The sequence below is a fragment of the Dendropsophus ebraccatus genome, chromosome 9 (genome assembly GCF_027789765.1).
Source record: "Dendropsophus ebraccatus isolate aDenEbr1 chromosome 9, aDenEbr1.pat, whole genome shotgun sequence".
Lineage (NCBI taxonomy): Eukaryota > Metazoa > Chordata > Amphibia > Anura > Hylidae > Dendropsophus > Dendropsophus ebraccatus.
Window position 1 is genome coordinate 79,351,240 of NC_091462.1, and position 60,948 is coordinate 79,412,187.

Below are 60,948 nucleotides of genomic sequence, written 5' to 3' on the forward strand. Positions count from 1 at the left end.
TTACATGGGACGATTTTTTGTCAATTAACAATAAATGATCTCAAACGACTGCTATTTCAAACAATCCGAAATCGTTCACCCTATTACACAGGATGATGATTGTTATTTACAATGTAGTATGACACCGGGCGATGTTCGAATGATTTGTGCACGATCAACGATGAAAATAGGTCAAATTTCTCGTTGCCTGCTACTACACAAAACGATTATCATTTAAATCCGAATGATCTAATGATTTTATGAACGATAATCGCCCTGTGTAATACGGCCCTTACTTTATACTGTCCCCTCACCCTTGGTATACAGAGACAAAGAACAAGTCCACACTCATGTTTCCGCACTCCTCCTCAGGGTCATGCTTTATATGGTCAGCCAGAGCGTCTGACAGTCTCTAGGCCTGGCCAGAAGCCTCCATATAGGTCCCAGAATAAGGAACACTGGCATCACTTTTCTCCTCTGACACAGACGAATACTCAGCAAAAGGCAAGTTATGTCAGATGCTGGAAAAAAAAAAAAAACATTTAGCCTTCTCCTCAGGAACTGGATTAGGGTTCAAATGTTTCAATGACCTATCTGCGCCTAATCCCTGAAGGCTTGCAGCTGATGACTAACACTCTCCTCCATCTCATCTTGTAATCGTACGCTACTTGTTCATTCTCCTCCATCTCAACTAACATCCCACAACACTGGCTTTATACAGGATCGAAGGCAAATTAGCTTAACTCCTCCCTATTCTAGAAACTCAGAAAGCAGTAAGGCCATGTGAATACCACCTTATGAAAAAGAGCAGCCCCTAACTTTAAACCTTAAAAAGCCCATTCGATAACAAAGTCTTCTGATAAGGTTTTGGCTCAGGAGTAGCTGTAGCTATACCAGCACCTTTATTGATATTTAGGCTATGTTCACACTACGTATATGTCCGGCCACAACGTATATGTCCGGCCGGGGATTTACGTAAGTTGCGGCCGGCTACGTACGGTCCACGAACTTACGCCCGTAGTCTACTTACGCTTCCCGAGCGACGTACGTAGCGATCTGACAGCGGTCTTTTACTTGGATATCTTCGGCTAGCCCCGGACACCCCACAGAACCTTTTGGATCGGCAAATCAAAGTGCAAAAATGAAATCACCACTCCGTACGGGACCGCATGTTACGCTATGGGCGTAAGTTACAGCATTTTCGTCCTGAAACAATGGTCTGGTTCATTTTTTATGGCGCCACATACGATCCGGGCGTTAGTCCTTACGTAGTGTGAACTGTGCAGCCCTACATCGTATACTTTCCATTGTACGCAAACTACGTAAATCTCCGGCCGCTTATTCACGGAACGCGCTACGGCCGGAAACTTACGTAGTGTGAACATAGCCTCAAGCTGCAAAGAAGAGACACAGCCTTACAATCCTCCAGTGTTCCTGTTGTATACAGTTTTGCTTTAAACACGAAACATGTTCCGTTAAGTTTAGATAATCCCAACTGAAACTAAGGAAATAACCTGTAATTGATGTTCTATTCAAGTACGCTGATGGTAATTTGCTCTTATTTAGGAAAGATTTGTGAACCCCGGACAAATTATACCCCATTTAACATCTAGAACAAGAAAGCAAAATGGAATCTCAATGTTGAAAAACGTATTTAAAGCATTGCAATCTTTGGCTCGGTTAAAAATAGGACTGAAGTAAAAACCTACAGTTAGCTCATCAAACAAGTGCATTCATTTAACTCAATTTATATGCATGCAGAATGACTATTTGAATTTTCCCTTATCTTTACTCTGAAATCCACATTTTCTATTCAATAGGTGACACATTTGGTCATTCACAACTGATTGCTAAAGCCACAGTGCCATCTGGTGGTAGAAACAGGAACTGCCCAAAAAATAGAATAAAACATATATTTTTTATAAATAAAATGGAACAACTAACATGAAAGGGTTCTCCAAGCTTGGATGCTCCTAAAAACTTAAAATAACAATAAGTACTATGCATACCCTTCAAAATGCCTATGTGGCGTGTCCTTGTTTTAGATTTCTTGTTGTTTTAATTGGTTTTAAGCAATCTTTACACAAGCATCTGGGTAGGAAACTAATTTGACTGTACTTTTAGAGAGGGATGATCCCTGAGGCTCTGTTCACATTAGGCCTTGCCACCATTCCATTGAGATTTCAATGCTTTTTGATGGCAGGAATATCATGGTCTGCAGCACTATTCCTATGGTAAAAAAAAAATGGAAATCCGACAGACCCATTATACTTAAATGTAACCCTTCAGGATTCATCAGGATCTGTATCTAAATGGATATGTCAATGCTGCATGAATGCATAAAGAACAGAGGCTAAGATGACAATGTGAACGGAACTTAATTGCTAATGTAAAAGAAATGACGACTTCACAGTAACTTTATTCCACTGTAGATTATTTTAAACTTGATGTTTCCGAAGCATGAAATATAGATGGTATCATGTTCCCCTATTGTATTGATACATTTATATACAGTAGGTAATGGAATTCTGTGGTGAATTTTAATATTTATAGCTTATAGTAAAGTATTACATATCATGTACTTTTATCAGCTGCTGCAGAACCTCTTTATGAAAAGTAAGGTGGCATTCATCTTCTATACCTAATTGGTTTAAATAAATCATATTCAACCTTTTCATAAAGCATCTGTGTTACGTCTTATGAAGTTCTGCAGTGGCATTGGTTTGTTTTTTGTTTTTTTGTTAAAGGGGTTATCTGGGATTAGAAAAACATGGCCACATTCTTCCAGAAACAGCATGACTCTTGTTTCCAATTGGGTGATTAGTGATGAGCGAATTTACAGCAGTAGTGAATCGCTTTGCTAGGCTCAGTCGTGAGCTTGTCAGCCGGCTGCCTTTGAACCCTGTGCCGCTCCAATCTAGGTGCCTGGAAAAGCTGGATCCAGTCATTTAAAAGTGGGAGCCGCATGAGCAAAAGATGGGTGCAGCCCTAGGACTGCCTGGAAAACATGGATACAGCCATAGGCCTATTTTTCAGGCAGTCCTTAGGTTTCATCTTCTCCAGCCACCGGGAGTCAAATGCCAAGTGTTCAGGAGTCAACAAACCCAAACTTACTGTGTTTCCTCATCTCTGAATATAATGTCTTATCACAATATAAAAAAAAACGGTGCCTTAAAAATGACATATGAACTATCCATCTTGGTGTATGTGGGGAGGTGTAAGTAGTTATAGTAGTTATATTTAGCTTTCAGACTCCATATCTGTATACTGGCATCAGACCCCATAGACTGCTCCACTCAGCCAATCAGGTCTGGTGCCAGTGTACAGACATGGGTAAATATAACTACTTACACCTCTCCACAGGCTCCAGTCCCCTTAACCCTTCACATGCCATGCATGGTGCGTGAAGCATGTGACAGGGGGACAAAGCTCCACCTGTCACCATCGGCACACAGCAATAGAACTTGCTGTGTGCTGATGGTTTCAATAGCAGCTGGGAGCCTAAGGGTCCTATTACACAAAACGTTTTTCTGCCATACTTGGCCGATGTGATTTATTAGAGGAAGAATTAAAAACTGTGTATTGTCTCAATCACATCATTCTCTGACAGTCTTGGCTGCTTTTTGTCTCAGAGCTGTAGCCCTGCAACCTCCGTGATGTCATTATATATATATATATATATATACATATATATATATATATATATATATATATATATATCTTTTGGGAACTTTAGGGAGAGTGAAATACATTCACAGCAATGCTAAATTGTGATGGATTATGCTACAGAGCAGGCAAAGAGCGGACAGAATTAATGCAGCCGATGCTGCAACAATGCTAATTGCGCAACAGTCTGCACTTAAATGAGATGTTCTGTAACAGCTTTGATAACTGGCAGGAGTGCTGTGGGAGGAGAGTAGGCAGGGCGATAGAGCTGTGATAAACAGCTAAGGAAAGCATTGCATTTTCAGAATTGTAGTATTGAGTAGCGGTTCAACCAGGAAGCATAACATGTTAGCAAATCAGTCATGGCAGGCACTGAGGCCTAGGAGTAGTATCAGCACCCTGTAATTAAATTATGGGGTGCTGATATTGTTTGAAAGCTGCAATTGGTATTGATCTCAGCATCTAAACAGTTAACCCCTTGCCGCAAAACGACATTTGGGAAACGTCATGTAAATCAGGTAGTTACGTTTCCCAAACAACGATCGGGCAGCGGGAGGAGGCTGTGTCACACAGCCTCCTCCTGCTGCCCCTGCCCAGAGGGGAGCCGTGCTCCCCCCCTGGCAGTTAACCCCATAGGCACCAGGGTCTGTGGGACCACAGTGTCTATGGGGCAGCCGGAGGGAGATCCGCTCCCTCCGACCGACCACCCCCACCCCTGCACGGCTCAGGGGGGCTGCCATAGCAATCCAGACGCTGCTTAATGCATCTGGGCTGCTATGGTATAAGACAATCAGGCCCCTGCACTGAGGCAGGTTCTGACAGCTCATTCATTCTATAATACATTACAGCACACAATTACATAGATACATAAATAAATAAATAAACAAATAAATAAAATAAATTAATAAATTAAATAAATATAAATAAATAAATAAGTATACACATTCCCCATCCCCCTTTATAAATGATCCCCAATAAATAATATACATATATTTGGTATTGCGGCGTCCGTAATGACCCCGTCTATTAACCTGTTACATTAATTATACCGCCCGATAAACGCCACATAAAAAACTAATCAAAATTACTCCATTGGCGAAAAAATAAAAAATATTAATGTTCTTACAAAATGCAAGACACAGTTTTTATAGCATAAATGCCATAAACTATAACAAAAGCTATATAAAATGGATATCGATGTAATCGTACCGACCTGACGAATAACGATAACGTGTCAAATGTGATGCATAATAAACGGTGTACAAAAAATGGTGAAAAACAGCTGCTAAATTGTGTTTCTTATTCATTCCACCTCATAAAAAATTTTTATAAAAAATTATTAGGGTGCCACATGTCCCCCCGAATGGTACTGGTTAACTTGTATTATACAAATATTTTGGCACCGCAAGGCCTCTGTGACATGGTGTAATGGCTAAAAAAAACCTGAAATAAGAAAAGACCCCAAAATCCGCCAGCTCTCTGTCATGTCTGAGGCCTGTGGTTGAGTCAGGTGACGCATTGCGGCCACATATGGGGGATTTCTTGAAACACTGGAATAAGGGGAATAAATAGTGAGTGGTATTTCTCTGTTAGTATTTACTGTGTTAGAGGAAAACATTTATTAATATAGAATATCTGCCAAAAAAAATGCTTAAATATCTCCAACTTGCTTAAATTTCTACGAAACAACTAAAGGGTTAATAAACTTATGAAATGTTACTGTGAATACTTTGAGGGGTGTAGTTTTTACGGTGGAGGGATTTATGGGGGTAACTAACATACAGGCCCCACAAATTCACTTAAGAACCGAACTGGTCCCTAATAAAATCAGAGCTGAAAATTTTCATGAAAATATGAAAAATCGCTGCAAAATTTTGAGGTCCTCTAACATCCTAAGAAGTAAAAGGACGTTCACCAAATGACGTCACCATAAAGCAGACATGTTGTAGATGTTGCATTAATAATTAGTTCATGTGGCATGACTATCTTTCTTAGGAAAAGAAATTTTAAATATAAAGAAATGTCAATTTTTCTAATTTTTGCGCAAATGTGTTTTGTTTGTTTTTTTTACAAAAAAAACTACTGAGTGTATTAACCAATGTATACCACAAACATAAAGAGGAATATGTCATGTAAAAACAATCTCAAAACCGTGATAGTTAAAGTGACTCTGTACCGACAATCTAACCCCCCAAACCGCTTACACCTTCGGATAGCTGCTTTTAATCCAAGATCTGTCCTGCGGTCTGTTTGGCAGGTGATGCAGTTATTGTCCTAAAAAACACCTTTTAAACTGGCAGCCCTGTGCCCAACGGACGTGGCCTAGATTGTGTATGCATTAGGCTGGCACAACCTCTCTGTCCCTCCTCCCCACCCTCCTCATCATTAGGAATGCTCCAGGCAGATTGCCTCCTATTCATCAGCTGTGTAAATACTGAACCTGGGCTGGATGGTTAAGGCACCTGTGCAATGTTCACACAGGAGTAAATGTTTCAGTGGCATTCCTAATGATGAAGAGGGTGGGGAGGAGGGGCGGAGGGGTGGTGCAAAGTTAGGGCACAGATACCCCCTTTGGGCACGGGGTTGCAAGTTTACAAGTAGTTTTTTAGGACAATAACTGCATCACCTGCTGAACGGACCCCAGGACAGATCTTGGATTAAAAGCAGCTATCTGAAGGTACAAGTGGTTTGAGAGGGTCAGATTGTGGGTACAGAGTCAATTTAAAAGCATCGCAGTTATAACTACATAAAGAGAGATAGGTCAGATTTGAGAAATAGGCCCTGGGCATTAAGGTCAAAACAGGCTGAAGAGGCAAGGGGCTAAATGACCAGCATTAGGGTCATTGCTGCATATGCATAGATCTATGTGCTGGTATATTCTGCCGGAGGCAAGCTGTGTTAACAAATAAGTCTTGTCAGGCACTGAGGCCTAGGAGAAGCTTCAGGCTGCTGTATAAACCCATCAGCTTCCGTCATTAAATGCTGATCACCATCTGGTGCATTTATATAGTGTTTAGATCTCAGCATCTAAACAGTTAAATGGCCAGCATTGGAGTAATTGCTGATGCTGGTCATTACTGCCAGGTTGGTGGCTGCAGATAGAAGCATGCACACACATCACTTTCTACATTTCTTCTCCCTGGCCAATCTGTTAGAGAAGAATATAGACCTATGAAAAAAATACCATAAGAAACACCAGTGATGCAAAACATGCCACAAAAAGGCCACAAACCATATTCACTACAGAGTAGGGCTATGTTCACACAACGTTTTTTCAGCTCTGTTTAAAATTACGTCCGTAAAAACAGAGAAAGAATGGTGACAAAAGAAAAACTGTGTGTGAACTACTAATAAAAAACGTCCACTGTTTGCAAAAGACGTCTAAAAATAATGATCATGTTTATTATTTTGATGTCAGCGGCAAAAGCGTCCATTATTCAATACACTGTGTGCGTTGGACGTCCATCTTCTCATTGACTTTAATGCATTGCCATTGCAGTCAGTTAAATCGCAGCAAAAACGGATGTTTTTTAGTATGAAAATCGTCCACCTTTTCAATATTTTTGACGTTTTGTGAACATAGCCTATTACTGGCTATATAGTAACATGTTACTGTGAAAATAAAGTTCACTGCATGTGAAAACCGCAACAAAAATTACAGGTGTTATTTCAACCAAAGATGAGTGAATATACTAGAGATGAGCGAAAATACAGTAATAACAAAGCAGATCGCCAATCAGCTTAACACCCATCTCATCTCATCTCAGCTCATCTCTAATTTCAACCTTACTGTGCAGTGATTTATCTACAGTGTTTGTAATTTATAGAAGTGACCAGCAGATGTCCTCGTTCCTGCATTTGCTGAAGAACAGCAGCAAAAATTTACTGGAAATGTGTCAAACTTACATAATGTATTTTGTGCAAGTGTTACTATATACAGCACAATGAACAGAATAAATGCTTAGCCTGACATGTTAATGGTCAAAATGATTTATTGGCATAGTAAATGCTTTACATTCGGTCAAGCTTAAAGGGGTTGTCCAGCAAAAATCTTTTTCTTTCAAATCAACTGATATCAGAAAGTTATAAAGATTTGTAATCTTCTTATATAAAAAAAATCTCAAGTATTCCCATCCTTATCAGCTGCTGTATGTCCTGCAGGAAATGTTGGTTTATTTTCAGTCTGGCACAGTGCCCTCTGCTGACACGTCGGGCCGAGACAGGAACCATGTGTAAGTTTTATATGAATCCCCATAGAAACCCTCTCCTGCTCTGGACAGTTCCTGTCTCGGCCAGAGATGTCAGTAGAGAGCACTGTGCTAGATTGAAAATAAAACAACATTTCCTGCAGGACATACAGCAGCTGATAAGTATGGGAAGATTTGAGATTTTTTAATAGAAGTAAATTACAAATCTGTATAACTTTCTGACACCAGTTGGCTTGAAAGAAAAACATTTTCGCTGGACAACCCCTTTAAGGACCGAGATATTTGTTTAACTTTTTGTCTCCTTGCATTTTTAAGTAAATGTATAAGAAAATAATTGTCATCATTTACTGTTCTTTTTAAGGCAATCGCCTTTAAAAGGGTATCCCAATACAAAAAAAAACTTTTGATATATGTTGCTGGACTGTTGTAATAGGAGGAGGGGCGTTCTGGAAGGAGCTGCAGTGTGATCTATGGGGGTCTTTTTTTTCTTTTTTTTTTTTTACAGCAGCTCCAACAGATCAAAACGTTTTATTTTGTGTGTCAGGATACCCCTTTAATATGGCATAACTTTTTTGGATGGTGTGGGGATATAAAATAAATTTAAAGGGAACCTGTCACCCCCCGTGCCGGGGTGACAGGCTCCCGACCCCCGTTAGAGACCCCTATACTTACCTCATCCCGCCGGGTCCCGCTTCTGGATTCGGTCGGGTCCCGGAGATCTCAGCCGCTGCAGCCCGGCGCACGCGCTGACAGATGAGTCCAACGCTCATAGAGAATGACGGAGCGCTGGACTCTCCCGTCATTCTCTATGGGTGTTGGACTCATCTGTCAGCACGCGCGCCGGGCTGCAGCGGCTGAGATCTCCGGGACCCGACCGACTCCAGAAGCGGGACCCGGCGCGATGAGGTGAGTATAGGGGTCTCTAACGGGGGGTCGGGAGCCTGTCACCCCGGTACGGGGGGTGACAGGTTCCCTTTAAAAATTTTGTAAGTTTTTGTGATCTTTAAGGGGGAATGGAAACCAGGAGGAGAAGTAAAAGACCAAGCATCATTTTACCATATGATAGGGGATGTTTGGGAGGAATTATTTTATATACAGTACTTTGGGGACATTTTATATGGGACTCTTTGGGAGGCAATATATATGAATTATCATTTTACACTGAACACACCATATTTGTGGAAGGGGGGGGGGGCGCTTTGAACTATACTATATAATAGTGCCAATTACTATGATGCACTTTGGGTGCCGCTAGCTGTATGGAGCTATTTACAGGTACCACATTATGTGAATGATCCTATATAATATATGACACTATTATATTTGGGAGTGTTAGCTGTACTCCACTGATAGCATTGAACATTTAGTGCCACATTAAAAGGTAACAGCAGGATGTTATATGGAGTTTGGGAAGATGGTGGGGATGTGTTCAGCATGGAGACAAAAATATCGGTACTGGACACTTAGCAGAGGCAAAATGTAGCTGGAAGAATATATCATGGTGGTCCAAGCTAAAGCTCTACTAAGTATACGCGCCATCTGTGAGTAAGGCTGGGTTCACACTGCATTTTTACAGTCCGTTTTTTTCATCCGTTTTCCTTTTTTTTTTTTTGGCAAAAACAGATGTATTGTGTGCATCCATTTTTCCATTGACATCCATTATAACTAAAATGGATCAAAAAGCATCCTTTTTCTTGTGTACACAAAAAAGTGGTTGACCACGCTTTTGTGTACGCTAAAAAAAAAGATGTAATTTATTTTTATGGTGGAAGTCAATGGAGAAATGGATCAAAATGGATGCACACAAATACATCCGTTTTTTTCATGTTTTTGCAAAAAAAAGAATGAAAACAAAACAGACTGCAAAAATTCAGTTTGAACCCAGCCTTTCCAGTAAGTATTATTATAATAATACAATTTATGTTAAACACACACACTGGATTTCTCAGGAAATTTTTTATTTTATTTTTTTGTGTGCAAAAGTTCAACTTTTTGCAACAATTTGACAAACAGTGATTTGTATACACTTAAAAAAAATCTCCTGTTTATGATGGTAACCCCTTTAAGGGTAAGAACACACTGTACAGGTGTCTCATGCAGTCAGTCTTTTTTAAAGAAAAAGAAAACAAATAAAAAACACAGAGTGCAAAAACGCAGTGTGAACGCTGCCTTAAACAGCCTGGCTAAAAAACTATGCTGGGGTATGAGTCACATATGATAAATCATGAGAAAATGGTAGCTAATCTGAAACCACGCCTTTCCTGGCACAAAAACAGAGAGATGGCAAACACAGCATTAACTGGAAAAATCTGGCAAACTTGTCTGGATAAATGTTGCACAGTAAGGCAATGTTCTCACAACGTATAACAACATTGCAACAATGGCCGTGATTATTACGGAAATATACGTTACCTTGCCGTCTATGGGATCCAGGCCAGAGCGTATACACATAGTATACGCTCTGGCCAGGATCCCTAGCGGCGTCGCAAACAACTCACATGTCAGTTTTCTGCGGCCGCTATTCATTGAATAGCGGCTACAGAAAACCCTGTCAGTGCACACTATGGAGCAAGCGGCTCCATTGTGTGCTGTGGGGAGTTCTGATGCAGAAGTGCACGGATGCACCCGCATCAGAACTCTGCAGCGCTAAAGATCATCCGGCCGGTACTGCAGTATCGGCCGGAATGATCTTTTTTGAGACCGGCCGTTCCATGACCCAGCCGGGTAACAGAACGGCTGGTCTCAAACTGTGTATGAATATAGCCTAACTCAGTATTTGCCAAAAAAAAAGCACAAACACGTTGATACACATGATCCATAGTCTTTTTGTGGTCAGTTGTAAGAAATAATACAGTAAATGTGATAATGTGTTTTCTTTTTTTTAAGTACACAGGTGTTGGATACACTTTGAGGCTATGTTCCCAAATAGTATTTTCCTCAGTATTTTGCAATTAAAACCAAGAGTGGATTGAAAACACTGAAAGACTATGTTCACACACTGTTAAAATTTAGTGCAAGACCGCCAAATATCAGCTGTTATTTAAAAACAATGGTGATTGTTTTAAAATATTGGCAATTTTTTGCCATTAAATGACGGCCATCCATTCAATTTCAGCAGTGTGTGAACCTAGCCTTTCTGTTTTTTTAAACCACTCGTGGTTTTGGTTTCAAAATACTGAGCAAACATACTGTGTGGGAGATTTATACTGTATTAGGGCACAGACATGCGTTGCATATACATGGTCCATAGGCAGCCTCTATGCCACGGACTGAACTGCCAGAACACCCTGCAGTACATTATGATGCTGTGAACTCTGAAACCGTTAAAGCTCTGCGCTACTAAACTGACACATCCGAGTATCAGGCTGTGGCATGGCTGTGTCAGTACAGTACTATTATTTAGTAACAATATGAAGGTAGAAATTCACTCATTATGTAGTGGTAAAATCTGGTCAGTTTGACAGTATTGTTGTTAGCACTGGACGGTGGCAAAGGCAGTAAGACAGATACACACAGACAGTGAGCCCTGGCTGTTCCCTGCCCACTGTCCCTGCTACTTGTGAAAAACACAAAACAAGGACAAGCAAACAAACACAATAATCCAGGGTCAACATTTCGGGTCAGCAATGGCGGGCAGCAAAGGTACAAAATAGTCAGGCAAGGGAATGGTCAAAAGTAAAGCAGAAAAGTCAAGGCAGATAGAGAAGTCAAAGAACGAGCAATAAAGTCAGAGAACTACAAATCACAGCAGAATACGCTTAGCCTAGCAGGAACACTAACAGCCAACACTGTCTGCTGGGCTTACACACTGGGTGCGGGAGATGAGGAATCTGTAAAGAGAAGAGTAGTCCTCTTTTACAATCTGCAACAACCATGGGTATTTTATTGATATCTGCCAAGATTCTAGGAAGCAAAAATGACAATCTCCCACAGGGAAATCTCTGGCATCAGAAGTTGGTCTTCTTAGCTATATCTTTGGGCTGCTTGTTGGCTCCTCTTCTGAAATTAAATGCAACTCCTCCACTTGTAGCTACTTTTACCTTTCTGAGGGGATCTTTCTTGGGTCCAAACAGACTTCCAGGCTGGAACTCCAAGTTGCAAAGTTGAAACTTGTAAGGGTTGTCACCAAGCCACAGTCACAACCACAAGGCTCTTTGAACAGCAGTAGATAATGCATAGTTCTGGACGACAATCTCACCGGTGGGGAATAAGCATCACAATGAAAATAAATGGCCAAATTTATGTGCTTAAATGAATCAAGGACCTTGTCCCAGTTCCCCCCAGTCTCTAGGTCAGTGCTTCCCAACCTTTTCCACCTCGGGGCACCCCTTGGAAAAAAAAATTACCTCGGGGCACCCCTACTAAATAATGTTCTACAAAATAAGAAAACCGTCATACACTGACTTACAGGTGACGTCTTCTTGGATCTGAGGCGTCACTTTACCTTTTCCTCTCCATCCGGCCCAGACCTCCATGATGATTTCTTCCAGATACGTTTCATCTCTTCAGAACCTGCAAGACAAGCAATTTAGGCTCCGCACATTTCTAGCAACTTCCTTTCCTTTCTCCCTCCTGTCGGCTCCCAAAGTAACTGCGCTGTTTGGTGTTATGTGCAGTAAAGCGAGTAGCAATGTGGGATGCCCCCTGTATGTAGGATCCCCTGCTGTGCCCCCATGAGCTAATAATGCCCCCAGAGGTGCCCCCATATACTAATAATGCCCCCAGAGGTGCCCCCATGAACTAATAATGCCCCCAGAGGTGCCCCCATGAACTAATAATGCCCCCAAAGGTTCCTCCAGGAACTAATAATGCCCCCAGAGGTGCCCCCCATGAACTAATAATGCCCCCAGAGGTGCCCCCATGAACTAATAATGCCCCCAGAGGTGCCCCCATGAGCTAATAATGCCCCCAGAGGTGCCCCCATGAGCTAATAATGCCCCCAAAGGTTCCCCCAGGAACTAATAATGCCCCCAGAGGTGCCCCCCATAAACTAATATTGCCCCCAGAGGTGCCCCCATATACTAATAATGCCCCCAGAGGTGCCCCCATGAGCTAATAATGCCCCCAGAGGTGCCCCCATGAGCTAATAATGCCCCCAGAGGTGCCCCATGAGCTAATAATGCCCCCAGAGATACCCCATATACTAATAATGCCCCCAGAGGTGCCCCCATATACTAATAATGCCCCCAGAGGTGCCCCCATATACTAATAATGCCCCCAGAGGTACCCCCATATACTAATAATGCCCCCTGCTGTGCCTCCATGAGCTAATAATGCCCCCAGAGGTGCCCCCATATACTAATAATGCCCCCATGAGCTAATAATGCCCCCAGAGGTAGCCCCATATACTAATAATGCCCCCAGAGGTGCCCCCATGAGCTAATAATGCCCCCAGAGGTGCCCCCATATACTAATAATGCCCCCAGAGGTGCCCCCATATACTAATAATGCCCCCAAAGGTGCCCCCATGAACTAATAATGCCCCCAGAGGTGCCCCCATGAGCTAATAATGCCCCCAGAGGTGCCCCCATGAACTAATAATGCCCCTAGAGGTGCCTCCCATGAATTAATAATGCCCCCTGCTGTGCCCCCATGAGCTAATAATGCCCCCAGAAGTGCCCCCATGAGCTAATAATGCCCCCAGAGGTGCCCCCATACAATAATAATGCCCCCAGAGGTGCCCTGATATACTACTAATGCCCCCAGAGGTAGCCCCATATACTAATAATGCCCCCAGAGGTGCCCCCATGAGCTAATAATGCCCCCAGAGGTGCCCCCATATACTAATAATGCCCCCAGAGGTGCCCCATATACTAATAATGCCCCCAGAGGTTGCCCCATGAACTAATAATGCCCCCAGAGGTGCCCTCATGAAGTAATAATGCCCCAGAGGTGCCCCCATGAAGTAATAATGCCCCCAGAGGTGCCCCCATGAGCTAATAATGCCCCCAGAGGTGCCCCCATGAACTAATAATGCCCCCAGAGGTGCCCCCCATGAATTAATAATGCCCCCTGCTGTGCCCCCATGAGCTAATAATGCCCCCAGAAGTGCCCCCATGAGCTAATAATGCCCCCAGAGGTGCCCCCATACAATAATAATGCCCCCAGAGGTGGCCCCCATGAACTAATAATTCCCCCAGAGGTGCCCCTAAAAAAACAAACATCCTACTCACCTAATCCGCGCTGTGCAGGCAGCACCTCTTCTTCCTCTTCTGGCTCCATCTTGCGAGCCGCGGGGAAGGGACGTCCGGCAGGCGTGATGACGTCACATCATGACGCCTGCCGGAGAGGTCACGTCCCGACTTACCATAGGCTGCTGGTATGAAGTGCCGGCAGCCTATGGGAGGGAATGCAGGAGCAGGATGCTGACACTTCCTGCTCCTGCATTCTGCTCACTTTAATGTTCCGCCCGCTCACAGTGCGGGCGGAACATCAAAGCGATCAGTGCATCCCGAGAAGCTGCACGGCCGCAGCTTCTCGGGATGCTTAAAGTGACAGCGCACATTTCCCACCGGGATCCCGCGGCACCCCTGGCGGGTTCTCCCGACACCCCAGTGTGCCGCGGCACCCCGGTTGGGAAACGCTGCTCTAGGTCGATCTGCATTCTAGAGACCTCAAAAGAATGAAAAAGCCACAGGCCCCTGAGTGTAAGCAGATGTATTTGCTCTTTTTAGAGCAACCTTAATCCTTCTATCCATAGGGTCCTCAAGATTAGACCCATCTTCCGCTGGAAGGATATTGCGCTTAGACAGTTTGGAGATGGCAGTATCCACCCTAGGTGGAGAAAGCCAATCATTGGCCTGATCTTCTTTCAGTTTCTTTCAATAGTGTTTTAAACTTCTTTCTCAAGACTGGGGCCTTATTTGACCGCTTCCACAAAGCCTGGATCATTTGTCTCATACCATACCCCACAGAAAAGGTGCTAGGCCCTTAAGAAGAGAAGGCAACATTATCAACCTCTTCCAGGTGAATCTCAGCTTGATAAGTAAGACCCCTCACTTCCCCAAAATTTTATATTCAGACCCAGAGAGGGAAATAGTTGAGTGGCCTTTCTTAGATCTCTTTTTATGCTTCTCATGCCGAGATCTCTTAACAGCAGACCTTTCATCTAAGGACTTCTGAATAAAGTATTTTACCCAAATAACCATGTGATTCTTGACAATGTGGGTATTCGTATCCATCAGGGAGAGTCTTAGTGGATCCCTTGCGTCCTCCAAAGCTTTTGCCAGATTCCATAGATGACATCTCTATGACAATATTAGATGTAGTCGGTGGTTAGCACTGTAGCCTTGTAGTGCTGGGGTCTTGGGTTTAAATCTGCAACATCTTCAAAGAGTTTGTATGTTCTCTCTCTGTTTGAGTGGGTTTTCTCTGGGCACTCCCGTTTGTGAGCCCAAATGGGGACGGGGACGAAAAAACTGACAAACTACGTAAAGTGCTAAAGAATCAGTTGGCAATATACTCCCTACAATAGGGAGACTGACTTTAGACAGCAGTAATTCTGATAAGGAATGAGGGAACAGAACCAGCCAACGGGAGCACTCCAACACTCCACACCCACTTTGAACAGCTAGGCTAAAAACACACATTTTTGCTCTCAAAGATGCGCTATGTCTTATTTTCAGGAGATGTCTTATTTTTCCATGAAGAAGAATTCACACCTATAGTGGAGCAAAAAAAAAACATTTATTATATAGTATATAGTAGTTGTCACCACAAACCAGCATGGAGGGGTCTTACTTTTAGGCAATGCCTTATTTTACGCTTTCCTGTAAATCCTCCACTATCCCTTATTTTTGGAGGATTTCTTATTTTCAGGGAAACAGAGTAGCAGAGAAAGCCTGAGAAAAAAAATAAGGAGAGAAATAATATGTTTAACCAAATGCAGTACACACTCCTAATAAAATTGCGTGCTTTTTGTCCAAGTAGCAGACAGGCTACACCAAAATGGTGGCGCCAATATAACAGAGACAAACATAAAACACCTGTCAGGAAACAGCGGAGCTTAGCCAGAGCATCTCCTTTGAGCACCAGACACTGCAGCAGAACATCTGCCGCCTCACTCAAGCCAAAAAACTGTTTAAAACGGCATCCGGAACACCTAAAGTCCGCTCAGAATCCCAGGAAAGCTGGACACTCCTCACAGCAAAAGACCTGGAAATAAAAGAAAAAACACACAATAGTTATGAAGGAGGAGGGAGCCCCCTCCACAGGCTAAGAGCAATTAAAAAACTCACTGAGGGGGGATAGGGGTTCTTATATATCTCCTGGGGAGGAGCTAGGCTAATTTGTTTAAAATATTTCCTTGTCCCGCAGGCTCATAGAGGTGATAATACTTTGTGTTCTGCTGCCAATGGGACGTCTGAGAACTCTTTATTCTCTCTATTAATTTTTAGTTTGGATAAGGCTTCAATCCCTGGATTGACCTCTTCAGATTGACCTCTTTAATGCACGTCCGATAAACCAAGTTTATAATGTAAGGTTTTTCTCAAAAGACAACTGCGACAAAATTGCAGCAAATTTTTTTCCCCACAGAAATGGTACCTTTACCATGATTTGAAAAATGATACCAAAAACGAATCATATATATACACCCTACAGTGTATTTACACATCATAGTCATAAAGTGGTTTTTGTCTGAAAAAAACAGCATGTGATCACAATGTGTGACTGTAGCTGGAGGCTATGTTCTTACTGCTTATTTTGTCATTAAAAAACTAAAATGCATGGGGCAGGACCCCTGGGCATATTATTGGCTACCTGCTGCATTACATTCGGTAAGGGGGAAAATTAACCCCTATCACTAGGGATGGTCCGAACCGACTCCTGCTGTCTGCCCACTCGGTGGAGAGGGTGGATACAGTGGGAGGACCGCCTGGAAAACTGGGATACAGCCATAGCCATAGGCTGTATCCCAGTTTTCCAGGCGGTCCTCCCGCTGTATCCACCCGCTGCACAGAGCGGGCAGACAGAAGAGCGGTTATAACAGCTATCAACTGCTACGGTAAAGGGCTTCTGTAGCATATCAGCAGGCTCTCTCGGCAGAACCTGCTGATAGTGCCGCTTTAAGGGTGCGTTCACACCTACCGGATCCGCAGCTGATTTTCATGCTGCGAGTTTGCAGAGTTTGCGAAATTAGCTGCGGATCCTGTACTGTGAATCTTAATGGGTCCCATACACGCAGCGGATCAGCAGCCTGCATGGGACCCGGCCCCTTTAATACCTGCGCCGCCGCCGGCCACCCGCAGCTTACAGCCCCGGCCCCCTTAAACCCCAGCACCGCCCGCACGCCCAAACGCCGCCCCTGCCCCGCACGCCCGATCACAGCCCCGGCCCCGAGCATACATCCACTGCTTGGGCCGTGGCTGTATGATGCCGGGAGCATCACACAGCCACGGCCAAAGCAGGTGATGTATGCTCGGGGGCCGGGGCTGTTGGCTGCGATCGACGTGTGGGGGGCCGGGGCTGCGATCGGGCGTGCGGGGGGGCCGGGGCAGCGATCGGGTGTGCGGGGGGGCTGGGGAGGCGATTGGGCGGTGCGGGGGTTTAAGGGGTCGGGGCTGTAAGCTGCAGGCGGCCGGCGGCGACGCAGGGGTTAAAGGGGCCGGGTCCCATGCAGGCAGTGGATCCGCTGCATGTATGGGACCCATTGAGATTCACAGTACAGGATCCGCAGCTGATTTCGCTGCAAACTCGCAGCATGAAAGTCAGCTGCGGATTCGGTAAGTGTGAACGCACCCTAAACAAAGTTGTTAAAGAACATTTTGCATAAAACAAAATTAAAGAAAGTTGATTAAGCAAGTTCACTGTTCTCTGTTGTATTATAGCTGTATAACACGCAAAGCGGAATCCACTCATAGACATTACTAGAAAATGTACCCGGCGCTGCCCAGGTATAAAGTGTCAGTATGTTAATTAGATTTGTTCTAAGGTGCCCAGGAGGCAAAGCTAAAGGTATTGTTTCATCTAAGTTAATCAGTGGAATTAGTGTATACCTGTAGTGCATAGTTGGAGGGGTTCTGTATACCCACAATGTATAGTTTTTAGGGGTCTCGCATATCTGTAGTGCATAGTTGGGGGGGGGGCTGTATACCTATAGTGTATAGTTGGTGAAGGTCCTGTATACCTGTACTGTATAGTTCGGGGGTCCTGTATACCTGTAGTATATAGTTGGTGCTGTATACCTGTAATGTATAGTTGGTGGAGGTCTTGTATACCTGTAGTTTATAGTTTAAGGGTCCTGGATACCTGTAGTGTATAATTGGTGGAGGTCTTGTATACCTGTAGTATATAGTTTGGGGGTCCTGTATACCTGTAGTGCATAGTTTGAGAGTCCTGTATAACTGTAGTATAGAGTTGGTGGAGATCCTGTATACCTGTAGTGTATAGTTTGGGGTCCTATATACCTGTAGTATATAGTTGGTGGAGTTCCTGTATACCTGTAGTATATAGCTTTGGGGTCTTGTATACCTGTAGCAAAGAGTTGGTGAAGGTGCTGTATACCTGTAGTATAGAGTTGGTGTAGGTCCTGTATACCTGTAGTGTATAGTTTGGGGTCCTATATACCTGTAGTATATAGTTGGTGGAGTTCCTGTATACCTGTAGTATATAGCTTTGGGGTCCTGTATACCTGTAGTGTATAGTTTGGGGTCCTGTATACCTGTAGTATATAGTTGGTGGAGTTCCTGTATACCTGTAGTATATAGCTTTGGGGTCTTGTATACCTGTAGCAAAGAGTTGGTGAAGGTGCTGTATACCTGTAGTATAGAGTTGGTGTAGGTCCTGTATACCTGTAGTGTATGGTTTTGAGGTCCTGTATACCTGTAGTGTATAGTTTGGGGTCCTATATACCTGTAGTATATAGTTGGTGGAGGTCCTGTATACCTGTAGTGTATAGTTTTGGGGTCCTGTATACCTGTAGTGTATAGTTTGGGGTCCTGTATACCTGTAGTATATAGTTGGTGGAGGTCCTGTATACCTGAAGTATATAGTTGGTGGAGGTCCTGTATACCTGTAGTGTATAGTTTTGTGGTCCTGTATACCTGTAGTGTAAAGTTTGGGGTCCTGTATACCTGTAGTATATAGTTGGTGGAGGTCCCGTGCACTTGTAGTGTATAGTTTTGGGGTCCTGTATACCTGTAGTGTCCTGTATACCTGCAGGGTCGTATTTACCATTAGGCACCCATGGTCTGGTGCGTAGGGTAGCACCTTGCAGAGGGGCAGTACCCTTCCATTCAGACTTGCCAGAAAATCTTTGGTCAGGTCTTGTATAGCGGTGTTATCCAGTCACAGTATGGCGGTATTGGTCAGGTCTGGTATGGCAGTGTTATTCAGTCACAGTGTGTCGGTATTGGTCATGTCTGGTATGGCGGTGTTATCCAGTCACAGTATGGCGGTATTGGTCAGGTCTGGTATGGCAGTGTTATTCAGTCACAGTGTGTCGGTATTGGTCATGTCTGGTATGGCAGTGTTATCCAGTCACAGTATGGCAGTATTGGTCAGGTGTGGTATGACAGTGTTATCCAGTTACAGTATGGCGGTATTGGTCAGGTCTGGTATAACAGTTTTTTCCCGTCATAGTATGGTGGTATTGGTCAGGTGTGTTATGATAGTGTTATCCCGTCACAGTATGGTGGTATTGGTCAGGTCTGGTATAGCGGTGTTATCCAGTCACAGTATGGTGGTATTGGTCAGGTCTGATATGATGGTGTTATCCAGTCACAGTATGGCGATATTGGTCAGGTCTGGTGTGGCGGTGTTACCCAGTCACAGTTTGGTGGTATTGGTCAGGTCTGGTATGGCAGTGTTATCCAGTCACAGTATAGTGGTATTGGTCAGGTCTGATGTGGCAGTGTTATCCAGTCACAGTATAGCGGTATTGGTCAGGTCTGGTATGGCAGTGTTATCCAGTCACAGTATGGTGGTATTGGTCAGGTCTGGTATGAAAGTGTTATCCAGCACAGTATGGCGGTATTGGTCAGGTCTGGTGTGGCAGTGTTATCCAGTCACAGTATAGCGGTATTGGTCAGGTCTGGTATGGCAGTGTTACCCAGTCACAGTTTTGTATACCTGTAGTGCCCTGTATACATGTACTGTATAGATGGAGTAGGGGGTCCTGTATACATGTACTCTATAGATGGAGTAGGGGGTCCTGTATATACATGTCCTGTATAGATGGAGTAGGGGGTCCTGTATATACATGTACTGTATAGATGGAGTAGGGGGCCCTGTATATACATGTACTGTATAGATGGAGTAGGGGGTCCTGTATATACATGTACTGTATAGATGGAGTAGGGGGTCCTGTATATACATGTACTGTATAGATGGAGTAGGGGGTCCTGTATATACATGTACTTTATAGATCAGCGTTTCCCAACCGGGGTGCCGCGGCACACTGGTGTGCCGTGAGAACCCGCCAGCTGTGCCGCGGGATCCCGGTCGGAAATTAGAAACTGTCCCTTTAATATCCCTAGAAGCTGCGGCCGCGCAGCTTCTAGGGATATGCCGATGGATTGATGTTCCGCCCGCTCACACAGTGAGCGGGCGAAACATTCAATCGCGCACAATGTCAGAGCAGGACCTGTCAGCGTCCTGCTCTGACATTGACTCCCATAGGCCGCGGCACTTCATGCCAGCAGCCTATGGGAGGCCGGGACGTGACCTCTCCGGCAGGCGTGATGATGTGACGTCATCACGCCTGCCGGAGGTTCAGTCGCCGCGGCTCACAGGACGGAGCCTGAAGAGGAGGGAGAACACACAGCGCCGATTAGGTGAGTATGATGGTTTGTTGTTTTGTTTTTTTTAAAACTATTGGTGCATATTCTCATACTGCAGGGGGCATTATATGGGGGCATACTGCAGGGGGCATTATATGGAGGCATACTGCAGGGGGCATTAATATATGGGGGCATACTGCAGGGGGCATTATATGGGGGCATACTGCAGGGGGCATTATATGGGGGCATACTGCAGGGGGCATTAATATATGGGGGCATACTGCAGGGGGCATTATATGGGGGCATACTGCAGGGGGCATTATATGGGGGCATACTGCAGGGGGCATTATATGGGGGCATACTGCAAGGGGCATTATATGGGGGCATACTGCAGGGGGCATTAATATATGGGGGCATACTGCAGGGGGCATTATATGGGGGCATACTGCAGGGGGCATTAATATATGGGGGCATACTGCAGGGGGCATTATATGGGGGCATACTGCAGGGGGCATTATATGGGGGCATACTGCAAGGGGCATTATATGGGGGCATACTGCAGGGGGCATTATATGGGGGCATACTGCAGGGGGCATTATTAATATATGGGGGCATACTGCAGGGGGCATTATATGGGGGCATACTGCAGGGGGCATTATATGGGGGCATACTGCAGGGGGCATTATTAATATATGGGGGCATACTGCAGAGGGCATTATTAATATATGGGGGCATACTGCAGAGGGCATTATTAATATATGGGGGCATACTGCAGGGGGCATTATTAATATATGGGGGCATACTGCAGAGGGCATTATTAATATATGGGGGCATACTGCAGGGGGCATTATTATTATATGGGGGCATACTGCAGGGGGCATTATTATTATATGGGGCATACTGCAGGGGGCATTATTATTATTATATGGGGGCATACTGCAGGGGGCATTATTATTATATGGGGGCATACTGCAGGGGGCATTATTACTGTATGAGGGCAAAGCAGGGGGCACTTGTACTCTGGCCTCATGGCCATAGTACGTCTCATTGTACCCCTTTATACTGCAGTTATATGAGCCACATAATTATCAGCACCATATACTGTGGCTATACAGTGCACATCACCACAGTATATGGTGCTGATAATTATGTGCTCATATACGTGGGACTGTATGTATGAGTTTTCATGGGACTGTTATATATATATATATATATATATATATATATATATATATATATATATATATATGGGAATACATGGCACTGTATGTATGAGGTTACATGGGATTGTATATATGAGGGGGTTATCCTTTTTTATTTCACTTTTTTTAAAATGAATAATTTATTGAAAGGATCTCTGCCCGGCATATGTCACTCTTGAGGGCTTAAAAAGCAGCTCTTGTGGTGATAAGAAGCTGATTTAAAACCCCCAAGAGTGAACTCCGTGAACTATATGTATAATATGTACTGTTTTAGTGTCATTTTGTGCCATTTTGGTTGGTGGTGCGCCCCGGGATTTTTTAAGTATAAAAAGTGTGCCGCGGCTCAAAAAAGGTTGAAAATCACTGGTATAGATGGAGTAGGGGGTCCTGTATATACATGTACTGTATAGATGGAGTAGAGGGTCCTGTATATACATGTACTGTATAGATGGAGTAGGGGGTCCTGTATATACATGTACTGTATAGATGGAGTAGGGGGCCCTGTATATACATGTACTGTATAGATGGAGTAGGGGGTCTACCAGTTATTACTGTGGATGTTGTGAGGCAGCTTCCCTAGCAACCACAGCTCCCTGTGAAAATGAAAGCAGTAATCCTATTGGTTGCTAAGGCTCCAACTGCCGTGTCTGCTGCAGCTAATTATATCACCTGTGTTTGCAGTGAGGAGATTTTCCCATTCATCTCTATGGGGCGCCGCTCTTCCCCCTCCCCCTCCTCTCCTGTACATCTGGCGGGGACGGGACCTTCGCTAAAACCTTCCCGGGCACCCAATGTATCTGTGTGCCAAATTTGGGGTCAAACGGTTCAGGCGTTTGGAAGTCTATTTGGGACAGACAGACAGACTTTGATTTTTATGATATAGATGCTCATAAGTCTCAGCAGTCTAGGCTGGTGATCAGATAAACAAGTTCTCTTATTAGGTGAGCTGTATAGGTTTTACCAGAAATATAGGCAGCATTATAAAATTATTTCAAGTCCGATAAGTTTGATAAACTTTGGCTCTTTATGGATTCATCTGAGTTTATCGGTCTTACCTGTTAGTTCTCGGGTCTAATCCCCTTGGGTCTACTTTAACAGCATTGAATATTTGACATCAGCTCCTGCCACGCCATCTTCCTGGGAGGTGCAAGGGGGTCTTTGTCCTCTTTTCCTTTTTTTGTTCTTATCCTTTGCTTAAATAGTTTACATTTAAAACTAAATTATCTTGGGTTTCATATCCTCATTCTGTATAGGCTTACATAGTTTTTTTCCTATGCCTTGCATACCTTGCATACCTTAAATGATAAGAACTTGCTGTAGTCATCCTTTGTCTATTTGAAAATTGATCGACATTGTACATATAATTCACTTGATGGTGCGTTTTTTTTTGCACTGCGTTATGGTTTTTAGACATATCCTGTATTACTGTTCTTGCCAATGTCAATGAAAAACAGATTAGGCTCCGTTCACACGGAGCAAAACTGGCAGAATCCGGCCAGCCTCCGTCATAATGACAGTCTATGGAAGGCTCGCACGCCTCCTCTCTCTGTGCTAAAGAACGGACATGTCCTCAGCATCATGCTAGAGCAGTTGGCATTGCTAGATAGAGGGCTCCACTCTGGAGGGAAGCAACCACATTGCTGCTGCACGTATCACCCATGACTCGTGCTGCCATCCTGTGGGGATGGTTGGCCTGTGGCCTAGTATGCTGGTTACTCTATGGCAGAAAGCATCCGGCACTATGGGTGGTATGTATAGAAGTGACATGGGCACCAGTGGCAAATTAACTGTACCATGTGCCTTGGGCTATTCACTGAACTTTCCCTGCCCCCTCCTACCTATAGTTCACCTTAGGTACCAGGCTTTTATAACATCCCCTACCCACCCATATACAAGCTCCCAATCCATAGAGCCCAAAATGGTAATTATGTCCTGTTCTGTAACCCATGTGGTACTAGTTCCCTTACTAGCACCCCCTAAAGTAATTGCCCCCAAATGGGAGTTACCCATAATTTCCTCTAAGCAGTAGGTAATCCCATAATTGTGCCCTATGGAATTGAATCCCCCCCCCCCACACACACACACACACAGTCGCGGGGCAACCTTGATATTTAATGAAAAGTGCATGTAGCGTTTGTGGCACTGTCAGAGCAGCGTGCAGCGTTTCTGCCACTGCCTATCCTAAAGTAATTTTCCTGACATGAAAGTTACCCATTATACCCCTCAAGCAGTAGGTAATCCCATAATTGTGCCCAGTTACCCCCCCCCCCAATAGTGCCCCACATAGTAGCTAGGCCTACCATTAGGGCCCCACATAGTAGCCAGCCCTCCCAATAGTGACCCATATAGTAACCAGCACACCTAATAATGCCCAATATAGTAGCCAGCCCCCCAATAGTGTCCCTTATAGTAGCCAGCCCTCCCAAAAGTGTCTTATATAATAGACAGCCTTTCCAATAGTGCCCAGTATAGTATTCAGCCCTCCCAATAATGTCTTATATAGCAGCCAGCCCTCCAAATAGTCTCTTATATAGTAGCCAGCCATCCCAATTGTCTCTTATGTAGAAGCCAGTCCCTAAAATAGTCTCCTATATAGTAGCCAACCCTCCCCAATAGTCTCTTATATAGAAGCCAGTCCCTAAAATAGTCTCTTATATAGTAGCCTGTGGCCTACGAGATTATAATATAAGCGGTCTGAGTGGCCATCTGGACCACCCATATTATAATCTGCTGTGACATCAGGAGGGCCATATTTAACACAGCAATAGAAAAGCGTGGAGGGCCAAAAATAATGGCACCATGGGCCAGAGTTTGACATGACTGTATTAGTGCCTCATAGTAGCCAGCCCTCCCCAATAGTCTCTTAGCCCTACAATAGCTTTTCTTTACTTCATCATTAGCTCAGACCCTTCCTGCGCCTCCGGACGTGTGTGTGTGTGATGACATCACCACATTGCCGGCGTCTGAACACTACTCCTCTTCTAGGCTGCAGGCTAAAAACTGCCTGTGGCCTAAAACATTATAGTATGAGACGTCCGGACCACCATTATATGCTGCCACGTCAGCAGGCCAGATTTTCAAACGACTGGTTAGTCCCATGGGCCAGAGTTTTACATGCCTGATCTAGTGCATTCTTATATTAACACAGTAAAAACCAAAGCACGTCCTTAAATTATTGTTGTATTTTCAATGAAATAATGCACTACACTGAAAGTCGGCAGTGCACACATTGTATAGGATTAAGGCCATTATTGGTTGCAGCCACCGAAAGAAACATACTCAAATACCTGTTTTTGCAAGAAAAATAAGTAAACATTTTTACCTCTGCACAGAGTTTTATTTTCACTCAAAATTACAGCTGTATTTTACTGTTAGTGTACTAGGTAGTCTAAGGCTATGTTCACAAAGTTGTTTTATTGCAAGTGTTGTTCCAAAGATATCCCACTTAGACATGTCAACAGAATTTCTCAGGAATACGTGTATGAGAAACACGCAGCACAAACTTGGTGTGCAGAACTGTGAGATTTTGCAGGTCCTAGAACAATAGGGGACATTTACTAAGGAGTCTAATGTATGACTATTCTGATGTGGGTTGCTGTTTATTTTGTTCCAATATATTGTGTGTGATTTATGGAAAAGTCACACAGTCATGGTATGTCCACACTACAGAATCCCAGCAGACCACCCAGCTCGCCCCCGTGCATAAATAGAACTTTGACCAATAATGGACAAAAAAAATGCAATTATTCATCTAAAAATAGGCACATAGCCCTTGAATTGCCCCAACGTGTTAAGGTGTAAAGCCACTTTTACATGACAGTTACATGGTACACTGTTTGATCAAATAGTTTGCCAAGATCCTAATTTACAATCTACAGAGCAGGTTTTTATCATGTGTACCCCGGGGGGAGTTTATACAGTAAGAGCTTGCACCTGTGGGTTGCTGTTGCATTTGTTTGTATTTATGACAGTATGTGTCAGCCAAAACTAGAGGAGGGGCTGCATTCAAACCATTGTTGGGGCTTCACTGGGTGCCTCCATCACAGGTTCCATTGGAGGGAGGAGGGGGGGGGGGTGACCTGACCTTATAGGGGGGTGACCTGACCTTACAAAGTCATTGGGGGTCTATATCATGGGTCAATCTTGTATGTCATGGGTTAGTTAGTAGGATGTTGTTTTGCCAACACAGCAGTTTCTCTATGTAAATCCCTCTCCTAGTTTTACCAGTGCATGATATTTTGCTGCTGCTTGACCACCATTATCACTTATACATTAAAAATGTTGAAAAAATTAAAAGTTTTAGTGATTGAAATACCCCTTTAAGCCATGTGGATGAGAAGAAAAACCCAGAGAATAATGCATTTTGCAACATGTCACAGAAAAGCTAAAAGCAAATGTCGTGTATGTAGACTTTAACACAAAAAAAACCTGGCCACAGAAATTAAAGGGGTTATCCAGCTCTATAAAAACATGGCCACTTCCCCCCCTACTGTTATCTCCAGTTTGGGTGGGGTTTTGAAGTAAAAGTAAATTGAAGTTGACGTAAATGGAGCTTAATTGCAATCCACACCTGAACTGGAGACAACAGTAGGGGGAAAAGTGGCCATGTTTTTGTAGCGCTGGATAATCCCTTTAAGAAAAAAAAAATGCAGTAAGAACTCATAATACAATGGATTTTGAACATGTCAGTTTATACATGACATGTAGGGTGACCTTTAGGATTTTATAAGGAACATTGGGAGACTATAATCAAGGGCTTTGCGTCTATTTTTGGATAATTGGATTTTTTGCCCATTTTTGGTGCAAGTTCTGTTTATAAACCAGTATTTGACGGGCAAATATTTTTTAGATTACTTTTATTAACCTGCCTATTTTCGCCCCAAAAATTTGCATAATCTGGGATTTGCGACTTTTTAAAAAAGTGGCACAAACTGGTGCAGGCCTATGTGTAGTCAATACCAGGTGAATGTGTTTCCGCATTTTTGTGAAAATTCTCAGAATACTCTAGTCCTATAAGGCTGGGTGAAAAAAACAGACAAAATACTCTTTAAAATGGGTGGTTTTTCTAGACTCAATAGTAAATGTCCCATGGACCATGCACATGGTTGGGATCTGAAAAATAGTCATCAACATAAAAAGGTCAGAAAGTTCAGTGCTGTAGAATGTGTCCTTTACCCACACTACATAACAGTTCTGCAACAGTATTAACCAGCTACTCCACAAAACCCTAGACAGAAATCAAGAGCTACGCTATTGACTAAATTTAAAGTGACACTGCTCACCCGCTTTTTGCATTCTGACTTTTCTACACAGGTGTAAAGGGTAAATTTAGCAGTTTTCATACCTTATTTTACATCATATGTCATGGTGCTTCAAGTAAAAAAGTGATCTTTTATCATCTGCAGATTGTGCTTAGTGGGCGGGCAACATGGTAACATGGCAACAGTGCCACTTAGCCCCACCCACAGCACCACCGTAGACCACAACCCTGAGTGACGTCGACACAGGCTCCGCCCCCTCTACGTCCATTGGTATGGGCCGACCTAGGGGAGGTGGGGCCTACACTTTTAGGCCAGCCTGTTCCAATGGTCAATGAGGGGGTGGGGCCAATGTGCCAATGACATCACTGAGGGGTGGGGCTTATGGTGTGATGGGGCTACGTGGCCCCGCTGTCGTGAGGCCCCACCCACTTAAAATCTGCAGATAAAAAAAATAAATCAATTTTTACTTAAACAAGCACCATGACGTATGATTTAAAATAATGTATAAAAACTACTAAATGTACATCTTTACATCTATGAAAAGTCAGAAAGCAAAAAGGGGGCGACAGTGTCACTTTAAGCAAATGTTTCAGTATTCAGGAAAAAAAAAAAAATGGCTGCTTTCCTCCAAAACACTGCACCACTTCTGTCCTCCGATTGGGTGCAGTATTGCAGCTCAGTTCCACTGAAGTGAATGGAGCAAAGTTGTAATGCCATACACAAACTGAGGACAGGGGGTGGTGGCGTTTGAGAGAATTAGTTTTTCTAATTCTCTGCAGTGTCCCTATGACTTACTTTGGGCAATATTCCCCCAAACAACTCAACCAACAAAGCAACGGGGACATGTAAAAAGGCACCACAAGGTTGTTAATGGTGGAGTTTTATTAGTTAAAATTTGCAGTCAAAACCAGTGTTACTTAAAGTTGCCAAAGGAAAAAGGCCTTTATTTTAATAAACACAGCTCACACAATGTTAAAAGGGCAGCTTTAATATATACTTGGCACAATCCAAGCAACTGGTGTAAAAATGGTGACCTTCCTTCTAATGCTTTTACCAAGATTTCTTTCGGCAGCCCTTTCATTATATTCTGCGTCTAGACATGACTCAACCGACCGAAAGTGGCAAATGTCAATATCAGAACGTTAGACAGCACATGTACATATACCAACTCCGATGATTGTCAGATGTGGACGCTTTCACACTCGTTTTGGCAGCAGCACGTCATACATGTGAACTGTAGCAAGTCCATTGTGGATATCAGAAACATTGCAAAGGTGTTTTAAGGGCCATGGATGCAAAAAAGTTTCACTTAATGCACCCACAGTGTTGAGCATTTTAAATAAATATAAATAAAAAATATATAAATCTATTCAACAAAATAAAAATTGGGAAACCATGTTTGCACGCATGGAGGTTTGTTTGTTTGTTTTTCTTGCACAAATGACCGCAACCAAAACCCTATAAAAATACCATTTTTCATCTCCAATAAACGGAACTTCATAATGGTCCTTGACACCAAGCTATGATTTGTAGCCACTAATGACCAGCACAGATATGTATATCTTACCAATGAATACACATGCACATTAGTTCTTCTAAGGTGACCAGACAGGAACACACATAAGGCACTCCAATGTTTTGGTCTCTCCACCCCCAACCCCTCCCCAACTATTAGACCATTTCACCACTGTTCGCAGGAGTGCCTTTATTGCCATAAAAAAAATGAAGTTCAGTTACACAATGTCACGGATGAAGTCTGGTGACAAAACACATGGATTCAGAAAACAGCAGATTAAGGCCAAATGATTCCGCATAACTGGTTGCAAGGATCTAAATTATAACATTCCCAATAATACAAAAGTTATACAGATCAAAATGTTCAACATTATACAAAGCTGGATATTTCTCAAGTGGCCAGGAATAAGTTCAATGTGTTTACACTGTGCACCAAAGTAATACAACGGAACCTTCTTTTGGTAGCCCTTTTACTGTTTGGGGCATCCATGAACTACTTGCAAAGCTGTACGGTACCATCTTTCAGTACAGAGCGTAATAGTGTTCAGTTCCAACTGTAAGCTTAGACACAGGTAAATAATGGACTGGTGAAGACTTATGCTTCCTAAATATCATTTGTTTACATGGGAAGAGGAGATTTAAAGCACTATAAAAGTCTAAAACTGGGTAGCCATTGTAAGATTTAGTCAGACCATTCAAACGAACCTTTTGCAGTCTAGGGCAAATAACGAAGCTGCAGCAAGCACTCTAATGTGTCAGATGGCATGCCACAGAGACACGAAGAAATACCACTAAAAGGTTACAGTCACCTTATCGCTCACAAAAGGAATATACTTCAACACAACCCCAATATGACTAAACTGTTCAGTACATGTAGTTTGGGGCAAAAAGTCTGTTTGGCTAGAAAGGAAAAAAAAAATCTAATAAAATCAAAGGGGGGGAAAGTATATCTTCAAATAACATAATAAATACACTACTGACCAAAATGTACAATGAGAAAGTTATAGCAAGAGTTTGATTTTTTTTTTTAGGGTTTAGTGTGGCTTATACAGTTACAATTACCTTACACGGTTACAACAAGCATGTAAATAAGTGCATACATATGCTGCAACTGACCATCTTGAAAAGCCTATGGAGAATTTGGAAACAGTTTAACATTGGCATGTCAGAGCACTACAAGATACAAAGCAAATCCACCAGACATAATGGATTCCCTGTGTATAATCATAGCGCCTCCGTACAGAATCACACAGTAACCAAAGATTTAACAAAGTAAAAACTCAATGGAAGCCTACAGAACTGATATATGCCCACTAATGTCTTGGGCAAACTCAATGGCAATACTGTTGAAGCAATACACAGGGGGGAAAAAAAAAAAGTGTGAATCATGATTTCTTTCCCTTTGCAAATACAAGTAAGGTCACTTTGCATTTAATGGACTGATGTTCACCTAGGATGATCTTACCATATACTACACAATTTCAGATGTTCTGTTAAAGTGTAAAGAAAGCCAATACGCATCTACTGTAATATTTAGAACTTCTTTATGGCGATTGTTAAATTCACTTGTTTTTAACAGTGAAAAGGGAAGATGGTTCCTTTCAGACAGTATGTTGAGGATAAAGTGGCTTTCAAGCAGCATGGTGGATTTTATTTATTTTGTAGGATTAGATCATTCTGTTGCGTTTATTGGTTGGAGAGTCTGTAATGACGTTGCTGCACTGGGCTGAGGTACGCTTTCTAGTGCCACCATTGTCCAAGTGGAGTGCCATTTCCTCTGATATGAAAGTATTCAAATCGACATCAAGGAGTCCATTTCTCCTACGGCTGGTATTAGAACTTCCACCAACATGGGTGGGTGAGCCCGGAGTACTTGAGCGAACACTTATACTAGCCATTGCGCCATTCAGACCTGAAATTAAAGAAAACAACTGTAACCAACAAGACAAACTACTTGCCATACCTGCATATTTAGGGTTTGATCACAGATGATCATATACATCAGCCATAACTTACCAACCTCCCATAGATAGAATTTGCCAATTGTGTCTGATACATGTGGGTCCCAACTCTGAGCCACACACCTTGGCCTTTCACCTGCTCATGGCTACAAGAGCTGGTTGGGCAGACAAAAGCCTTTTTGCTTGTGAAACTCACATTAATCCCTACAGAAACCACGTCAACTGCATAGAAAAGCCTGCTCAGGGTTTTTTTTTGCCTCCTGACCACCTCCATCAGTCACAAGCAGGCTGAAAGGTGGCCCTTAATGTGGTTTAGATGCAATTAAAAAGGTCATATAAGGGAACACCCCTTTAACAGCAATGGACACAAATTAAAAGGGTTCTCCAGCCATTTAAAATGTTTGATATAGTGCTGGGGCTGCATAAGAAATAGACATCCTATTCTTACCTATCTGCGCTCCCACAGATCCCCCTACTGACTGCAGCCACTGGTACTTCCAAGACTAAAGGCCCTACTGTACTAGACAGTTATCGCTTTACTTGGCAAAGTACCAACCATTCATGCAGATAATCGTTCAGTGTAATAGTGCATGTTGAAAGTGCAACAATCCGCCAACATGCAGAATGTTGGCTGATCATGGTCTTTTAACATGTAATAAATAAAACAGTGGAAGTCTGCAGCACATCGTCTGGGGTAATCGGGACTTAAATGGCTTTAATAGGCCGCCCAACTCGGACCCACCGATGTTCCCTGCTTGCTGTCTGGGCATTTAATAAAGGGGAAAGAACGTTAAGCTGACAGGTCGCGCTCTCTTCCCTAGAACATTGGGCTGTGTAATACAGCCTTAACTCATCTTGGCAGTCACTGCTGAAACAAGTCTGTTTCAGAAGTAGAAGCAGGTGAAATGAGTGGAGAACACTGATGCTGCAGGAGGACCACAGTGGACAGTAATGAGGTAAAAATAGGATGTTTTTTCTATGAACTCCTTTGACTCTGATGTATGAAAGAACTCTTAGCCCCTTAAAAGCAATATGTTGTGTTTCGATGTGAAGGAGAATACACTTTTGAAGAGGTTGTTAGGTGGGATATATTTTTAAAAAAATACCTAGTTTCTACTATCTGGAATACAACTGTGTGTATACTCCATAAACCAGCAAGTTTTTTTGTATTTATACACGGAAAAGTTTCCGGAGTCACATTGTCAATCAGCAAATTATATGTATTCTTGCCTAAAAACCAGATGTAGTGTTGCCAGTCACCCTAAACTTAAAGTATTATAACTATCATTTAAACAAACTTCATGTCATAGTGAAACGTCAGAAGTGTGTATTGGCAGGAGTCTGGGTGCTGAGACCCCGGCAATAGCTAGAATGCGCTCTGCCATTTCTGATATAAACTGCTCATACGAACAGTCTACGGAAATATAATACAAGTCTATGGAATTCCTGCAATTCTGTATACTGGAAGTTCCATAGTCCCCTGTTAAAACATACACTGTTCATATTAGCAATTTAAAGTTTGTTTAAACAATAGCTGCACTTTAAAGTGTCCTTTTTTAACAAACAGGTTTTAAAAAAACTATTTATATACCTATCAATTTAACTGCTCAGAGAGACTACTAAACTGCACTGCGATAGAACTGCCAATAGTGTTTAGTGTACATTTGGGTATGACCAATACTGAGGACAACGTATAGATGATAAACCTGCTTAATGATCACACATGTAGGTTGCTACCTTAATATGATTTGCCCATAGCAACCAGAGTTTAGCTTCCATTTTACCAGAGCAATCAGAGAAATGGATGCGGAGCTGTGATTGGCCGCTATGGACAAAAATGAGTTTCAGACTACTAAGCCCGGGCCTTTGTCCTATACCAGGAGTCACCGATCTTTTGTCTGACCCAACATGTACAATTGCATAGGCAAAATAATTGTTCAAAAATCATTGTTCATTACAATTAAAATAAAAAAAAATAAAACAAAAAAACGTTAGTAATGTTTATAAGTGATGTCTGGTTGGTGGAGGTCCAACACGTTGAATGGGACTACTCTACAGCTCCAAGCACAGGAGGCAGCTGAGAACAGTAGTAAAGGGGAAAATTTAAAGCCAACACAGGGCTGCAGTCTGTTTTTATACTGGATCACAGAGACCCCACCAATCATAAAGTGATAGCATTACTGTTACAGATGAATATATTCCCATCAGCCCCTGAAATCAGCAGCCAGTGGGTGGAGGGAGTGACAGCAGGGCTCCTTATCAGGTGAATGGTTGAACATGTAAGTGCTCCTTAATATGACAGCACAAACCTACCAACAGATTCCCTTTAACTGTTTACAATATAATTGGACAAGTTATACCCCTATCCTTTCTCTTGGTGAAACCTTGCAGAAAGGAAATACATCATCATTTTAGGTACCAAGTCAAACAATCCATTTCATACAGCTGTCTAATCCTTTCCCCTTCCTAGAAAGCAAAACTAAGGCTGGTATTACACAGCTATATTATGGGTATGTTTGCATGCAGGATATGCACAGATCACACAAGGAAATCCACTGGTAAAATTTGCAGTGTGCAATTAGTAAATATTCCAGCATAAAATTTCCACCCAATGCTGTGGATTTTGTGGTGTTCAATGACTGAAAGTATATTGCTGTGTTTATGCATTAGTGTTTCAAAAAAAAAAAAAATAATAATCTTGTCAACAGGCTAAGCACGAATATATACAATACAGAGGTGTAAACAGAAGTAGACAGTTACCATGGAGAGCTATTGCTTCTCGGAATGGCTGCAAATCAGTCTCTACAGATGAGTCCGTTTCTGAAGGTGACGCTCGGTTGGGAGATACAACAGTTAGTCTTGGTGGTGCACGTGAGTTTCGTGGAGGTGGAATTTTGCCACAAAGAAAGCTTATCAAATCCTCTCTACGAATAGTTCGTCGACGCTTTTTCACCCAGGCCAAAACATCCTTATTGCGCCGTTGATAGCCAACATGAATTCCAAGATCAAAGGTTCGCTGATGAGTATCCACGCTTTCTAAAATGTAAACAGAGGGCAAATTTAAATGGCAAGGAAAGTTATTTCTTACACATTTAAAAGAAATAAGGCAGCATTTTTCAGGTCTTTAGGTGTTGCACCCTTACTAAAGGGATAACTAAGGGTACTATTAGACGGGCCAATAGGGGCCCGATAACTGTAAATGAGCGCAGATCTGCTAGACCGGCGCTCATTTACTGGGCCTATTACACGGCCCGATAATCGTTTAACAAGGGCTGCAAGGACAGTTATCGATGCGGTCTGCTCCTCCCCGGGTCCCGCGCGCTCTAGCTTCAGAGCGGCCTTTGAGCTGACAGGCCACTTAGCCAATCACAGGCCGCTGCGGTCCCGGCCTGTGATTGGCTGTGGCCTGTCAGCTGACAGGCCGCTCTAAAGCTAGACTGCGCGAGACCCGGAGAGAAGCACGGGGGGGTAACCGGTTTCCTTTAAGGGCTTGTTTTTTCAGGAACAACTGTACTTTGTAATGGCGTCTTTCAATCTACCATAAAATGTATAATTGAAGCCCAATATTTATGGGATGGAACAGGAAAAAGGAAACAATTGCTAATTTGGTGGTTCCCGTATCTACATAAAGCGCTTGACGGTAAAACTGACATGATACCTTTACTCTATAGGTCAGCTCGAACACAATGATATGCATGTTTTCATAGCTTTCTAAATGTTAAATTTTTATTGCAATTATGATTAAATTGCCCTAGTGACTCTTAAAGGTTTTATTTTTTCATTTACAGGGCTGTATGGGTTAACAATATTTAAGCCATGATCTCCAGTTTTTAACAGTATCATTTGTGTACATTAAAAAAAAACAAAAAAAAAACAACACAGCAGTCATTTTGTTTCCCCCCCCCCCCCCCTTGATTTGCCCTGCTAACCGCGCAGGAACAATACTGTCATATCTCATAACATGAGTAATGATCCGATCTATTAAAATAAAATTAATTTTTCAATGTTTTATTTGTAAAATTGAAAAGAGGGGCATATAATATATTTTTTTTACACTTAAAGGGGTAGTGCGGCGCTCAGCAATTATTCACAGAATAACACACATTACAAAGTTATACAACTTTGTAATGTATGTTATGTCTGTGATTGGCCCCCTTTCCCGTGTCCCACCACCCCCGCCCGTGTAGCCGGAAGTGTGATGCATTATACATACCTGACGCGTGTCGACCCCCGTCTCCAATCTTCAGACAATGACGTCCTCTTCAGGCGGCCGGCCAAACACCTCCGACTGTCCCTAGTGCCAGCCGCCCTCTGCAGAGTCATCAGATGCTCAGCCGCGATTGGCTGAGCATATTTGTGCACAGTCATGACGCGGCAGAGGGGGGCCGGCACCAGGGACAGCAGGAGCTGTTCGGCCGGCCTCCAGAAGATGACGTCTTGGCACAAGATGGCGGACGGGCGCGACGCGGATCAGGTATGTATAATGCACCACACTTCCGGGTACACGGGCGGGGGTGGTGGTACACAGGGAAGAGGGCCATTCACAGACATAACATACATTACAAAGTTGTATAACTTTGTAATGTGTGTTATTCTGTGAATAATTGCTGAGCGCCGCACTACCCTTTAAGTCCCCCTAGAGGACTATTACATGCAATCATTTGACTGCGTATACTGGTCGATGCCATTGCATAGCATTGATCAGTATTATCGAGACACTTTTTATAGAGAAAATTGCTGCTCAGGCCAGTCAGGGAAAATGATCAGAACCCCCACAATCACATTGCATGGGTCCTGATCAGTAAGTGACAGGAGCTGCTCCTTGCACACTTTTTTTAATTAAAAAAAATTTCTTTATTTTTTTAAAAAGACAAAGAAATTAACCCACTGCGAAACATATCCTTGCTTCACACATGTTCAATGACTAATGTTACTTCATTTCAGTATACTGACTTGATATCCTAAGCATGGTTTTCCCACAATTCCCATCAGTTCCGAGAAGGCAGACCTGGTTTCTCCAGCCTTAATATCACACTTTAATATACTACTGTACTATATACCCACTTTAAGTCTGTCACCATGTTCCTTACTATGTCCTACTATAACTCTTAGCTGATGTCCCCATCACTTACAGACCACTTAGCAGCTGGTCCTCACCAGCTATGAAGCAAGATCAGCTCCTAAGCTCGCTTCACAGCTACAAAGCAGATAACCGCATACAGGTACAACATGGGTTTTATAGGGGTTAAAGAAAACCAATCACTGCCAAAACCCATCAAGAATCTATACATAGTGTAACAAAGCTCCCAAACATGTAACTCACCACTAAGTAAAACGTAACTTTTAATGGCTTTCTATTGAAAAGAAAAATATATATAAAGTAATGTTGTGCGGTTTAGTTTTAAATTCTTTGCTATCATAGCCCAGGTTGATGATAATACAAGGAGTTAGCAGTAGTCTGCAGCTTCTAGGACTATACAATCTATTCTAGAAGGCTATGTAGCTCTGTGATTTTAATGAGCACAACATTACTATATATATATTTTTCTTTTCAATAGAAAGCCATTAAAAGTTACGTTTTACTTAGTGGTGGGTTCTACTGGATGTGATTTGGGCTTTTGGCCCTTTAAAATTAGTTCTGTTGTCTGTACCATCCAGATTACCTACTTTTAGGGCACATTAATTTTGTTTGTAGCAAACATGTAACTAACACCCGCTTTCAACATATCCCCCAAAAATTTACTTTGGAAAGTCCCATTCCATATGTAAATTACCTTTAGCTAGACATGTGGGCAGCCCTGAGCGCCAAGCTCTGGGAGCATTTACGCTCAGGAACAGGCCAGCCCCTCTGTGAGGCGAGGCAAGCTCCTGCACTAAGACTCACACCCAAGGGCATGAGTACAGCCAAATCAAGTACCATCCATGACTAGTTTGGCATTGAGGACCACCCACATGTCTAGTTTAGGGTGCATTTACACATACAGGATCTGCTGCGGATCCACATCAAATCCGCTGCGATCCTTCCTGTGTGAAGCTGCCCTTAAGGTAATTTACATACAGTGTGGCACATTAACAAAAATAATGTTCAGGGGGTATGTGGAAAGCAGATAGGAGTTGGTTACATGTTTGTAAACAGCGCTGGGGGCTTCATTATACTATATGTATAATTTCATGGGCGTTTGGAGCAGAGCTGTGGAGTCCGTAAGCCGCAGCTCCAACCCAGACTCCTGAATTTTATCAGAAACTCACTTCAGCTCCTTCATACATGGCCAGTCAGACACAAGGGGAGTTCTTTATCAAACTGGTGTAAAGTAGGTCTGCCTTAAAGGGGTTGTTCACTACATTTTTTTTTTTCTTTCAAATCAACTGGTGCCATAAAGTGCCAGAGATTTGTAATTCACTTCTATTAAAAAAATCTTAAGTCTTCCAGTACTTATCAGCTGCTGTGTGTCCTGCAGGAAGTGGTGCTTTCTTTCCTGTCTGACACAGTGCTCTCTGTTGCCTCCTCTGTCCATGTCAGGAACTGTCCAGAGCAGCAGCAAATCCCCATAGAAAACCTCTCCTGCTCTCCAGACTGGAAATACAACTTCCTACTGGGCATACAGCAGCTGATAAGTGCTGGAAGGCTTGAGATTTTTTAATAGAAGTAAATTACAAATCTCTGGCACTTTATGTCAGCAGTTGATTTTAAAAAAAATTTGGGGGTGTACAACTCCTTTAAGCCCCTATTAGATGCGATGATAAGAAGGAGCAAGCAATCGCCAACCTGTCAGGTCAGCGCTGGCTTGCTCCTCATTACCCCCTCACTGCCGGTGCTATTACACGTGTAGGCAGCAAGCAGGTAAGAGCTGGAATTGCCGTGGGGAGCTGTAGGGAGCTATGGGGGCCCTGCCCGGGTGATCGCTAGATTGTCCAGGGAGCCCACAGAAAATAGCGGCAGGCTGCTGTCGCCGCTCCTATTACACGGAGCAACGGCAGCATACGGCTGCCATGATCACTGTTGTTTTTTCAACATGTTGAAAGACAGCGATCAGCCGACATCGTGCATGTCGGCTGATCGCTGTCTATTACACTAAGCGATTATCGGCCATAACATTCGGTATCGCCCGAATACAGCAAATAATCTATTTATGTAATAAGGCCTTTAGCAGCATTTCGTGATGTCCTACATTAATCTGGGGCGACTTCTGAGTGATTATGGCAAATATATAAAGCGCGCGTGCGTGCGTGTCCGCACAGTGGATGCAGCCAGTCCCCAGCCTTCATGTCCTGAAGAACTCAACTAGACTAGATGACACTGCCGACAATCTATGTTCCTAACCAAATAATCATCATCCACAAAAAAGAACTACTAACAATGCCAGATACCTGTGACATAGAGGTGACCACAGGGGTCAGCCATAGGCCCATATTTATGAGCGTCTGCTCTCCTGAATCAGTGGCTCCAAAGGAACTACCCACTCAGCCAGTCAGTGACTACAGCTGTGTCCCGCCTCACTCACTGATTGGCTAAGCGGGCATTTGTGAGTGGGGCCATTACATCACAGGATCGGTAACCCGGCAGGGGCACGGCAATGAGTCAATAGGACTTTATTATGATCCCGCCACACTTTATGCCCCCTGGATTTTTCACTGTTGCCCAAAATACCCCGTTAATTTCTGCCTCTCTTCAACACACACAGCCTGCTACAGCCATAGCACACTGAAGAAAAACAATCTTCTCCCAGAGAGAAAACACTGCATTGAGGACAGAGGTTACTGCTGCTCTACTTATGGCTTCTTCTCTATGTTACACAGGATCTCCTTATATTACTCTGCTGCAGATCTCCCACACAATGGACTCTTCCAGCAAAGAAACAAATTGCCAAATAGTAACAATCAACTTTTCCCCGACCACCCTTATCTAATAGGGCGAATGCCTTCTTACCAATATATGGAGGAAACTAAATATATAAGAGAAAGTGCTTTTCTGGTTGTTATAAATAAGCTCCTTGAATTGATGGAAAAAACTACATTAATGAGAAACATTTCTTAAAAATTCACATGAAAATTCAATAAAATTTCAAGAATTTTTTTAAGGCTGGAGTCGCTAATTTTTTTCCAACTTCAGCCAAAATTAGCTCAGACTCCAAGACTCCGACTCCACAGCCCTGGTTTTGATGGTGATTGGTTCCCTTTAATGCTACCGTAAATCCTCCAAGACTTATCCTCAGATGCAGATGCCTTTCAGAGTTTCAAAAAGGGCAGAAGAATTTTAGTTATGCAAATCAAAAACTGATTTGTTAATCTTTTCAACTTGTTGATTCACAGCAAAACTGCAGACTTCACACATTTTAAATCAGAACATTGTTGTGTGCTCTGAAAGCTGAACCAATGCCAAAAGAAACTGGGACACCAAACGTGCCCAGGTCAGGGTAAGGATTCTACTCCCCACCCCAAACATTCTTTGCAATAAAGCTAAGTGCCTGGACCAAAATGCCATGAGAGGTTGGCACAATGAAAACCAGGTATAAACTAACCAAAAAGTAAGGCAAACAACTGTTACTCAGATGCATTTCTACTAGAGATGAGCGAACCTCGAGCATGCTAGAGTCGATCCAAACCCGAACTTTCGCCATTTAATTAGCGGTGGCTGCTGAGCTTGGATAAAGCCCTAAGGGCACTATTCCACCGGACGATTATCGTTCAGACTATCGTTAAATCGTTCGAATCTAAACGATAATTGTTCGGTTGAAATGCAGTTAACGATTAACGACCAAACAAGAAATCGTTGATCGCTTTATAAGACCATGGAAATGAGTGAACGTTTTCAGGTCTTTCGCAACAGCGGTCGTTTGAGATTGTTAATCGTTAAAGATTATGCAAACGATAATCGTCCGGTGGAATAGGGCCCTAAGGCTATGTGGAAATCATGGATATAGTCATTGGCTGTATCCATGTTTTCCAGACAACCTTAGAGCTTTATCCAAGTTCAGCAGCCCCCGCTAATCAAATACCGAACGTTTGGGTTCGGATCGACTCGAACCCGGTTTGCTCATCTTTTAATTCCTACAAAATCCATTCTTCCCTGTCATCATTCTCTGGAGAATGTATCACCTAGATTTTTTTTTTACTTATTAGAACTAGATACTAAAACATGTTTTCTTTTCTAATCAGTTACTGTTTGACAATCCTTTTGCTTCATTTCTTGTATATTGTTATGGGGGCTGCCATCTTGGCAGCGCTGTTTAACAGCATTTAGTAACATGCTTTATAGCAAGCAAAAAAAAACAAAAAACAATGCTTAATCTGTCAGGGTTCACTGCCACACGATCCTCCCCCTGCTGTGTCAGTGAGGAGATTTGGCCATTACATGCATTATGCTCCTGGCTCTTCACGAGCTGGGATAGGACTTCACCAAGCGCAGCTTCTCTCCATCGGTCTGAACACACAGACCCCAACTGTTCAAAAGTTTAAACATGTCTGAATCATTTCCCTATCAATACGTCTTTATGGATTGAATTCTCTGTTCCACTGCTACACTATGTTGTTCCTGTAACATATTACCTGCAGTTACAATGCAGAAGATAGTAGAGTAGAGAAGATCACAGCACTATACAGAATCAATACATTTACTAATGTCCGGCCTTCACTATAGAACATGACTGAACACATTAATGTTAATCTCAAAAAAAAGGGAATGTCAGTAGAATATGGCCTATTGTTTAACCCCTAAATGACAGATGACGTACATTTACGCCAACTTGTCGCTAGGGGAGTTCAGAGCAGGGCAGCGCCATGACCCTGCTCTGAACTGCCACGATCCCAACTGCTATCTGCAGCATGGGACCGCAGCCATTAGTGGGAGCGGCCGATCTTTGCTCCCGCTAATTAACACCATTAAATGCAGCTGTCAAACATGACAGCTGCATTTGAAAGTCTTATATGGCCTTTTCCCTGGTGTCTAGTGGGGGGATCCCTTTATCTTACCGCCCCGGGAGTCTGCGTCAGAATGACGTTGATCCTGGCTCGGTATTCTGTTGATTTGGTCTGCAGCAGGCCAGACCAACAGAGCACCAATCTCATAGATTGGTGCTGTGTAATACATACTACACTGATCTCTATGGTATATCAGTGTAGTTGTATTAGAAGTCCAAGGGGGGACTTCTAATTACTGTGCAAGTTAAAAAAAATAAAAAAACAAACCCTAATAAAGTCTGAATCAACTTCTTTTCCCATTTTATAAATAAAAACAAATAAAAAGAATCACTTTTTTTTCCTGTACGGGAAAAAAGTGCTATGGCCTTGTAAATAGGAGGACGAAAAAACGAAATCGCAAAAACGAAAATTGGCTCCGACATTAAGAGGTTAAATCGTATGGTAACTATATAAACAATTTTTGCTGTTTTAAGGTAAAATGGAAAGGGCTGATACTTTACATTTCGCTGCCCCAAAATACATACTAAATGAAGTAAAAGTAAAATTAGAAAATAACAGACACTTTGGGGGGGGGGGGGGGGGTCATGTCTCGGTATCTGGTTCTAATAAGTAACAGAAATTATAAAGCTGCAAATGATACCTACTTAAAAGCAAATCTGTTACCCCCCAACTCTTTAACCCTTTAAGGACAGAGACAATTTTCACTTTTGCTTTTTCCCTTTTCATGTTTAAAAGGCCATAGCGCTTCCACTTTTTCACCTACAGACCCACATGAGCCCTTATTTTTTTGCACTACTAATTGTACTTTGCAATGGCAGACTAAATTCTTCCATAAAATTTGCTGCTAAACCAGAAACAAACTTGCACTGTAAAATTAAAAAGCAATTTGTTTTTATGTGTGGGGGGACAGTTGTGTTTCTACTGTTTGCCCTATGGTAAAACAGACTTGTTATCCATGTTCCTCAAGTCAGTACGATTAAAATGATACGCATCTTGCATAACATTGTATTTAACAGCTTTAAAAAAAAAATAAAAATCTAGATGTTCCTTAAAATAGCTATTCCCATCCTTATAACGCTTTTATCCTTTGGTCTATGGGGCTGTAGGAGGTGAGGTATTTTTGCACCATGATCTGTACTTTTTATCGGTACCTCGCTTGCATATAATGTGGGCTCTCTGTCAGAGTCCTGCCCAGTTCTTGCACAGATGACAACCTTGCCATCCTAGCGATGCCAAGTCAGAGCACTGCACTGGCATAATATTTGGGCAGGGCTATGTGGCACACAGAGAGCCCTGCCTGGAAGTTAGTATGCGGAGGGGCAGCAAGAAGATATAAGTAGTGCAGGAGTCTGAAGAACATGCCTCTGATACTATTCAGCCATGAAAAGCAGTTTCTGCTAAATTAAAATCTTTATAAGAGCAGTATTTTGGCCACAAAAGTATTTTCCAATAATTCCCTTACCCAAAGTTTTGCAATTCTATTAAAGTTGATTGTAACCATTTCCCAGCCACTCTATACTAACTCTATACCCCCACCGCCCCAAGTTCTGTAGTTCCTTTTTTGTGCCTCACTTCCACTCCCTTTTCTGTAACAATACATCAACCTCATATACTGGACACTGGCAACTCTGCCATGTGACTGCCCTGCAGCTCGGTCACATGTGCATTCCAGGTAGCAGAGGGAGCAAGTAGTTCACCTGCACACCCCACCCCACATACCAGGCTGTCAGACTCAGCTGCTCAGTGCTGACATAGTGACTGCATGAGAAACAATGTTTACACTCATCTGAGCTAGCATGCTCACAATAAGATGGAAGGGGGAGGATACTGTCTACGGGCAAACTGAATCATGGGATTTAGGGAGTAGGGAAGTGTCCAATTCTCCACTCCCTGGTATCACACACCCTCTAATTCATGTGCAGTCTGACAAAAGAAAATAAAAACACAATCTACAAAGTCACTAGGGTAACTTTACTTCAAAGGTCACATAATGCAGATTAAGGACATGCACCATTTTAGGTAAAAGCATGTGTGAAACCGTTCCTATCTAGTGCTAGTGTGGCTTCCCATTAAAGCAGCTCTGGGACCATTTCCTACTACTGGTAACCTGTGTTTTTGTAAGGAGGGACTGAATCCCCATCACATGAACTTTACTCTGTAAAAGCAAACAGCAGAATACAGGCACTATTTGTAGTTTCTTGTGGCATTTTACATAAAAATTTTCACAGCAACGTAAGCACAAATGAACATTTTCTGTTATCACAGCAATCCTGCTTCTACAGGGAACATTGCCCAAAAGACACAAGGGAATAGTGCTGTCTAGCCACTACTGCTTACCTACACTCACCCCAAAGGATTCCTAACAGTTCAAAGCCCCCAACTCTAGCTAGTGATTGATGTGATCATGCTGCAAAGGCCTTTCTATGGTTAAGTAACTAGAGTGATGCCTTTATTAATGCTTCACTTAGTTCAGAGGCAGGATTTAAGATAACCTGTGGCCATATTGTGGTATGAACGACAAGCAATGGTGACACCATATTTAAGTGTGCGAGCTCTGGAATGGAATAAGCCACCTTCACCATCATTCTGTTTTTACCCAGCACCTTCCCTACACACTAATGTACCCAAGAGGTGAAGCCAGAAATCACAGACTCACAAGTCAATATCTCAGGACCATGTGCTAGCCTACTGCACAACCAACATAGAACTGAACACTACCAGGCTCCTGATCATCAAGTTGTCTTGCTGGATTTCCAATGTACACTGGGAACAATGCGTAAACCACTCCAATCTGGCATATGCATGTTATTTTAAGCCAATTCTCCTTCCACAAGTTACAACAACTGCATCTCGACAAGACCTTCACCTTCTGAAAGTAAGCCAACATTTGCTGCAGGTTTCTGCACCATCTAGGACAGTGCTTCTCAAACTTTTTCTACTGGAGCCTCACCCGACAGACCAAAGCAATGCCTGGGTTTCACCATCTGTGGATGTCCATTTAAAAGCCAAAAACAATGCTAGGCTACCTTCCACCTGTTTTACTAAGCTTTATATACCAATAATGCAATAATAAAATAACTTAATCTTGCTTAAATGCAGATTGTTGCAGCCAGGTAAAGGACTGTGCAGCTTTATAGCAAATAGAGGGCGCCTTACTGCTGGAGAAGCACTGATGTAGCTGATCAGTTCTGCCACTAACTGCTGCCCTTATTCACTTTAATCAGAAGTCACATTTCTTATCTGCGGTGAAGAGTCATCAGTATTTATCCTCGGCTTTACTTCAGAGATCAGCTGGGTTAAAATGGTTGTACAAAGACATGAAATAATCAGGAAAGTAGCAAACACCGCTGTTTCAACCACACTGACTGGTAAAATATCATGACATATTTAGAACAAAGTATCATTTAGCATGCGGTAAGATACTGATGTGGGAACACTTTTTTTGTCCAGACTATCTTGAAGCTACCAAACCTGGGGATTAAAAAATTAGATCTCAAACAGGCCAGCATCAGGCGAATGGGGGGGGGGGGCATCATTTACCAGTTACTTAAAGGTTATTCTGACAAAAGGAAGCTATGTCAAATGGGTGACCTTCCTAACCCGGAGACAACCATTCTGCAACAGGTGCCAATTCTCTTACAATCTACAGGGGTTTAACAAATACACGCTGCTAAGTAGTATTAATATTTCGAGGAGAAACAGTCTATGAAGAAATCTTGTCTAGCCAGAAACACTCAGGAACAAGTCCAAAGCTGTCCTTAATAATTAACTAAAGAACAAAAACAGAACTTTAGTCAGCAGCAGAGTACAACCACTCCATGTACTGTCCAATACTCTCCTGGGAGACCACATCTGTACCAATAGATACATCAACCCCACATGCAGCCTAACCCTATAGCAACTATGATCAGAGCATTACAACAGGTCACTGACAGCAGTAAACATCAAGAATGGATACACAAGCATACTACAGTTACAGCACCCCCCTTTACAGTAGATATCTGGTGTATCCCGGCCATGTCATGTTTTCATACATCCGACTGCTTTGTGTAATGTGCATGGCCAGATTTCCTATAGCAGTGAGGCCATATAGGTGGACACAATTGCCACATTCTGTTCCTATAGCCTGTAACATTCATAGACACATACACAGCCAAAATGTTACAATCTGGTCTTCGTAACCATGTTAACAGTATGAGGAGGGGTACAGACTGGGAACCGTGAACATGGTGGCAGTCTGTAGTCTATGGCGCAGTAGTAACCAGCAGTATATGGCCTGACAAGTACCAGAACTGCAGGACAGCTTTTTCAGCTACATAAACCTCTATAGTAACTAAAGGTAAATATACACTAAACTGTTGGGAAGAAAAAATCCACAGAAAATCAATATGAAAAACCACAGATTTACTATGTATTTCTTGTAGATTTTTCTTTCCTATTGATTTTGGCTGAGATCACACTGCATTACAGCTGTATGGCATGGCTATGTCTGCATCTCACCATATACCACAGGGTACTGCAGTGGGCCCATTCACCAATGGCCCAAGCATGGTGACTACATTTGGGCTTCTTCACGGACAAAAAAAAAAAAAAAAGTCTATTTAGTCAGATCCAATTGCATGGTCTACTGTATTACAGAGTCCAGCTACTTAAACGCCTATAGGTGGGAAGTGCGCCAAGTGTAGTCACTAGCCGACTGTGTCCAGACCATTAAAGGGGTAGTGCGGCGCTAAGAAATTATTCACAGAATAACACACATTACAAAGTTATACAACTTTACATAACATACATAACATTACAAAGCTATACTGCGGGGGTGTATGTTATGTATGTGAATCACCCCCTTCCCCGTGTGCCCCCACCCCCGCACGTGGACCCAGAAGTGTAGTGTACCATACATACCTGACGTGCGTCGTCCCCAATCTTCTGTCAACGATGTAATCTTCGGAAGGCCGGCCGAATCGCTGCAGCCGTCCCTGATGCCAGCCCCCCTCTGCCGCGTCATCGGCTGCTCAGCCGCGATTGGCTGAGCATAACTGTGCTCAGCCAATCGCAGCTGATGATGTGGCACACGTCAGGTATGTATGGTACACTACACTTCCGGGTCTAGCGTGGGTGGGGGAACACGGGGAAGGGGGCGATTCAGATACATAACATACATTACAAAGTTGTATAACTCTGTAATGTGTTATTTTGTGAATAATTTCTTAGCGCCGCACTACCCCTTTAAAGAGAATGGACCGTGTGCTGTGCAGCATATGTTTCCTACCTTCTTGGGCAGGATACTGATTTCCAGCAATAATGCTGAGTGACCCATTCTCCATAGAGCAGAGATGGGGAACCTTTCACCCTCCAGCTGTTGCAAAACTACAACTCCCATCAGCCAGAGTGTGTCTAAGAATGATGGGAACTGTAGATGTGCATCAGCTTGAGGGCTGCCTGTCCCCTATCCCTGCTGTAGAGTGAGCCCCTGCTGGATGGCCTAGTAGACCCTGCTTCAGCTTAGGCTAAAAAGAAACACACAAATGTAGCTGATGTATTCCTCACTAGTCAGGAGCAGAACACAGGGGAGGGGGAGGGGTTTGTTTACATGAAGGGCGCCCCTAGTGTTCATGTCAGGAACAACCAGGCCAGGAGAAATCCAGTAGTAGGCCCCGGCCCGATCCTACCGGCTACACAGAAGCCTCTCCCGGTGTGACAGAGCTGAGGGGAGCCCGGCCCCGGTGTCTCACAGTTTTACAGACGCTGAGGGGAGCCCGGTGTCTCCCGGTATGACAGACCGCGAGGGGAGCCCGGTGTCTCCCGGTATGACAGACCGCGAGGGGAGCCCGGCCCCGGTGTCTCCCGGTATGACAGACCGCGAGGGAAGCCCGGCCCCGGTGTCTCCTGGTATGACAGACCCTGTGGGGAGCCCGGTGTCTCCCGGTGTGACAGACCCTGTGGGGAGCCCGGTGTCTCCTGGTATGACAGACCCTGTGGGGAGCCCGGCGTCTCCCGGTATGACAGACCCTGAGGGGAGCCCGGCGTCTCCCGGTATGACAGACCCTGAGGGGAGCCCGGCGTCTCCCGGTATGACAGACCCTGAGGGGAGCCCGGCGTCTCCCGGTATGACAGACCCTGAGGGGAGCCCGGCGTCTCCCGGTATGACAGACCCTGAGGGGAGCCCGGCGTCTCCCGGTATGACAGACCCTGAGGGGAGCCCGGCGTCTCCCGGTATGACAGACCCTGAGGGGAGCCCGGCGTCTCCCGGTATGACAGACCCTGAGGGGAGCCCGGCGTCTCCCGGTATGACAGACCCTGAGGGGAGCCCGGCGTCTCCCGGTATGACAGACCCTGAGGGGAGCCCGGCGTCTCCCGGTATGACAGACCCTGAGGGGAGCCCGGTGTCTCCCGGTGTGACAGACCCTGTGGGGAGCCCGGTGTCTCCCGGTGTGACAGACCCTGTGGGGAGCCCGGTGTCTCCCGGTATCACAGACCCTGTGGGGAGCCCGGTGTCTCCCGGTGTGACAGACCCTGAGGGGAGCCCGGTGTCTCCCGGTGTGACAGACCCTGTGGGGAGCCCGGTGTCTCCCGGTGTGACAGACCCTGAGGGGAGCCCGGTGTCTCCCGGTGTGACAGACCCTGTGGGGAGCCCGGTGTCTCCCGGTATGACAGACCCTGTGGGGAGCCCGGTGTCTCCCGGTATGACAGACCCTGTGGGGAGCCCGGCGTCTCCCGGTATGACAGACCCTGAGGGGAGCCCGGTGTCTCCCGGTATGACAGACCCTGAGGGGAGCCCGGTGTCTCCCGGTATGACAGACCCTGAGGGTAGCCCGGTGTCTCCCGGTAAGTCCCGGCTCCGGCCCTACCTTTGTACAGGTTGGTGACAGCTGTGGCGGCGTTCTGGAAGGTGGCCCATAGCGGCTGGCCCTGCTGCTGACACACGCGATCTGCAAAGGAAACACAGAGAGGCCGGTGAGTGCGGATCGGTCCCGGGAGGGCGGCCGCGGTGATCGGTGCCGAGCTCTGGTCACAATAGAGAAGTAACGCCATTTTGTCAGACAGCCCCGGCTTCCGGTAGCAGGGCGCACCCCGGCACACACAGCTGTCACGTCTCCGCCGGCCCCCGGGAGCCCGGCCCGGTTGTCCCCCAGCCCTCCGCACCCTGGCGGGGAGGGGCAGCGCGGAGATCCCCGGTGGAGCTCCGCCAGTGCGCCGAGGCACAGCCGCCGCCATCTTGTTATTTTGGCCGCTGTTGCTGGGTGAGGTGGGGGCTGCGGATCTCCCCGCCCCGGCCTCCGAGGAGCTCCGGGATCCCCGTGCCCACCCGCGGCCCTCCCCGGCCACTGACCTTTGTAGAGCTGCGCCACGGCGGTGGCAGAGTTCTGGAACAGATGCCACAGCTTGTGCTGCCCGTCCTCGGCGTCGGCCTCGGGCTGCTCCTCCTGCTCGGCCTCGGCCAGGCACTGGCGCTCCCATTTGGTGAACCAGTACTCGGGGCCGTGCTCCTGGATTTCCGCCTCGCCCTCCTCTTTCTTGTCCTCCATTTTACTCCGTCCCCCGGGCCTGTTGTTCTCCTCCTCCTCCGGGGTAGGGTGGTGAGCAGCCACAGCGCTCAGCTAACGCCCTTCGCTTTAGGTTTCTAGTCACCGCCGCGCTCTGAGAAGAAGTCCGTGTCACGTACACGAGGGAGCGACGACGAGAGCTGAGAGCGGCCGCCAGCTACCTCACCCCCATATTTCCTCCGTGCTGACTCCAAACAAACTGAACCTGTGACGCCGCTGACCTGACACTAAGTGTAAGCTCGGCGAAAACCTGCTAGTACCAAAACACCGCCCACTGGCGTCTTCCTGCGTCACCATTGGTGAAACAGTCGCTTTGAACTTCAAGCTCCTTCTCTCATTGGGTAATACTGCTGTAAGTTTAATCACGTCACAAAGGGTGGCATGCTTCAGCCAAGCTTGGTTACAGGGAGGCTGAACAGTCAGCACGGCGCATGCGCGTGAATCTCAGTTGTTATGGATGGCATTCGCAGGGGGGAGCTGCACTTCTTTTTGCTCTTCTGGTGTTGCTTTCTGTGATATTGCTGTCAGGGCACATTGCTGGGTGCTTGTCCAGAGATCATTGCCAAAAATATTGTTGCTGCTGAACTAATTTAAGATATATTTGGGAACAACTGTATTAAAGTGGACATGGCTCCTTGTGATACATATATATGGGATAATGTCTCACTCCTTACTGTCAATTATAAAATTATCAAGGCCTGTATAAAGCCTGTAAGGGCATACGGCAGCTGATAAGTCCTGGAAGACTGAAGAATTTTAAATACAAGTAATTTACAAATTTGTATAACTTTCTAGCACCAGTTTATTTAAATACAATTTTTTTCCACCAGAGTACCCCTTTGACCCCTAGACTACCTAGGCCATACCTGGGCGCCTGTCACCAGACGACCCTGAGCATACAGGTACGTCCTGGGTTATGAAGTGCGCACCAGCAGCCGGGCCCTCACCGTTAATGACAGACTGCACAGATCGAACTGCAGCCTGCCATTAACCCCCTAAACGCTGTGATCGCGGCATTTAAGTGTAAATGACAGGAGCAGCTCCTGTGTCGGATCGCCGGAGGTCTCTTACCTTCCTCCGTGCTGTCCAATCGGCGAAGGCCTATTACCGATTTTTTGTTACATTATAAAAAAAATAATAATAAAAAGTGATCATAACATTCAATCTACACAACTATGGTATTAATAAAAACTAGAGATCATGGCTCATAAAAATGACATCCCATACAGCCCTGTAGGTGAAAAATTTAAACCATTATAAGCGTCACAATAAGGACATTTTATTAATGATTGCAAAAAAAAAAGGATTTCATTAAAAAAATAAAACATTAAAAATCTGTGTAAACCTTCATATGGTTGTGTTCGACTAACCTATAGAATAATGGTATCATGTCACTCTTACCATATAGTGCATTACATAGACACAGGAACCCCACCAAAAGTTACCATATTGCATTCTTTACATTGCCACTCTGAGCACTAGCCATAACCTCCTATTTGAAGGACATCCACCAAGTGGCACCTTCCTTCTTATGTAATATTTACTTGCACACTCATCCCAGCCATAGCAGCTGTGCCCAAGTGCTTATAGCTAGGTACCAGTCCATTATAATCAAATCAAAGTTTTTAAAGCCTAAGTCAAAACTGCATTTATGGATCCAGCCTTAGGCCCAATTCACACATCTGTAGAGCCATCCTCAGCTATGGTCCCACAGCTACAGCCATGCACATACCTTCCAGGTGTCCCTCTTTTGGAGGGACAGTCCCTACTTTTGACTCACGTCCATCTGTCCCTTTTTGCCCCTTACATGTCTCTCTTTTTGACCTAGGACTTAGATTTGCATTAATTAACTTTCCATGTTGCTCTAGAAAGTGTCTGGTTTCTTACTGTATACTGGACCCAAACTTGCATATTATTCCATCATGTGGTGCAAGTTGGATCCTAAAAATTGTTATATTCAGAGGAATCATGTGACATTGTGGCCCCTCTCACACATTATTTCACACATGCAGTTCATATGGTCCCATACACACATCTGTAGGGTTACAGATCCGTTTTAAGGCCATGTTCACATGGTGTAAGAGACCGGCCGTTCCGTGACCCGACCGGGTCATGGAGCGGCCGGTCTCTGCAAAGATTATTCCGGCCGTTACTGCAGTCCCTACCGGATGATCCTTTCTGCCGCAGAGTTCTGATGCGGGCGCATCAGAACTCCCCATAGCACACTATGAAGCAAGCAGCCGGAGCCGCTCGCTCCATAGTGTGCACTGACATGGTTTCCTACGGCCGCTATTCAGTGTAGAAAACTGACATGTCAGTTCTTTGCGGCGCCGCGAGGGGTCCCGGACGGAGCGTATACTATGTGCCTGGATCCCATAGACACCCGGCCAACGTATTTTTACGTATTTATACGCCCGTTGTTGCATATTGCAATAACGGCCGTATAAATACAAAAAAATACGTTGTGTGAACATAGCCCTAATAATGGTTAAGCCATTGTGCGTTCTTGTAACATGACAGTGGGTCCCCGCCAATGCTAACAGTTACTGAAACACATTCATAATCCATTCCACTGTTATGTAATTACAGACAGGGTTACTGATGTGTGAATGGGACCTAAGGATGCAGTCACACATACAGAATCTGCTGCAGATTTGCAGATATCAATGTAACTAAATGCATCAATCTGCAGCAGATCCTGTAAGTGTGAATGCATCCTTGAATTAAAATGTAGAAATGTCTGTACATTTTTCTACAGTGATCCCCAAGTGTCCCTCCTTGGCCATCTAAAAGGTTGTAAGGTATGCATGCATATTGCCCATGCAAATGTGATATACTGTACTATGGGGTCATGCCTAGTGCAGAGGCTGGGATCATTCCTTTGCCTAACCCATTCTCACATTGGGGTGTAACTGTACGTTATTGCTGTAAGTTCCTGCAAATGGACGCACAGTTATGCCCATGGGTGACACAGGCCCAAAAGCCACACGCAAATCTCAGCAGTTACCCTATAGATCTATAGGGAGAAGAAAGGGAGGATTCGCCTTCTGTTCACCATGGGGGCGAAGAAATCACAGAGTCCCAATGGTAGCTTTGACAACCGAAGGCCTCCCTGTGGCCTCGAGTGTCATAGCTATGGAAGCCGATCAGACTCTGCCCTAAGACAGAGTCTGATCCGCTGTACCTGTGACAGATCAGCACTGCATTGTATTATACCTGTCATAAGACATTCAGATAGTCAAATACCCTAGATAGAACGGTAAAATAAAGAGCAAATGTAAAAAGAATTCACACAAAATAATGTGAAATAAACAATCCTATTCGGACGGGTACCGCTACTTCTATTGTGTGTATCAATGCACACTAATATATTGTAAAACTTTGCCTAATCACACACAGACATATGCTATGTAATGTCAGTTTACAGCCGGAAGTACCCCTCCCAATAGTATCATTATTTTCTGTTTTTGGCTGGCAGCCAATTAACATGAGTATGCCAGTACTCATCTTACCTGTGACTCTGAATGGCAAAAATTACACATATATTTAATTGCCTACATGATTTCAGAATCAAATCTGGCTTCAGGGTCAATGTTTCTAAGAGCACACTGTTGGAGTTACGAGCTAGTTCCTCTAGATTATCCCAACAATCGTTAGGGGTCCCGGTATCCCTTACTCGCACTAATATGAAATATCTGGGGGTATTAGTGGGGTCAAGTCCCGACACCTTGTATGGTCTAAACTTTCCTACCCTCATCCAGTCCATTATAACATCCCTGAAAAGATGGTCGAAACTGACCTTACCCTTGCTTGCCAGATGTCATTTGGTGAAAATGATGGCCTTCTCTAGGTTATTATATCCAATGCAGACCATCCCCGTCCTGCTCAAACATGATGATGTTCGCTGGTTAAACTCTGCCTTTATTAAATTCATTTGGAGAGGCAAACGCCCCAGGATTGCATTGAAAAAGCTACAATTATTACGTGACCAGGGGGGTCTTAATTTCCCAGACATTAGACGTTATAACTTGGCGTGTCTTATGCGCCATGGAGTGGATTGGATGAGGGGAGCAGGCCCGTATTCCAATGTCCGTCTGGAGAGTGCCTTAGCCTTTCCCTGCCCATTGCTGTCGCTCCTTTATACAAAACTTCCTGCTATCCCTCCGGCTATCAAACGGAGCCTTCTTCTTTGGGACAAAATTATAGCAAGGAAATCTAGTCTAAAGGATGCGGGGCTGCCTTTTGCTATCGGTAGGTCTATGCCCATATGGCATCATCCTGAGGCACAAGAGCTATCCACTAACAATCTATATCACAAATGGAAAGACAAGGGTATCACTCAAGTTAAACACCTTCTTCATGAGTCAGAACACAGATATCTGACTTTGGAGGAGACTATTAAAATATGGTTTACCTTCGGATCACTTTCTGATTTATTTGAATGTGGTGGCCTTTCTAAAATCTAGGCTCCGGAATCTCAAACCACTGTATCAGTCATCTTTTTTTGATGACGTCATTCAAACAGCGTTGAGACGGCAGGCCTCAAGCCGATCGGACATGAGGGTATTCAAACACTGGGAAATTTACCAAACCAATTCTGGATGGCTATGCGTCTGTGCGGAAGGCCATTATTAATGAAACTTGGCGGGAAACACAATTTAGGTTAATCCGTAATGCCACGTATGGCTTTACCCTGCCTAAAACCATTGACAGGCCTGATCGGATTGAGGCTTGCCCGAACTGTAATGCCCGAGGCACTGACCTGGTACATGGCCTGGTCACTTGTCCTCTAACAAGACATTTCTGGATACAACTGCAGAATCTTCTTATAGCTAAACTACATATTACTTTGTCGCTAGACCCACTGCAGCTTTTGTCCTATATTCCGCAATCAGAGGGTACATTGACCCTGCTCACCCTCTTAGCCAACTGGTTGGTAGCGCGTATGCAAACGATAGATGATGTGATACTCCAGGTAGAGCGATACCTTTATCATGATCAACTGGAGGTGCTTAGGGACAAGGAAAAACCCAATAGTGGGTTTTATAAAGAAATGGAAAACCTTCATTTGTTGTGGATACCCTGTGGTACCTCAAAAAAGATGTTGCTGGAACTTTAGGAAAACTTAAGGTGACATCTTGAGGTAATGCTTTAGCACCAGATGTGTATACGTAGCCACGTGATTACTTTGAGACTGTGAGTGGGTGGGGGGTAGGTTTGGGGAGTGAGTTTTTCCTATTACTTATTCTGTTTTATCTTCTATGATGTATCACTGTTTTTTTTATATATGTGGTAACTATTGCATAGATCTCTTGGCGGGAGTGTTTTCCACTGTTGTGACATATATTCGTAAAATGTTTTGGTTAAAAAACAATAAAAAATTGATATATGATATAACCTGCACAGTGACTGTAGAAAGTTAAGAGTTAGAAAAAGGCTAATTTGCAATTATTTCATGAAATGAGGGCCTTTTTAACAAGAAAATTGTAAGGATATTGGCCAAAATTTACCAATAATTACAATATGTCACGAAAAAAAACAACCTCAGAATCGCTAGGATGAGATAAAGCATCGAAGAGTTATAAGCACATAAAGTGAGATAAGTCAGATTTGAAAAATGGGCTATAGTCGTTAAAGGGGTTATCCACTTAAGAAAAAATTAGGAAAAAGTAGTAGGCTCTCTAGAAGAGGGTGAAGTGATTTATACAAAATAGTATAGAATGTGTATTTTAATTGTGGCAATATGGGCCATGCAAAAAAGATCTAAGTAATCAATAGACATTTAATATGACATAAAAATGTATGAATAGTTATTCCGTGTCTATAGGTACACTTCTATATGGAACATAAATAATTCAGTACCACAATAATCCAAATGCAGCTACAATATACTTAGTATGTAAAAAATATATGATAAAATGTAAAATATAAATGAATTTAATATAGGTGAAAAAATATATAAAAAATATAAAAAATTAAAAAGATAAAAAAAAAATAAATAAATAAAAAATAAAAAAAAAATAAAAATGAAAAAATGAAAAAATGCAGTCACTCCACCTGAATAGATAAACAAATGATCCCGGATCTCTATGCCGAGTACTAGTTCATATCGGCAGTACAACGTTCACGTAATCTCCACTATGGAATGCTAGATATAGTCTATCTTGCGAGTCCCATATATTTTGTAGGTTAATATAATATAGATGTCTCGGAGAGGCTCCGTAGTAATAGATTGTGGTGGTACGGGCTGTAATCTTTATAATCTTTTAGATGTTATTATAAGCATATAGGGTAAGTTGGAACTAAAATAATGGTGGTGGAAAAATCCACCTCTCACCCTTCTGAGGACGGCTCTTACGGACCAATGCAGTGCTGTTGTAGGTAGTGACCCGACCATGGATGGACTTGGTCTCTCTGGGGTCTGTGCTCCTGTGCTCTAAGTTGGCACGATGTGCTGTCTTGTGTGGAGTATCCTCCGGGCCGTTACGGCGTCTGCTGGTCGGTGAGCGCGCGCTCTTTCGAAATGTAATTTGAAATGGATGCCGTGGAGAGTGCGGCTCCGATTCGGGATCTCTTAAGCAAACTTGAGTATAGGTCAATGGCTCTGTTATCCTTTGTTCTTTAGGACCACTGGGCTCATATTGATATTTTATATTTTATATTGCACATTTTTCATTTTTTCATTTTTTCATTTTTATTTTTTATTTTATTTTTATCTTTTTTATTTTTTATATTTTATATTTTTTATATATTTTTTCACCTATATTAAATTCATTTATATTTTACATTTTATCATATATTTTTTACATACTAAGTATATTGTAGCTGCATTTGGATTATTGTGGTACTGAATTATTTATGTTCCATATAGAAGTGTACCTATAGACATAACTATGAATAACTATTCATACATTTTTATGTCATATTAAATGTCTATTGATTACTTAGATCTTTTTTGCATGGCCCATATTGCCACAATTAAAATACACATTCTATACTATTTTGTATAAATCACTTCACCCTCTTCTAGAGAGCTTACTACTTTTTTCTATTTTTACTATTATTTTTCTCTTAGCGCTGGGACAGTAGTGCACTCGAAGTGGGTGGTTCTCCGTATACATCAGCAAGGTGTAGCTAATCCTTATTTCTTTATCTCTTAAGAAAAAATTAAATGCTATCTGGTCTTAGGGTGGTATTACACGGAACGATTATCGTTCGAAAAATCGTTAAATCGTTCGGATTTGAACGATAATCATTTCGTGTAATAGCAGGCAACGATTAAACGACCAACGAGAAATCGTTGATCGTTTAATAGGATCCGGACCTATTTTTATCGTTTGATTGTTCGCTCATCGTTCGCACATCGTTCGCACATCGTTCAGTGGAATAAGAATTCACAGCTGAAACGTACGCAATAGCGATGACTAAACGACCGCAAGAATGATCATAAATAACGATCATCGTTTCGTGTACTTGGGCGAACGATTTCAAGTCGTTTGCCTTAGCGTTCGTTTAAGATCATTTATCGTTAATCGTTAGTCGTCGGAAAATTGCTTGGTGTAATAGTACCCTTACTCACCAAGTCCCCCTGAGTATTTTGAGCCGTCTCCTGTCTTTCTAGATGCTGCCATTCCTGAGTTAAAAGTTTTTCTAAAAGCCGATCTTTATCAAAGATAGGAAACTATATTTCCCATCATGCATTTCCCTGATTAGTCCGATTGCACACTCACACCATTAGCTTTCTTTCCTGCCCACTGCTCTCATTACTATTGCCCAGTAAACACAGGACTGTTTTTTTTTCACTGATTTTGCATCACATCGCCCCAGTATGTATTGAATACTAGCTGATGATGTAGCAGAGCTGAGGCGCGCATGGTGTAGCTATGTGCTGCATAACGGTAATCTCTTTGCTGGGGGTGGGGGGTGTAGTGTAGTTTTAGATCTCTGCTTACTGACTGTGAATGAAAACATTCTAGTTCCATCTAGACTCTTAGAACATCTATAACTTACAATATACATGTCAGGACAGGGAGGTACGGACACAACAAGTAACAGTAACATTCACTGGGCACCTGAGCCGCAGGGGACATACCTCTAAACCAGAAAAAATACATAGGGTTAATGAAATTTGCTGATGACCAAGAATCGATCTGGGCGTGCCCAGAAACACTTTTATTCCCAAACACCAGAGAGATGGGCAAAAGTAACTTATTTTTGTGAATAAAGGTTACCTGTGCGCCTGAGAGACCCCCCCGATAATCTCTCAGGCGCTGACATTTTCCGGCGGTGGTCTCGGCTTGGAAGGACATTGCCGCACTCGGTGTCCTGCCTTCCCACAATACAAACACAGGCATCGGTGAAGTCTACCTGCATTGGCTCCTCTAGTGTGGGTATGGCAGGAGGGGAAGGTTTAGGGTAGGAGCCTGGAGACAATGAGGTTCTGGGATGGTCTGGGGTACGTCTTTCCCGCTGTGTGTCCCTCAAACGTCAGTCAACTCGGATGGCTAATGTCATAATCTCCTTGAGAGACTCAGGGATGGGATAAGCCACCAGCATATGTTTTAACCGATCACTCAATCCCGCACGGAACTGAAATCGAAGGACAGAGTCATTCCAAGCAGAAAGACCTCTCCACTGCCTAAACTCGGAACAGTACTCCTCTACTGGACGTCTGCCGTGTCTCAACCCAGTCAGTAGACGTTCGGCATTGGCTGCACTGTCAGGGTCATCATAAAGCAACCCCAATGCCAAAAGGAATTGGTCAACTGTCCGTAACTCAGAAGAATCAGACGGCAAGGAGAAGGCCCATTCCTGTGGTGGCCCTTGGAGAAGGGACATGACTATGCCCACCTTCTGGGTCTCATCTCCAGAGGAGCGGGGACATACCTGAAAAATAACTTACACCCCTCCCGGAAGGCATAAAATTTTCTCCTGTCCCCCGTGAATTTGTCTGGGAGCTGGACAGGCAGCTCAGGAGGTGCTGGGGAGGTCATAGTAAGTTGTCGGGGAGCCGTCTCCTGTTCTTGGACCCTTATCGCTAACTCCTGCACCATGGTGTTGAGCTTCTGAATTTGGTCCATTATATTGGCCATGGCAGTCCTGTTGTCCATGAGACAAATGACAGTCAGGCTGGCTATTCTGTCATGACAGGGAGGTACGGACACAACAAGACAGTGGGCCCTGAGTCTGAACCCACCCACTGTCCCTATCTACTTGCCTCAGTCGGCCCTAGGCGGCCATGGACAACCACGAAGGCGTTCCCTACGCTGTATATGTGGACCACTCAACAGGACAGACAAACCAACACAATAAAGGATAGTGAACAAGCCAAGTCAGAACCAAACGGACAATGCGGTACAAAATTAGCAAACAATTGGATAGTCAAATAGTCAGGCCGAGGTCAGATAGCAAGTCGAGCAAAACAGAGGAATAAGGAACGGGGATCGCAGGAGTAGACAGGGAAGCTGGGACCAGGGAGTTAACCTAATAGCCAGCAAGGTAATGCTGGTTCTGACTACTATATATACTGGATCAGGAGCCCGGACCAAAGGCTAGTTGGTCTGGCCTCCTGAATCCAGCTAAACAACAGCTGCGGCACTGCAAGCTGAGTGGCAGAGCCTGAGTATAGAAGACGCTCAGCTGAGTTGCCGGCCGGCTGCATGTCACGTGAGCATGTGGCGTCCCTGGTTGTCAGGGACGCCGTCAGGTCTCCGTGAGGTCTCTTGACTCAGCAGGCGGATCGACGGCACGCTCCCGTCCCGGGACGCTATAGCCGAGCCGGAGGAGGACGCCGCAGGATCCCGGTTAGGTAAGTTCCTGACAATACACATCTGTGGCACAAAGGCAGGTACATATGCCTGCATTCACTGACAGCAAGCAGAGATAGAACTATTACTTTTCATATTACAGAAAAGTCTATGGAAGCAGCACAGGTGTATGGAGATGATGGAAATTATGTCTCCTGGGGGTTGGGTTACCAAGTCAATAGACAACTAACCCGGACCCCAGAGATGAGATCACATGTCCTGTGACGACAAAGGAAGGGGGACAGAGGGAGCATGTTGTCAGAGTGGACCCAGAGTAGAGGATTTCCAGAGTGGCTAAATATGAGGGGAAAAAAATGGGGAAAGGATGCAAGATAGCTTATACATGTATATTAGATATAGGGTGGTATTGGGACGTGGGATTGTTTAGAATATTGTTTTTGTTACCCAGATAATCCCTTTAATGCCATTTTTGACCCAGTCCTGAAAGGGTTAAAACCTGAGGGTACCTGAGATTTAAAGAAAACCATTCAGCACAACTGTGTCTATATAGCTCCCAGATGCACCTAATAAATGTCCAACACAGCTCCCCTACCATATCAGCAGTGACTTCAGAGTTAGATGTATATGCAGGAAAAAAAAATGTTAAGAGGCCGAGAGAGAGGCAGAACTAGTTATCTGGGGGGAGAGACGTCTGTGACTAGTCACAGTTCTCTGCCTGTCAGCACGCTCTGCAGGGATGATTGACAGGCAGAGGGACCAGCTAGCATCCTCTCCACCTGTCAATCATTCTCACACTATGCGCTGACAGGCAGAGAGCCGTGCCGGAATAAAAAAATTTTTTTCCTACATATACATCTAACTCTTTGACATGTATTTGGGATGTGTTAGTTAAAAGTTTTGATCAGTCTGAGTCTCAGTAGTCAGGCCCGACCAATCACTAGAACAAGCAGGGAGAGAAGAGAATAGTGCAGACTTCTCCCAAATCAAAAACACAGAGAAATGCAACAGCTCACCGCAACAGCAAGATACAGACCCACCACAGACATGAAAATAGTTAAAAGCAGCCCCCCCAACTGCCCCAAAAAATTCCCACAAAAATAATGAGTCTCTTGGTTACTATTTGCAAACAGCGTAAACTGCCTCACCACGATAAGGTGGACTCATATAGAGGCAGACCCTACACTGTAATGGCCTCTCCATGGCATGTAATATGCCTATGCTCTGGGCATGCAAGATCCGTCTAATACCTGCAAAAATAATTGCACCACCTGGGTGAGACAGGTGGAGTGCACGACCAAATGGAGGCAGCCACTCCCCAAACTGGAACACAGAAAAAAAGAAAAAAATGGTCAGCTCTCCTAGAACACCGTTCACACTAGGCAGGAGCACGTTGCCATGGCTGAAATTGCAAACTTGACTCGATATGAGTCCACCTTATCGTGGTGAGGCAGTTTACGCTGTTTGCAAATAGTAACTAAGAGACTATTTTTGGGGCAGTTGGGGGGGCTGCTTTTAACTATTTTCATGTCTGTGGTGGGTCTGTATCTTGCTGTTGCGGTGAGCTGTTGCATTTTTCTGTGTTTTTGTGTGTTTGCAATTTCAGCCATGGCAACGTGCTCCTGCCTAGTGTGAACGGTGTTCTAGGAGAGCTGACCAATTTTTTCTTTTTTTCTGTTCTCCCGGATCACTTTAGCTAGTTGGGGTCTGGACACTCAGACCCTGACTAATCAAAACTTTTGACACATCCATAAAACATGTCAAATGTTTACTAGAAAAAAAACTAAGGGGGAGATTTATCAAACTGGTTTAGGTTATGTTCACACTGCGTAAAAGTACGGCCGTTGTTGTTGTACTTTGTGCGGTGTGTAACATAGCCTATCTTCTATGGGTTCCCGGCCGGAGCGTATACACATCGCATACGCTCTGGCTGGGATCCCGGCGCCGCAAATTACTGACGTTAGTTTTCTGCGGCCGCAATTCAGTAAATTGTGGCCGTAGGAAACCCTGTCGGTTCACACAATGAAGCGAGCGGCTCCAGGCGCTTGCTTCATTGTGTGCTGTGGGAGGTTCTGATGCGGGCGGGATGATCCGGGCAGAAATCGGCCGTTCCGTGACCTGCCCGGGGTCACGGAATGGTCAGTCTCTTACGTTGTGTGAACATATATCACTGAAAAGGAGAGACCACCGTAGGTCAAAAATATATATATAACTATATATATTTTTTTTGACCTACGGTGGTCTATCCTTTTCAGTGATATATATTTAATATAATACCACTGGGTCACACCCATCGAGGGCTCACAGACCCCCCGTTTAATTTCTGTGTTTTGGACTTTTTTAAATTGTGTGAACATAGCCTAAAAGTTTAATTTTCTTAGTTGCCCCTAGCAACCAGTCAGATTCCACTTTTAATTCCTCACATATTCTTTGAAAAATGAAAGGCTGAATATGATTGGTTTCTAGGGGTAACTAAGACAATTCTACTTTACACTAGTTTGATAAATCTCCCCCTCAGTGTCCTGCTCATTTATATCACAGCTCTCTTAAACTTCCTCTGTGTATTATACTCAAAATGACTGCTGATGAATATTCACTCAGGATTCCACCCAGTCCTGCCCTCTTATAATGCATCATCTAGCTGCTTCCTCTACATGCTGACTTGTCATGTGACCTGACACTTCTGAACCACAGGGAACCTGACTGGTCAGAACTGTCAGTGAACAAGTTCCACACCACAGATGCATGGAGCAGCAGATAACAGAGTGCTTAGACTCATATACACTAATATTAATTATAACTCAAAATACCTATATAATTATGTGTGGACAACTAACATTGATTTTTAGGGCGGCACAAGCTAAGCTATCAGCTGATGAACAGTAAATATCTTCTCCTGCGGTTTAGCAGAGCATTTCCCTTAAATTATACATCATCCATGGCACAGTATATTGCACAGTTTGTGACAGTATAATATATGGGGGCACAATATACGGCAGTATTATATTGGGGGCACACTATGTGTCAGTATTATATTCAAGTGAACAGTGTATATGTTGGGTTATAGAGCTCCTGGTCTCTCCCCCCTTTTTAACTTGGTTATATTTAGGCATTACGATTGCAGTGTTGTCTGGGACTCGTAAGTTATAAGTTATATATGGAGGTTTTTTTGCTCATTGCTTACCTTTCTTCTCTCCATATTTTACTCATA

General features: G+C 43.8%; 1 protein-coding gene across 1 annotated transcript; it reads right to left on the minus strand.

Annotated features, from left to right (window-relative positions):
- Positions 1–28,002: 28,002 nt before the first annotated feature.
- HAPSTR1 (HUWE1 associated protein modifying stress responses) lies at positions 28,003–48,238 on the minus strand. The gene is made up of 4 exons (XM_069983677.1): positions 47,760–48,238; positions 47,278–47,358; positions 33,272–33,547; positions 28,003–30,462 (listed from the first exon to the last, which is right to left on the minus strand). Exons 1-4 carry the CDS (start codon positions 47,953–47,955, stop codon positions 30,218–30,220), a joined length of 798 nt encoding a protein of 265 aa, XP_069839778.1. The 5' UTR covers positions 47,956–48,238; the 3' UTR covers positions 28,003–30,217.
- Between the last annotated feature and the right edge of the window lie 12,710 nt (positions 48,239–60,948).

What these genes read in the sequence shown, in the direction of transcription:
- HAPSTR1 (XM_069983677.1), bottom strand. Translation starts at nt 47,955, where the DNA reads ATGGAGGACAAGAAAGAGGAGGGCGAGGCGGAAATCCAGGAGCACGGC. An exon ending in TGTCACCAACCTGTACAAAG is followed by an intron (nt 33,548 to 47,277) that starts GTAGGGCCGGAG and finishes TTTACATTTTAG; the next exon opens with AAAGCGTGGATACTCATCAG. An exon ending in AGAAGCAATAGCTCTCCATG is followed by an intron (nt 30,463 to 33,271) that starts GTAACTGTCTAC and finishes CTTTAATTTCAG; the next exon opens with GTCTGAATGGCGCAATGGCT.